General features: G+C 40.1%; 1 protein-coding gene across 1 annotated transcript; it reads left to right on the forward strand.

Annotated features, from left to right (window-relative positions):
* Window positions 1-32,155: 32,155 nt before the first annotated feature.
* On the forward strand, window positions 32,156-58,907 carry LOC108715653 (polypyrimidine tract-binding protein 2). Its single transcript, XM_018260995.2, has 14 exons — window positions 32,156-32,296; window positions 37,598-37,628; window positions 39,658-39,733; window positions 45,960-46,132; window positions 46,893-47,036; window positions 48,337-48,501; window positions 48,589-48,699; window positions 50,189-50,384; window positions 51,209-51,348; window positions 52,698-52,731; window positions 53,167-53,259; window positions 54,864-55,080; window positions 57,311-57,388; window positions 57,474-58,907. Exons 1-14 carry the CDS (start codon window positions 32,289-32,291, stop codon window positions 57,601-57,603), a joined length of 1,596 nt encoding a protein of 531 aa, XP_018116484.1. The 5' UTR covers window positions 32,156-32,288; the 3' UTR covers window positions 57,604-58,907.
* The last annotated feature ends 7,965 nt before the right edge of the window (window positions 58,908-66,872 follow it).

The raw sequence follows: 66,872 nt of genomic DNA on the forward strand, positions 1-66,872 counted from the left end.
GATACTGCTTAATGCGGATATTGTGGTACAAAATCCTGGTTAAGTGCAATGGTGTGATTATAACACACACACAGTATGACTATATCACGATAGCACTGATACCTGTAGACATATAGTAATAATAACCATAAATGCCGTTAGAATTTATATGCTAAATTGCCATTCAGGAATAAACAACTATTTTACACACTATGAAAAACTGCAGGTAAGTACCACCGTCTTGATTCCGGAGGATTGAAATAAAGATTCCTGATATACTCACTGCTTCATTTGGAGATTCTGGTGGTAATTTACCCACAATTTCCTACTAACCTTTTCAAGGTAAGTGGTTTATTAGCCATAGTGTTTGTGAAACACTGTGCTGAGAAAGCAACAATACTGTGTATATTCCAGGGATTTGGCTGAATAACCTAATCAGATTTAGAAAGGTTAGGAGCATCCTTTTTTGACTGTTAGACCAGTTTCAACATTAAACAATGAATCAGGGGGGCCTGGCCTGGACATGGTGGCGTAGAGACGTATCATTTCTGAGCTCCCGGGAATATCCTGAAACTTCGACAATTTAGCTTTATATCACCACATTGAACGCTGTCATGGGCAAACAAAAGAAAGCTAAACCCTCGACTGCGACACAGACCCCCAGCGAATGAGGCGCTTTGAGGCAATACTTTCAAAAATCTCAGCCGGACTTCCCGGGAAGGCCCAAAATGGTGCCGACACCTCCCAGAGAAGACCGCAAACACAGGGGTGAGTCCGGGTCCCCGGGTTCTTCCCCACCTACACCGGGACAGATGGGCTCTCAGTTAGAGGGGACCCCCCCAGGGTCGCCAACCCGAGGAGCCTCGGGGGACACCGACACACGATCGCCGTCCCCAATGCCCGCTGACACGCAAGCTGGAACGCAGTATAGCGGCTCCAGCCGCCATGCCATGTCGCCCGAATCCCCTGCGTCAGACAGTGAATGGGATTGGCGCATTCACATAAGATCTCTCCCTACCAAGAAAGATCTTGAACTATTGATATCCAAAATTGAGGAGACACATGCGACGGCCATTGCAGAAGTTAAAAGTGACCTGCACAGCATGGCTCTGCAGATTAATGTGCTTGAGGAATCAGAGGCCTCTACGTCTGAGACTGTTATTAAACTACAAGACACAGTTCAACAACAAGCCAGTCGGATTCAAGAACTGTCCATGCATTTGGAAGACACGGAGAACCGTCAAAGACGGAATAATATTAGAATACGGGGTCTCCCTGAGGCCAAACAACAGGAAGACCTAAAATTAGTCCTGCAAAATATCTTTAATAAGCTACTGAATATGGCGCCTGAAAATCGGATAAAGTTGGACCGCACTCATAGAGCACTGAAACCAAAAAACTTGAGCAACGACACTCCAAGAGATGTTATTTGCAGAGTGCATGACTATGCCGTTAAGGAGGATATCATGTCCAAGGCCAGGTCTGCAACGCCGATTCTATTCGAAGGGGCGCAGATACACCTATACCCCGACTTGGCTCGTGAAACCCTGCAAAAATGACGGACACTTAAACCTCTTCTTGAACAGCTACAAAAGAGAAAAATACCGTACCGGTGGGGGTACCCATTCCAATTAACAGCTAAAGCACAAGGCAAAACAGCCATCTTGAAGTCGCCAAGAGACCTACCGACATTCCTGCAAACCTGGGATATTCCTGAGATGACACTACCTGACTGGCAAGATCCCCGTCATGGAGACCAGCTACCACAACGCTCCAGATGGCAGGAAGTTGGCCGCAACAGAGGGAGACAACCATCAGCACCAACATGATGCCTTAGGACCCATCCCTTTATATGCTGGACGATCGTTCTGCTCCGGATGGAGGTCTTTGATCGAGAAGGGTCACATATACTTAACTATATTCTCACTATGAACAATTTTTGAATGCGATATATCCATGCGATACATCCATCTGTTTCTGATAACGAATGTTTCTATGGTTTTAAATGTGTTAATTTCATGGTTATTTTAAACCAGTCAGTACTACTGCAATTAATGCTGTTCATAGTCACTATGCCCTTACTGAAAAAATATGCACCTATGATAATAGCAAACATATATTTACAGTTAGATGTTCCCGGGGGCACGGGCCTCTCTGGACTACCGAGTTCTCCATTACCCCCTACATGGACCACGCTCAACAAAAGTGGTCACCCCTTAAACGGGATAACCGGGAAGTGTTGGTAAACATCTTTGCACTTGCACTAGGTCTCCTTTTAGGGGCTCCCAACCCCTCGGAGACCAATTTAACCGGTTCAATTCTTGCCTTTGTTCGTTTTTATGTTAAACTGTATATGTTTTTTTTTTCTATACTTGTTTTTGCTGAACTCATATGTGGAATGGTTGCACAGGGATGCATGAGTCACTCTACACTTGTGTCAATAGTTAAAAGGGGACACCGCCAAATAACATCCTACAATAACCCCCATGGCTAAGTTACTATCCTTTAACGTAAAGGGGTTAAACACCCCGCAAAAGCGGTATTTAGTGCTCAGGGAGGCCAAAAAGCTGAGAGCTGAAATACTCTTCCTGCAAGAGACACACTTCTGCAATAGAAAGTCAAATGCCATTAATTCACACTTATATCCCAATGTGTACTATGCATCCGGCCCATCCCGAAAAGCAGAAGTGGCTATAATGCTCCACAAAAATGTCTCATTTTCATTAACCTCCATCACCAGAGATCCATCTGGCAGATTCCTGCTACTTAGAGGAGTATTGAATGGGACAGAAGTCATTCTACTTAATGTTTACCTACCCAACCAAAATCAATCTACATACCTGTCAAGAATCCTCTCAAAGCTGTTACCATTTTCTCATCTACCAATTATTGTGGCAGGAAATTTTAATATGGCACAATCGACCATAAGGGACAGATCGAAACCGACTCCATCAACACAGTCTGAACAATTGACCAGAACCTTTAGACGAATGATGCAAACAGCTAGACTATATGATGCCTGGAGAATTCAGCATCCCATGGAAAGGGGTTACACCTTTTACTCCCCAGTACACGAATTGCATACCAGAATCGACTACTTTTTTGTGAACCAGTTGGCCCTCCCACATCTTGTCACAATGAATATCCATCAGATAACATGGTCGGATCATGCCCCCATAGAACTACTTCTCTCAATTTACACCCCTCCAGCATGACCGCCTACATGGCGGCTAAAGGAATCACTGCTTACTGACCCTGACATAGTCGAACAGATTGGAGACTCTATCAAAGAGTACTTTGCATTGAACACAAATTCGGTACCCTCAAACCTTACACTTTGGGAAGCGCACAAAACTGTGATCAGGGGCCAGCTTATTTCGGTAGCTTCATCCAGGAAAAAAAATCTCCACGCTAAATCCAAAGAGCTGGAACAAGCACTTAGAAAGGCCAAGAGACGGTTATATGCCACCCCAACAGTTTCACAACTAGCCAAAGTTGTGGACTATAGGAATCAACTTAAGGACCTAGCGATACACCATGTCCAAAAATTTATGCTGTGGACCCGCCACAGATATTTTGAATACGGAGACAAGGCCCATACCCTTCTAGCTAAAAAACTCAAAAATCAACAAATGATCAGGAACATCCCAGCAATAAGAAATAAGTAAGGGGGCACAGAATACATAACGGAGAAAATTTTAACCATTTTTCACTCTTACTACCAATCTCTGTACAATCTGAATGACGCAAATAGAACCCCACAAGGTGACCGAGCTCTCATAGAGGCTTTGAAACTTAAACTCGCTTCTTGGATACCACCAGAGGCCCTGACAACCTTATAGACAACACAGAATGATATCCTTAATGGGCCCATCACTGAATTAGATATACAAGAAACGCTTAAAAAACTCCCAACTAAAAAAGCTCCGGGCCCGGACGGTTTTACGTACTGTTACTGTAAAACCTTCAGCCACCTCTTAACTCCTCACTTAGTGACAATATTCAACGAATTTCTGAAAGGAGAACCTGTACCGACCGGTATGAATACTTCTCACTTCACAGTTATTCCAAAACCGGGAAAGGACCCTCTGGAATGTGGCAACTATAGGCCAATATCACTGATCAATTCTGACCTAAAAATTTTCCGCAAAATACTAGCTGATAGGTCATCAGTTATCATTCCTTCCTTGGTGAATGACGATCAAGTTGGCTTTGTGAAGGCAAACAAGCAGGCGACAACACAAGGAAAGCAATCGACCTCATAGACCTTATCAACGCCAAGAAGGAACCTGCACTGATACTGAGTCTAGATGCGGAAAAGGCCTTTGACTGCCTAGACTGGAATTATATGTTAGCACTTCTAGAATTAATGGGATTCCAAGACCAGTTCCTACAGGCGGTAAAGGCCCTATACTCCACCCCTTCAGCAGCTGTAAACCTTAATGGCACTCGATCCCCATACTTCCATATCTATAATGGAACGCGACAGGGGTGCCCCCTCTTCCCTTTACTGTACATACTGTGCATCGAACCACTGGCCATAGCCATCCGGGAGAATCCGGACAGCAAAGGCATCCAATACGGTCACACTGAATTCAAAATTTCACTTTTTGCCGATGACGTGCTCCTGACGCTGGCTAGACCCGCAATTTCCCTGCCCAACCTTCATAAGGTTATACAGCAATATGGACTTCTTTCGGGTTACAAGACCAACGAACGTAAAATGGAGGCTCTTCCGCTACATATTCCCCCACACTTGCTTAAAACTCTAATACTTAACTTTAACTACAGCTGGCGAACACATTCCATTCGTTACTTGGGAATCTACTTAACAAAAGAATACAACCTACTTTAGGAACACAATAACCCTGCCATAATTAAAAAAATTAAAACTGAGATGGTACTGTGGAATCAAGGCACATTGGCATGGTTTGGCAGGATAAACGCAGTTAAAATGAACGTCCCTCCTCGATTATTATATCTGTTCGAAACACTCCCAACCCCGGTGCCTAACAAAGTTCTTATCTCTCTCCAATCTATGCTTATACAATTCATCTGGGCAGGCAAAAAACCACGCATAGCTAAAGGAGTACTGGCGAAGAGACTATCACAAGGAGGATTATCTGTACCGGACATTAAAGCTTACTATCTAGCGGCCCACTTAAGACATATCACTTACTGGACCACCTGTAACCCATACAGCAAATGGGCATTACTCGAAACTTTAGTGGCACATCCACTGCACCTGGGTAACACGATATGGGGACAGAGCCATCATCCAATGCCTAGTAGTTGCCCCCTACATTCAATCAAGTTTACCATACCGCTTTGGAAAAGAGTCATCAAACAGCATCACCTAATATCTAGACCCAGTCTTTTACAGTCCATCACTGGCAACCCACAATTCCCGCCAGGACAGTCTATGTCCCTCCGGCGGGTCTGGCATGACCCTGTTAGCTTTCATATATGGGACATTATAAATCCTGCAACGGGCAAGATTAAGCCACTGCCGCAGATACAGGAGAAGATGGAGACTAAAACGATACCATACTATCAATATGTACAAATCTCGAACTATGTTAGAACCATAACTAAAGGACAACTTAACCTATCTCTTCATCCTTTTGAAAAACTTGCCACAGATGGGCCCTCCCAGAGAAAACTGATCACTAACATATATAACATGCTGGTCACACTGCCTACAGAACCCTTTCCGAAACACTCATATATGTGCTATTGGGAAGAGAGCTTGTCAACTAACTTATCCTATGAAGATTGGGAAGAAATATGGGAGAATGCCAAAAAATCCTCTGCATGTGTTCGATATAAGGAGAACGTATACAAAATCCTACTTAATTGGTACTACACCCCGGATAAACTCCACGCCATATACCCAACCGCAACAGACAGATGTTGGAGAGGATGTAAACAACGAGGCACATTAGCACATTTAATGTGGTTCTGTCCTATAATCATCCCGTACTGGGAAAGAGTATCAACACTTTTAAGCAGGGTGCTTTTCCGGACCATACCACTTGATCCCTGGATATATATACTGGGTAAACCCCTTGAGGGGAATCCTAAAGCAGACCAAAGGTTAATGAACCACATACTCACCGCGGCTCGGAGACTTATATGTTCAAAATGGAAACAAAGATTAGCCCCTACTATGATTGAAGTACAAGATAAGGTGGAAGATATACGTAGAATGGAATATATGTCGGCTATACATAATCACAGCAAATCGGCTTATGATAAGATATGGACGAATTGGATATACCATTTTCCCAACATCCACACAACAACATAGTCGCTACAACCTTTCAGAATTTTGGGGCCCAGAGCGCCTACACTACATATGTAGTTTGTGGCTACAGAGAATGGACACAATTACGTTCCTCGATTAGGGCTTATTTGCGGCTAATTCCTCCCCATTCCATTTATTCTACGATACTGTAGGCCTCCACCTCCAAAATCGACTGCTTTAACCAGATACCACACTCTAAACTATGCTGTAGAGTGGGGCTGCACCTTGTGAAACCTTATAACGCTGTGACATTGCATTGTATTTAGTCAATCATATCCACAACCTTGCATACTTCAGTTTCACAACTGTGTATTTTTTTCTTTTTTCCTTTATGTTTTTTTTCTGTTTTTTTATGTTTCCTATTTTGTCTTACTTATTATTTGTGTAAAACAACTTAAATAAAGAGTTATAAACAAAAACAATGAATCAAAATAATCAGAATGAAACAAATTAGTACATTTTCCAAATAGCAACATGTCTTACAGTCTTAAAATAGTGTTCCCCTTCTATTTCTATTAAATGTTAAAATGTCTTGTTCAGAAACAATATTTTTAACAACTGTTTTTTTACCTGATTTTTGAAAGGGTTAAATGGCTACACATAGGGAAATTGGTGATGTTGTAACTACACATTACACAAGTTATAATAACATGTGAAATCTACACATTAAGCATCAGGACACCTTAGGGCAGGTGGAAGGACAGAGCCTGATGTGGACTGTGATCCTACCTTGCAAATCATATTGAGGACATCTAAGTGCTTCCCAACACCCAGCCCTATTGAAAAGAGCTCTGCCTAAAGCAAGCATCCTGCAGGTCAATGTGGTCTGAAATATAATAAAGAGGCCTACAGATATTTGCAAATGCCCCATGCAGTGGTCAAAATGCAAACAAAATTGTTATTACAACCTTATTTTGCACTTTGCACACTGCACAGGACATTGTGGCTGACCCCATAGTCTTTATAAACAGTTGGATTATATTGCACATTACATTTTCTCTATTTTTAACTTTTGCACGGTACATTATACAGCAAAAAAAGAGGTGTACAAGCAACATGTTAGCAAAAAAAAAAACCAAAGATTTTTCAGGCAGTGCATGTAAAATCAATGAATGCTTGGCACAAATAAAATATGACATATATCATGCCATTTATGTGAAAAGATCTCTCATGCAATGTGTGAATACTGACTTGAATGAACATCTTTCTGCTTGTTTGTCCTTATGACATGCTCTGAACAGAGACAGTAAGAAGTAAAATATTTACTGTGTGTAATATTGTAATATCCTGCCTTAGGTGGTTTTATATGCTTAAAAGACATAAAATGTAAAGAATGTACTGTATTTATTTTAACAGTTTTAGTAAAGCCTTTAGCAAGGGTATTTCTTCAGTCTCTTCCCACCCAGGTTGCAGCAGGAGTGAGTCACATTTATTGAACTCATTATACAACGGGAGCTGCCTCTTGCATTATTGGCAGATCAGTTAATCGCACGGATGCACACCTCCAAACACATATCTAAAGAACGCATTGACTCTTTTGGGACCATTGGTCCACAGGCAATTAAAGTTTCTTCATACAATAGTCTTGGTGACTACTTTGTGATTGCTACAGACAAAGCTAAAATTAGATATTAAGTTTAGATGTCTTACCATATACCACCATGACACCTTTTAAATAGGTCATTATTCCATCTGTACATCTAAGAGAGAGTTACCATGGCTCGGCCTATTTTTTTTATTAACTTTAATGACATTTACGTTAAATCAGTGTGTTTTTGATTGACTAATGATTTTTTACCAATGTGCAGTTACCCCAGAAGTAACACATTTTTATAGCTCTATTAAATGAAATTTCCGTGGTAAAATATTTGTTTTTATTTTACCGTTAAAGTACATTTTTCTTTTTTTAGCTGACTTCTGCAGTTTCTATGGAAATCAGTAAATTTGCTCTGTCTATGGGACATTATTCCAGGATCCATTATCTATGAAATGGAAAATGATTTAAGCATGCAGAACATGAAGTTAAAAAATAAAGCTATTTGGAGTAATAAATTTCAGCTCACAATCTTACCTTGTACGGTATAAGTGTCTATATATGGTATAGATAACAGTACATGTTTACTGAAAAGGGAATAAATGTGTTCTTTTGTTTTGTTAGCTGTGCTTTGATATATATTAAAATTACATGTTGTAGCCCTTGCTAAGTGATGATGCACCAAAGCATGACATCTCTGCCCAACACATTGGAGCAAAGCATGGGAGTGGCTAGCTACCAAGCATGGTGGACACATTCTAAAAGAGCTTCACTTATTCTCCAGCTATAATACCAAGGTGATCAGTTTAAAGACATGGGAAAGCACTCCAAAGCTGTCCTTATGGCATACTCTGAACAGAGAAGTAAAATACTTACTGTGTGTAATATTGTAATATACTGCCTTAGGTGGTTTTATATGATTAAAAAAATGTAGTACATTCTTTACTTTTTTACAGTTTTAGTAAAGCCCTCAGCAAGGGTATTTCTTCAGCCTCAGACGGGGAGGAAAGTAAAACACCAAACCAGCAGGACTTCCAATGCCTGTTGAAGCAATTCTTTGCTCCGAAAGATCCGGAGCAGGGAAACGATATGGCGCATATGGAGACATGCACGGAGTACAAAACAGAGATTACAGCGCTATACAACACACTACAAGTGGCAGACACGGAGACACGCAATTAATAGGTAGAATTTTTACTAGAGGCTCTTATTTCTGCAAAAACCTACTACCCACAAATGTAATAAAAGTCACTAAGTTTGCCCAGTAGCAGAAACCCTTATAACCAATAAGATATTTGCTTTGAAACAGGTGACCAGTAAATGCTTCCTGCTGATTGGTTGCTATGGGTTTCTGCTCCTGGGCAAACTTAGTGCCTTTTATAACATAACCCCCAAGACTCTATATTCACTACAGAAAAGGCTGGGTGACCTGTATAATAGGAGAAGGCGATGCAACATACACATAAGGGGCCTACTGGACCAGGTAGAGGGGAGCAGTCTGCCAGCCACAGTGCTGCAACTCTTCAATCAAATCCTGGAAAAGCCACACACACAAACAATGGAAATAGAAAGAGTAGACAGAGGCTTAAGGCACCACTAGACAACAGTTTAGAAACAAAACCAAACAATACCTTTTAAATAACAAACTGCCAACCTTACCCAAAACAAAGATAGAATAATTGGAAAGGCCAGATGGCTTCACTGCCAAATTCTATAAATTATTTTATACACAAATGTCACCAATTCTAATTGCACAACTAAATTATATCACCCCCACACACCCACTAAATAAAGAATTATTACTGGTCCATATTACAATCCTGCCTAAATAAGGCAATGTCCTAACCAATTGTAGCAGTTATAGGCCAATTTCTCTACTGAACATTGACCTTAAATATATACAAAAATACTGGCACAAAGATTAACGGCTTTGCTTCCTCACTGTATACATAGGGACCATATAGGCTTTGGTATGAACAGGGAAGCCAAGGAAAATACAAATAAAGTCATAAACTGGACAGTCTGGAGTGCAAAGCTCAAATGCCTTCTCTACTCTACTAGAAGGCATTTGACAGAGTGAAATGGTGAAATGGGATTTCCTTGAACTAGCCCTATCAACACTAGGTATTAAACAAAACTTTTTGAACAACAAAACCATCAACCGAAATAAAAGTTAACGGACTACTATCAATCCCATTCAACATCAAGAATGGAACATGCCAGGGATGTCCTTTATACCCACTGTTATATGTGATTTGCATGGAATTCCTCTTGGTTGCCATCCGCAACAACAAAAACATCATAGACTGGAGTGCAATGGATGACACATTGGGCAGATATCTCACTGTCTTCCCTATTATTGGTAAAGAAACAAAGTATAGAAACCTCCTCTCTAGAACACGCACTGATAAGCAATAGCTTAAGGATGTGGCATCAGTTAAATTAAAAATTCTCATTGTCCGACCTCAATAAGAAACAATATTGAATACTTACCTGGAATTTATGCTAAGGGGTATGATACTGCTTCAGAATCTTGAATTGAGTCACCTTCTAGGTACTTAAAAAGACCAGACACCTGTGTGATTAAAAAATAAAGAAAATTGGTCAGCTGGGGACAGGTGGAGATACCTACAGCTGAAACATTATATGACATCAATATCAATACAAAATACTATTTTTAGACCACTCACCAGCTTTGAAACATACAGTGATATAAATGCACCAATAAGACACGGACACTCTTTAATGAATAAGATTCTACTGGAACACAAATACCCAAACCTACCTGACTACACAAGTCTTGGGAAAAAAGACCTACAAACCTTAATCCTTGAACAAGACTGGCTCGATGTATTCCAAATAGCCACAAAATGCTCAAAAAGCCTGAAATACCAGGTTGTATAGGATCGCAATACGTATGCATAAAACAGCACTAATTCAGTCTAAATGGTGTTGTAGATACAATCAGGAGGCCTGCACCCTAGAGCACATCTGGATGTTATGTTTGAGAGTACATACTTACTTGTTACAGGTCGGTATCATTTGTGAGAAAATAATTGGATGCCCCTTCACATTCACCTCTTTATCAATCCTCCTCTACTACAAGCTGAATCCTGAGGATGACACAAAAAAGAGCCTATTACTTGAAATGATTCTAGCTGCAAAAGCAGTTATCCCTCTGTACCGGAGAACAGAAATTTCTACACTTTAGAGAGATGGGTTAGCATAGTGAATGATTTATACCTTATGAATGAATGACAGTCTCCTTACATAACATCCAACACTATGCAGTCTGGTATCCATGGAAAGATACCATTAAAATGCAAATTAAACCGACAACATATGGAACTGGTAATCTGGGATTCCAAAGGCTTGCTTAGAAATCGTAGAAGTTGAAAGCAGTCAGTTAAAGTAATAGTTAATGTTATACACTCAAAAACAGATAGGCCTTAAATTTCTAGACACTATAGAGCTACATGTGGTTTTTGAGCAATATGAGGGTATAACGGATATGTAAACTGTATGCAAAACCTTTTCTTTATTTTGTATATTAATGCCTAAATAAGGATGCAATTAACAAAAAAAGACCCTGGCTCAATTGTAGACCGCTTTTGGTAAGTTCCTGGGTGCATTCTAATTGATTAGTCTGTCCGATTTATCAGTTCCTGGCCTTCCTGTCTGTTCTACTTTCTCTGATTGCTGCCTGCCCTGACCATTGCCTGTACTTTGTCACATGAAGTTAAGGCATCATATTCTTTTCAATTAATTACTTAGGATTTGGGCAAATCAAAATGCTGTAAAAATTTTCAGCTGAGTTCACAACATGGAAAAAGGTCCCCATGTGGGAACAAAATGTTGAATTGTAATGTGTTTCACCATGAATAATAAATGAAATTATATATATATATATATATATATATATATATATATATATATATATATATATATATATATATATATATATATATATATATATATATATATATATATTTGAGAAGAACAAAATTCAAAAACCATGCTGTTGGTATGAAAAAAAATTTCTATCTATCTATCATCTATCTATCTGGTGTATCTGTTAAATAAGATTTAGTTTAATCTTTAAATATTTGTGTATTCTTGTTTTGTTTTGCTTTGGTATGTACTACACAGAATTGTTGCCTTATCTTCACATTTATTTTTCCCAATGGTCTCTCAGTTTAATCCTGTTCTCTCTTTCTCGAAATACTATGTTTACCCCCCAAGGTAAATGAAATGCCTAATATTTTCAGTTTCCTAGGAGCCCCTGTAGAAATCAAGCCATACATTGTTTTCTTATCTTGAACAGACATCCGCCAAGTTGACTACATTTCAAAGAATCAACTCACAGATGAGGCAAAACAGTGTATCTTGTAAAATGCTGTATTATTTATAATCTGTATTTAATATTGCAAAATATACAGCTGCCCTTCTAGAAATCATAATTTAAACCATTCATCATCTTCTCTCTGTATTCTGTTCTACTCCAATGCCTTTCCCCACCCATAGTCTCTCACCCATATCTTAGTTATGGAATTTGTATTATTAATCTGTATCTATCTTCATCACTAGAGAGACCCTTTATTTCTTTTTATATGAAAGGAGCTCTGCAGATGGTCAGGTAGATTCGGAATACTCAAAAAGCGCCTGGATTATATTTTCTGTCCCCACAGTGTGGATGGCCTGAAGGTACCCTTTAGCTGCAGTGGAGTGAGCTACAGGCAGCCATTTAAGCGAGAAACAAATTAAAATCTACTTTTTACAGTGTAAAGATCCATAAACAAGGAGTCACTTGCGTTTTGTGTGACATCACTTTTGGTTGGCGTGGCGCTTACAGTGGGAGCAAGTCAGGTGGAATTCCATAGGAACAAGAAATCTGGTAAGTGGGTGTGGGTTGGGTTTAGGTTAATCGGGTATGGGTTGGTCTAAAAAAAAAAACAGACCCGCACAGGTCCCTATCCTCTGGTATTCATATAAATAAAATTAAGAAAACATAACTAAACATAAAAAATAGAAAAGTTTACATTTTGCCTAATGAAGAAAATGTTGTTCCAAGCAGCTTGTCAATATAAATTAAACAATGTCAATCATTTTCAAAGGCAGTATCTGTCTGTCCATTTCTATTCTTTGCTCTGCACATACTGAACATATGCCACTGAATTAATTCCACTTTTTTTTGATTTTTCATTTTTATTGGCATGATAATTACAGAATTTGCAAAGCAGTGTTAGAATTAAAGGCTTGCCTGGAGAAGAGTTTGTTACAGCTACATTGTTTCAGTGGTACATGAAGTCAGAGGAAGCAGTGCAGAAAATAAAATGCAGACATGCATTCAAAAATAGTAAGCACTACACTCATGTAACAAACATTTAAAAATGAATATGCTTTTTTTAAAATGTTTTTATTTTTTATGGCCAAATATTCAGTAGCTTCAACTTCCTTGTTTGCCCTGTTTACTCAAGAAATACCAAACACTATAGAAACCATTCTTTTTGTGAATAAAACAGTAGGCAAAAGGTTCAACACAAGTTCACTGATCTTATCATGAAAAGAAGGTTTACTGCCCCTTTAAATATCTTAACGAGCCCATAAATAGAGCCAGTACATATAGCCCATTCAATGACCAGCCTTTAGGCCATTGTATTGGCTATCCTCTGTTTTATGCTGTCTTCTGTGTGTCTACCTATTCTTCCTTTCTGTCATACTGTATTTTATTAATCTCTTCTTAATTTATATCCCCTATTCTTGCATCATCATTTGTCTTCAACTTTACACTTTCTTTTCAACTCCCAAACTTTTATTTACATTTTTGTCACTTTCCTGCTGATTTGCATAAACAGTAGCAAATCTGGTTGATGTCTTCATCAAAATGGGAGACATTTCGGCACAGATGCACAGCACATTCTAAGTCATTGCATCAGTCATCTTTATAAAGTTACATTCATTACATGCAAACTGACAATATAGTTGGTGTTTCCTTTACAAAGTGGTTCTTTGTGCACAAATTGCCTTTATTAGACCAAATCAATGATATGTTCAAACTAATTTGCTCAGCTCTATTATCTAGTAAAGGGAAGATGCCGTTTGTTTTGTTAGCATGCTGGGTGAGTGTAGGCTGACATGAACTGTCTTGTTTATTTTTCCTCTGTCCGATAATCTAAGCAAATTAAACCATCAGTAGGTGCTGCTATAAATTCTTAAATCTGCACATTGCGTTTCAGTGTTCAAAGTTTGTTGCAGCTAAAATGAGGTTGAAACTAAAAATGGATATAATAAAACTGGCAATTTTTTAGAATGTGTATAAGATTAATTATATTTTCTTGATCTGTATCTCAGTGAATATATGAAAGTTTTTTTTCCACATTTTAACCCTCTTGTTAAAGTTCTGTTGTGGCTTTTTACACTTCTCTGAAGGTGCTTTATGCTGTAAATAATAACAGCAGGTGTCCCAACACAAATCAATGAGATATTATAATTTTACAAAAGGGGCTGATAAAGCATCGCACAGCAGGGAAAAGTCTGTTTGTAAGGTACTTATACTCTCAGTATGATTTTAAAGTGTTTATTAAAGATAGCTGCATAGAAATCTATGAACAGAACTGAACAGATTATTAGTCATCCAAGCCTTATGTGTATGTGATAAGTGTTCAATTTTGTAAAGAATTACTTGGCAACTGTAGCTGGCTAGAAATGTCCCACAGCTAAAGTATGAGAGTGCGGGGAAATAATCGCTGCAATAGCCCTACATCTCTTTCTTATCAAGACTCCCCCCTTATCCGGCAGCAGTTCCCAGATTGTATGTATGCCCCCTAGGAGGCCCATATTAGTACTACAGAGTAATGGCTAATTAGGTTAGGGGTTAATATATCTATGCCTTAGATGTTTTTGAAATTATCGCTTGATGACTGATTAGCCCATATTATTTGTCACACTATTATAAGGTGAAGGGAGGTATGGGGACATGAAATTAATCTCTGGCATATTAAAGTTTACCTACTGCTCCTTCTCTTCTAAAACAATTACTTTTACATATTTTGATTTTTAGTTATTACTATATATTGGAATAATTAGTGGATAGCGGTATGCCATTTCCCTTGTTTTAGAATTATAATAAGCTGATGAGCATTGCTCTGTCTTAGTTATGACTGACAAAACAAATGAAAGATGGTAAAGTAACCAGGGCGCTCTAATTTGCAGAGTTTTTTTTTATTGTATTTCTTTCAGATATATATTCACCATTTTCCCTTTATTTAAATATCAACCAAGTTGGTGCTGGCTTTCTGAAAGAAATTGGGACCAACTTTTTATCTGGCATTCCCTGTCAGGTTTAAATTTAAATAAGAACATCTTGGTTCACTGCACAGTACTAGTAATTAAGAATTTTAAATGCATTGCCAGAGTATTTCAATGTGAATTGTTCTTAATTGCACCATATTCAACTTCACATCCGAGAACAATCTAAAAATATTCAAAGAGCTTGGAAAAAAAGCGTAAATATGCATTTAAATCTGCAAAATGGAGCTGATTCAAGATCCAAAGGGGTTTCCTGCCATCCTTTTAGCAATGGACAATTTGTTGCAAAAAAGAAAAGCCTTTGAAGGTCAGATCCCTTGGTAAGTTTTAATAAACCATATGCTTATAAGACAACTAAAGAGAGATAATTGTGTTATTCTTGCTCTGTTAATATATTAAATGCACAAACCATTTAGCATTATTTTTGATGGATTCTTGTCAGTCTATCTCTCTGTAGGTCTTGTAAATAAATTAAAAATAAAAAGATGCACTCCTAATACTACATACTACAGAATGATTGCTCTTGGCTTAAAGAATTAAAGAAATGCAGTGGTTTCTAGGAGCCAGGAGGTGAACACATCTGAAGTATATTTTAGTAGTTATGTAACATAACTACTAAAATAAAGTCAGATTATTGGAATAAACAGCTTCAAAGCAGTATTTTCAAACTGCATGTGTTTTTATTAGCAGTGCAACACACTACATGTTTCGGGTAAAACCCCTTTTCAAGTGTCACACTTGAAAAGGGGTTTTACCCGAAACATGTAGTGTGTTGCACTGCTAATAAAAACACATGCAGTTTGAAAATACTGCTTTGAAGCTGTTTATTCCAATAATCTGACTTTATCATATACCTTTGGGAGTGTGGCACAGGCTCCTAGGAATCTACAGCAATACCACGTTTGAATTTATACGCTGGGACCAGCAATTTGTATGTTTTTGTAACTACTAAAATATACTTCAGATGTGTTCACCTCCTGGCTCCTAGAAACCACTGCATTTCTTTAATGTTGTGGTAAAGACTGAACAGTACACAATTTCTAATATGGATGTGTGGGTCCATTTATTAAATGGACCAAAAATTCTGTACCATATAAGCTGCTGCTTAACTTGAAGCTCGAGCCCTATGCTTTGGCCTTATCAACTCTATATAGACAGCTTGCAGACTTTCCTCATATAGAAAGTCTTACCGCTAAACTGGTTCTAAGCTCTGCTATTTGAGCCGAGCTTTACTACATTATCCAATAGGTGCAGCCCTGTACCTTGAAAAAAACCTACACCCTCCCAATAAAAGATTTCAGTATACAAGTCCATGAATGTTCAGTTCCTAGACTTTGGTCCATTATTTTAATTTTGTTCCTGTTTTTATTCTTGTGTCTTTGGTCCTATGCTTGGTCTGTACTTAAAGGGGCACATTTACCTAGGGTCGAATATCGAGGGTTAATTAACCCTCGATATTCGACCGTCGAAGTAAAATCCTTCGACTTCGAATATCGAAGTCGAAGGATTATACGCTATTCATACGATCGAACGATCTAAGGAATAATCGTTCGATTGAACGATTAAATCCTTTGAATCGAATGATTCGAAGGATTTTAATCCATCGATTGAAGGATATTCCTTCCATCAGGAAATTGTTAGGAAGCCTATGGGGACCTTCCCCATAGGCTAACATTGACCTTGGTAGGTTTTAGATGGCGAACTAGGGAGTCGAAGAAGAGACAGTACTTCGACTATCGAATGGTTAAATAGTCTAACGATTTTTAGTTAGAATCATTTGATTCGAAGTCGAAAGTCGTGCTCGAAGGTCGAAGTAGCACATTCGATGGTTGAAGTAGCCATATTCGACCATTCAAAATTAGAACTTTTTTTACTCTATTCCTTCACTAAAACTAAGTAAATGGGACCCTAATTGTACCTGCCTTGCTTCTATCTCTTGGTTAAAGCATCGGCCTACGGGGCACATGGTCGTGAGTTTGATTCCCGCCCTTGCCAGGTGAAACTCGTTGGCATGAGTAAGTTGGTCGCATGGTGTGTTGATTAGTAGAAGTTGCTGCCTGGGGACAGAGTGCCTGATGGATCCGTGGAAGTTGCTGCCTGGAAACAAAAAACACCAAGAACCTGTGGAAGTTGCAGCCTGGGGACAAAGAAGCTGCAGAAGTTGTAGCCTGGGGACAAAGAACCTGTGGAAGTTGCGGCCTGGGGACAGAGAAGATGAGAACCTGTGGAAGGAAGTTGGTGAATGAGGGAAGGGAGAGCTGCCACAAAGGCAGAGCCAGAGGTGCCCTGCCTGCGATGGATGGGGGTGTCTTGCTGAAAAAAATGGTGCTTGGCAGAAGCTCTTGTGAAATTAAACTGTATTTGGCTGCCTTTTGTCTTACAGGTGTTGCCCCCTTTTAACCCACCCAGGTATTTGCTTTGGCTGGGTTCCCCATCTGGCCTCCTCCCCTTAATTAACAGAATATGCCAACTGCATTGGGTCTGTTTGAAAGTATGATTGTTTCCCTGCAGAGCAGCTAGGGACCATTTTCTATCCACAGCAGGCAGAGCAAGTAAAATAAAGGGAGAATTTCTCTGTTTACAGTCAGGTTTCTTACAAAAACCGTACACAATTTAAATTCAACTATATTGCAGATTTCTTTTTCATGTGCTTAAAGTGCCTCTACACCCCCTTTAAGCATATGTTCAGGGGTTCGGAAAACTACCAAACGTGATTAAAACTCAGAGCTCGGCAGGCAAAATCCAGCCCGCCTAGGCACTGTGCCACTGGGTCTACTCTTTGTGGCCCTTCCTCCAGATGACCATTACAACCGAATGTCTCTTTAAAACCTTAAATATAAAAGGAACCAATGCCCTTTGGCGATTCCCGCCCTTGCCAGTTGATTAGTAGAAGTTGCTGCCTGGGGACAGAGTGCCCGATGTATCCGTGGAAGTTGCTGCCTGGAAACAAAAAACACCAAGAACCTGTGGAAGTTGCAGCCTGGAGACAGCGAACACAAAGAACCTGCGGAAGTTGCAGCCTGGGGACAGAGAAGACGAGAACCTGTGGAAGGAAGTTGGTGAATGAGGGAAGGGAGAGCTGCCACAAAGGCAGAGCCAGAGGTGCCCTGCCTGCGATAGAAGGGGGGGGGGTCTTGCTAAAAAAAATGGTGCTTGGCAGCAGCTCTTGTGAAATGAAACTGTATTTGGCTGCCTTTTGTCTTACAGGTGTTGCCCCCTTTTAACCCACCCAGGTATCTGCTTTTGTGGGTTCCCCATCTGGCCTCCTCCCCTTCTAAGATAGCCAGGTATCTGCTTCTGGGCTGGCCTTTCCCATCCAGCACCTTGCCCATACCTTGCCCTTGCATCAACTTGGGGAGTCCCCATATGGGAAGAAAAATCTCTGCAACCTCCGCAACCCCCTAAACACCCCACTCCCACCCACTGCCCTTTTTTTTGGGTTTGCCTAGCATCAGCCCGGTCTCTTTAAAACCTTAAATAAAAAAGGAACCAATGGCTCAGCAAAGAAGGAGCTAAAGCATGCATCCAAGCAGATAGGTCGCAACCAGGATTTGAACCTAGAACTCCCAGGTCATAAGCCAGTGACCTAAGCGCTGCACCACCAGGTCTACGATACATGCAGCTTCCTCCAGATGACCATTACAACCGTATGTCTCTTTGAAACATTAAATACAAAGGGAACAAACAGACCAGCAAATTAGGAGCTAAAGCATGCATCCAGGGGACAGGACCCACCCAGGATTTGAACCCAGGGTCCTAGACCATAAGCCAGTGGGCTTACACGTTGCGCCACAGGGTCTACTCTGTATGCAGCTGCCTCCAGATGACCATGTCTCTTTGAAACTTTAAATACAAAGGGAAAAAATAGACTAGCAACGAAGGAGCTAAAGCATGCATCCAGGGGGACAGGTCCCACCCAGGATTTGAACCCGGGACTCCTAGCCATAAACCAGTGGACTTACACACTGCGCCACAGGGTCTACGCTGTTGCAACTGCCTCCAGATGACCATTACAACCGCATGTCTCTTTGAAACCTTAAATACAAAGGGAACCAATAGACCAGCAAAGAAGGAGATAAATCAGGCATCCAGGTCCCACCAAGGATTTGAACCCGGGTCTCCCCGTCCGTAAACCAGTCACCTTACACGCTGTGCCACGGGTCTGCTCTGTATGGAGCAGCCTCCAGGTGACCATTACAACCAATGGCTCAGCAAAGAAGGAGTTAAAGCATGCATCCAAGAGGATAGGTCCCATCCAGGATTTGAACCCAGGACTCCCAGACTATAAACCAGTCACATTATGCGCTGAGCCAGAGGGTCTACTCTACATCACCCAGCCTCCAGATGACTATTACAACTGAATGTCTCTTTGTGCCGGCAGGCGATCTTCTGGCTTGCAAAGTTAATACACACCCTAGAACCCTGGTGAAGTAACCCTTCCAGGTAGCCTAGTGGTTAAAGCATCGGCCTACGGTGCACATGGTCGTGAGTTCGATTCCCGCCCTTGCCAGTTGAAACTCATTGGCATGAGTAAGTTGGTCGCATGGTGTGTTGATTAGTAGAAGTTGCTGCCTGGGGACAGAGTGCCCGATGGATCCGTGGAAGTTGCTGCCTGGAAACAAAAAACACCAAGAACCTGTGGAAGTTGCAGCCTGGGGACAGCGAACACAAAGAACCTGCGGAAGTTGTAGCCTGGGGACAAAGAACCTGTGGAAGTTGCGGCCTGGGGACAGAGAAGACGAGAACCTGTGGAAGGAAGTTGGTGAATGAGGGAAGGGAGAGCTGCCACAAAGGCAGGGTGCCCTGCCTGCGATAGAAGAGGGGGTCTTGCTGAAAAAAATGGTGCTTGGCAGCAGCTCTTGTGAAATTAAACTGTATTTGGCTGCCTTTTGTCTTACAGGTGTTGCCCCCTTTTAACCCACCCAGGTATCTGCTTTGGGTGGGTTCCCCATCTGGCCTCCTCCCCTTCTAAGATAGCCAGGTATCTGTTTCTGGACTGGCCTTTCCCATCCAGCACCTTGCTCATACCTTGCCCTTGCATCAACTTGGGGAGTCCCCATATGGGAAGAAAAACCTCTGCAACCTCCGCAACCCCCTAAACACCCCACTCCCACCCACTGCCCTTTTTTTTGGGTTTGCCTAGCATCAGCCCGGGGTTCGTCTTGGGAATCGCTTATTGAGAACAGTGCTCTATACAGGGCTATAAAATATACTATTTTGGAAGCCAAGATTTGGCGATTTACCCAGCCCAAAGTATAGGTTACCTCATTAACGCATGTCTCTTTGAGATCTTGAATTCAAAGACACTGCAACTGGTTAGTGCAGCATGAAGAAAAGGGGACCAATGGCTAAACAAAGAAGGCAGCTTAAAGGGGAACTAAAGTCTAAAAATAGAATAATGCTAGAAATGCAATATTTTGTATACTAAACAAAATATACATAAACTTACTGCACCAGAAACCTAATAAAAAAAATTATTTAGGCTTTCAAGGTTGGCTGCGGGGGGGTCATCATCTTGTAAGTTTGTTAAACAGCTTTTCAAGACCAAGACCATGCACATGCTCAGTGGGCTCCGGGCTTCTGTTGGGAGTTTAAGCTTAGGGATTGTCATAAATTAGCAAAACAGCACAAGTCAAATCATTTCTGCAATAGAAGCCGATACAGCAAGACTGATTAAACAGAATATGCCGACTGCATTGGGTCTGTTTGAAAGTATGATTGTTTCCCTGCAGAGCAGCTAGGGACCATTTTCTATCCACAGCAGGCAGAGCAAGTAAAATAAAGGGAGAGTTTCTCTGTATACAGTCAGGTTTCTTACAAAAACCGTACACAATTTAAATTCAACTATATTGCAGATTTCTTTTTCATGTGCTTAAAGGGCCTCTACATCCCTTTAAGCATATGTTCAGGGGTTCGGAAAACTACCAAGCGTGATTAAAACTCAGAGCTCGGCAGGCAAAAACCAGCCCCCTAGGCACTGTGCCACTGGGTCTACTCTTTGTGGCCCTTCCTCCAGATGACCATTACAACCGAATGTCTCTTTAAAACCTTAAAATAAAAGGAACCAATGGCTCAGCAAAGAAGGAGCTAAAGCATGCATCCAAGCAGATAGGACGCAACCAGGATTTGAACCCAGAACTCCCAGGTCATAAGCCAGTGACCTAAGCACTGCACCACCAGGTCTACAATACATGCAGCTTACTCCAGATGACCATTACAACCGTATGTCTCTTTGAAAGATTAAATACAAAGGGAACAAACAGACCAGCAAATAAGGAGCTAAAGCATGCATCCAGGGGGACAGGACCCACCCAGGATTTGAACCCAGGGGTCCTAGACCATAAGCCAGTGGACTTACATGTTGCGCCACAGGGTCTACTCTGTATGCAGCTGCCTCCAGATGACCATGTCTCTTTGAAACTTTAAATACAAAGGGAAAAAATAGACTAGCAACGAAGGAGCTAAAGCATGCATCCAGGGGGACAGGTCCCATCCAGGATTTGAACCCGGGACTCCTAGCCCATAAGCCAGTGGACTTACACACTGCGCCACAGGGTCTACGCTGTTGCAACTGCCTCCAGATGACCATTACAACCGCATGTCTCTTTGAAACCTTAAATACAAAGGGAACCAATAGACCAGCAAAGAAGTAGATAAATCAGGCATCCAGGTCCCACCAAGGATTTGAACCCGGGTCTCCCTGTCCGTAAACCAGTCACCTTACATGCTGTGCTACAGGGTCTGCTCTGTATGGAGCAGCCTCCAGGTGACCATTACAACCAATGGCTCAGCAAAGAAGGAGTTAAAGCATGCATCCAAGAGGATAGGTCCCATCCAGGATTTGAACCCAGGACTCCCAGACTATAAACCAGTCACATTATGCGCTGAGCCAGAGGGTCTACTCTACATTACCCAGCCTCCAGATGACTATTACAACTGAATGTCTCTTTGTGCCGGCAGGCGATCTTCTGGCTTGCAAAGTTAATACACACCCTAGAACCCCTGGTGAAGTAACCCTTCCGGGTAGCCTAGTGGTTAAAGCATCGGCCTACGGTGCACATGGTCGTGAGTTCGATTCCCGCCCTTGCCAGTTGAAACTCATTGGCATGAGTAAGTTGGTCGCATGGTGTGTTAATTAGTAGAAGTTGCTGCCTGGGGACAGAGTGCCCGATGGATCCGTGGAAGTTGCTGCCTGGAAACAAAAAACACCAAGAACCTGTGGAAGTTGCAGCCTGGGGACAGCGAACACAAAGAACCTGCGGAAGTTGTAGCCTGGGGACAAAGAACCTGTGGAAGTTGCGGCCTGGGGACAGAGAAGACGAGAACCTGTGGAAGGAAGTTGGTGAATGAGGGAAGGGAGAGCTGCCACAAAGGCAGAGCCAGGGGTGCCCTGCCTGCGATAGAAGAGGGGGTCTTGCTGAAAAAAATGGTGCTTGGCAGCAGCTCTTGTGAAATTAAACTGTATTTGGCTGCCTTTTGTCTTACAGGTGTTGCCCCCTTTTAACCCACCCAGGTATCTGCTTTGGGTGGGTTCCCCATCTGGCCTCCTCCCCTTCTAAGTTAGCCAGGTATCTGCTTCTGGGCTGGCCTTTCCCATCCAGCACCTTGCTCATACCTTGCCCTTGCATCAACTTGGGGAGTCCCCATATGGGAAGAAAAACCTCTGCAACCTCCGCAACCCCCTAAACACCCCACTCCCACCCACTGCCCTTTTTTTTGGGTTTGCCTAGCATCAGCCCGGGGTTCGTCTTGGGAATCGCTTATTGAGAACAGTGCTCTATACAGGGCTATAAAATATACTATTTTGGAAGCCAAGATTTGGCGATTTACCCAGCCCAAAGTATAGGTTACCTCATTAACGCATGTCTCTTTGAGATCTTAAATTCAAAGACACTGCAACTGGTTAGTGCAGCATGAAGAAAAGGGGACCAATGGCTAAACAAAGAAGGCAGCTTAAAGGGGAACTAAAGTCTAAAAATAGAATAATGCTAGAAATGCAATATTTTGTATACTAAACAAAATATACATAAACTTACTGCACCAGAAACCTAATAAAAAAAATTATTTAGGCTTTCAAGGTTGGATGCGGGGGGGTCATCATCTTGTAAGTTTGTTAAACAGCTTTTCAAGACCAAGACCATGCACATGCTCAGTGGGCTCCGGGCTTCTGTTGGGAGCTTAAGATTAGGGATTGTCATAAATTAACAAAACAGCACAAGTCAAATCATTTCTGCAATAGAAGCCGATACAGCAAGACTGATTAATTAACAGAATATGCCGACTGCATTGGGTCTGTTTGAAAGTATGATTGTTTCCCTGCAGAGCAAAAGAAGGAGTTAAAGCATGCATCCAAGAGGATAGGTCCCATCCAAGATTTGAACCCAGGACTCCCAGACTATAAACCAGTCACATTATGCGCTGAGCCAGAGGGTATAATCTACATCACCCAGCCTCCAGATGACTATTACAACTGAATGTCTCTTTGTGCCGGCAGGCGATCCTCTGGCTTGCAAAGTTAATACACACCCTAGAACCCCTGGTGAAGTAACCCTTCCGGGTAGCCTAGTGGTTAAAGGAAGTGCCTACGGTGCACATGGTCGTGCGTTCGATTCCAGCCCTTGCCAGTTGAAACTCATTGGCATGAGTAAGTTGGTCATGTTGATTAGTTGAAGTTGCTGCCTGGGGACAGAGTGCCCGATGGATCCGTGGAAGTTGCTGCCTGGAAACAAAAAACACCAAGAACCTGTGGAAGTTGCAGCCTGGGGACAGCGAACACAAAGAACCTGCGGAAGTTGTAGCCTGGGGACAAAGAACCTGTGGAAGTTGCGGCCTGGGGATAGAGAAGATGAGAACCTGTGGAAGGAAGTTGGTGAATGAGGGAAGGGAGAGCTGCCACAAAGGCAGAGCCAGGGGTGCCCTGCCTGCGATAGAAGGGGGGGTCTTGCTGAAAAAAATGGTGCTTGGCAGCAGCTCGTGAAATTAAACTGTATTTGGCTGCCTTTTGTCTTACAGGTGTTGCCCCCTTTTAACCCACCCAGGTATCTGCTTTGGGAAGAAAAACCTCTGCAACCCCCTAAACACCCCACTCCCACCCACTGCCCTTTTTTTGGGTTTGCCTAGCATCATCCCGGGGTTCGTCTTGGGAATCGCTTATTGAGAACAGTGCTCTATACAGGGCTATAAAATATACTATTTTGGAAGCCAAGATTTGGCGATTTACCCAGCCCAAAGTATAGGTTACCTCATTAACGCATGTCTCTTTGAGATCTTAAATTCAAAGACACTGCAACTGGTTAGTGCAGCATGAAGAAAAGGGGACCAATGGCTAAACAAAGAAGGCAGCTTAAAGGGGAACTAAAGTCTAAAAATAGAATAATGCTAGAAATGCAATATTTTGTATACTAAACAAAATATACATAAACTTACTGCACCAGAAACCTAATAAAAAAAATAATTTAGGCTTTCAAGGTTGGCTGCGGGGGGTCATCATCTTGTAAGTTTGTTAAACAGCTTTTCAAGACCAAGACCATGCACATGCTCAGTGGGGTCCGGGCTTCTGTGGGGAGCTTAAGCTTAGGGATTGTCATAAATTAGCAAAACAGCACAAGTCAAATAATTTCTGCAATAGAAGCCGATACAGCAAGACTGATTAATTAACAGAATATGCCGACTGCATTGGGTCTGTTCGAAAGTATGATTGTTTCCCTGCAGAGCAGCTAGGGACCATTTTCTATCCACAGCAGGCAGAGCAAGTAAAATAAAGGCAGAGTTTCTCTGTATACAGTCAGGTTTCTTACAAAAACCGTACACAATTTAAATTCAACTATATTGCAGATTTCTTTTTCATGTGCTTAAAGGGCCTCTACATCCCCTTTAAGCATATGTTCAGGGGTTCGGAAAACTACCAAGCATGATTAAAACTCAGAGCTCGGCAGGCAAAAACCAGCCCCCCTAGGCACTGTGCCACTGGATCTACTCTTTGTGGCCCTTCCTCCAGATGACCATTACAACCGAATGTCTCTTTAAAACCTTAACTATAAAAGGAACCAATGGCTCAGCAAAGAAGGAGCTAATGCATGCATCCAAGGAGATAGGTCGCAACCAGGATTTGAACCCATAACTCCCAGGTTATAAGCCAGTGACCTAAGCGCTGCACCACCAGGTCTACAATACATGCAGCTTACTCCAGATGACCATTACAACCGTATGTCTCTTTGAAACATTAAATACAATGGGAACAAATAGACCAGCAAAGAAGGAGCTAAAGCATGCATCTAGGGGGACAGGGACCCTCCCAGGATTTGAACCCAGGGGTCCTAGACCATAAGCCAGTGGACTTACATGTTGCGCCACAGGGTCTACTCTGTATGCAGCTGCCTCCAGATGACCATGTCTCTTTGAAACTTTAAATACAAAGGGAAAAAATAGACTAGCAACGAAGGAGCTAAAGCATGCATCCAGGGGGACAGGTCCCACCCAGGATTTGAACCCGGGACTCCTAGACCAAAAGCCAGTGGCCTTACACACTGCGCCACAGGGTCAACGCTGCTGCTGATGCTGCCTCCAGATGACCATTACAACCGCATGTCTCTTTGAAACCTTAAATATAAATCGAACCAATAGACCAGCAAAGAAGGAGATAAATCAGGCATCCAGGTCCCACCAAGGATTTGAACCCGGGTCTCCCCGTCCGTAAACCAGTCACCTTACACGCTGTGCCACAGGGTCTGCTCTGTATGGAGCAGCCTCCAGGTGACCATTACAACCAATGGCTCAGCAAAGAAGGAGTTAAAGCATGCATCCAAGAGGATAGGTCCCATCCAGGATTTGAACCCAGGACTCCCTGACTATAAACCAGTCACATTATGCGCTGAGCCAGAGGGTCTACTCTACATCACCCAGCCTCCAGATGACTATTACAACTGAATGTCTCTTTGTGCCGGAAGGCGATCTTCTGGCTTGCAAAGTTAATACACACCCTAGAACCCCTGTTGAAGTAACCCTTCCGGGTAGCCTAGTGGTTAAAGCATCAGCCTACGGTGCAGATGGTCGTGAGTTCGATTCCCGCCCTTGCCAGTTGAAACTCATTGGCATGAGTAAGTTGGTCGCATGGTGTGTTGATTAGTAGAAGTTGCTGCCTGGGGACAGAGTGCCCGATGGATCCGTGGAAGTTGCTGCCTGGAAACAAAAAACACCAAGAACCTGTGGAAGTTGCAGCCTGGGGACAGGGAACACAAAGAACCTGCGGAAGTTGTAGCCTGGGGACAAAGAACCTGTGGAAGTTACGGCCTGGGGACAGAGAAGATGAGAACCTGTGGAAGGAAGTTGGTGAATGAGGGAAGGGAGAGCTGCCACAAAGGCAGAGCCAGAGGTGCCCTGCCTGCAATAGAAGGGGGGGGTCTTGCTGAAAAAAATTGGTGCTTGGCAGCAGCTCTTGTGAAATTAAACTGTATTTGGCTGCCTTTTGTTCGGAAAACTACCAAGCGTGATTCAAACTCAGAGCTCAGCAGGCAAAAACCAGCCCCCCTAGGCACTGTACCACTGGGTCTACTCTTTGTGGACCTTCCTCCAGATGACCATTACAACAGAATGTCTCTTTAAAACCTTAAATAAAGAAGGAACCAATGGCTTAGCAAAGAAGGAGCTAAAGAATATATCCAAGCAGATAGGTCAATATTTTGTATACTTAACAAAATATACATAAACTTACTGCACCAGAAGCCTAATAAAAAAAATCATTTAGGCTTTCAAGGTTGGCTGCAGGGGGTTCATCATCTTGTAACTTTGTTAAACAGCTTTGCAAGACCAAGACCATGCACATTATTAAATGTATGTTTACAAATGCAAGTAGTCTGACTGGTAAAATGGGAGAGCTGGAGCTGCTGTGTTGGAAGGAAAATATGATGTGATTGGTGTGGCCGAAACATGGCTGAATGAGTCGCATGACTGGGCAGTAAATATCAGTGGCTATACTTTGTTTCAGAGGGATAGAGGCAATAGAAAAGGAGGAGGGGTATGTCTGCATGTTAGGCAGGATTTAAAGGAGGAGGTTATGTTAGAAAATGAGGGGGCAGAAGTCGTATGGGTGGAGTTCTTCACCAGTTGTAAAGAATCCAGCAAATTAATTGTAGTAGTATGCTATAGACCCCCTAATGTAAGTTAGGAGGAAGAGACAAAGCTCCTAATGTAAATAGAAAAGGCTGCTAGTTTAGGTAAAGTAATGATAATGGGGCATTTTTACTACCCAGATATTGACTGGAGCAACGGTACTGCTAGATCATTTAATGGGAACAAGTTTATAAACAATTTTTTAGCACAGGTTGTTGAGTAGCCAACCAGAAAAAATGCTATTCTTGATTTAGTGATCTCAAATGACCCAGAACTTATAGCAAATGTGCAAGTCATTGAACCCCTGGGTAATAGTGACCATAATGTTATATCTTTTAATGTCTGCTGCAAAAAACAAAAATATACTGGGGCAACAAAAACCATGAATTTTGGAAAAGCTAATTTTAGTGCCTTGAGGGCTGCCCTACAGAGCATCGATTGGGTTATTTAACAGAAATGGTTGTCCTTTAAAATGATATTAAATCATTACTGTTCTCAATTTATTCCCTTAAGGACTAAACGTAGAAGCTCTAAGAATCATCCTGTGTGGCTTAATACAGAAGTAAAGAAGTTAATGGGAAAGAAGAGAAAGGCACAAATCTGTAGTGACAAAAGCTGCATTTAATGAATATAAACACTGTAATAAATGTTGTAAATCAGCAATCCGAAAGGCGAAGAAAAGAAATGAAGAGTTAATTGCGGTGGAGGTGAAAACTAACCCTAAAAAGTTTTTTAAAATATATTAATAGTAAAAAGATGCAGGTTGAGAGTGTTGCTCCATTATATAATGGTACCAGTATGGTTGTAACAGATACAGGAAAGGCAAATGTGTTAAATCAGTTATTTTCTTCAGTGTATACAATAGAGGAGTCTGGGTTCACAGGCTCACTTTATAACTGCACGAATGGTTCAGCTCAATCTAGTCAGTGGCTGACTCAGGATATGATTCAAAAAGCTTTAATACAAATTAATGTAAACAAGGCTCCAGGGCCTGATGGCATACACCCCCGGGTTCTAAGAGAGCTTAGTTCAGTTTTAGACCAGCTCTTATTTCTGATTTTCTCAGATTCACTGTTATCTGGTTTGGTGCCTATGGATTGGAGAAAAGCTGATGTTATTCCAATATTTAAAAAGGGATTACGATCTCAGCCTGGCAATTATAGGCCAGTAAGCTTGACATCTGTGGTGGGCAAATTATTCTAAGGCTTGTTAAGGGATCACATTCAAAATTTTGTCCTAATGAATGGCATTATGAGCATCAATCAGCATGGCTTTATGAAGCATAGGTCATGTCAGACGAATTTGATTGCGTTTTATGATAAGATTCTGGACAGTGGGGGGGCAGCAGATGTGATCTATTTGGATTTTGCCAAAACGTTTGATACTGTGCCCCACAAACAACTGCTTTCTAAACTAAGGTCTGTTGGGCTTTATGAAGTCGCTTTGCACGTGGATAGGAAACTGGCTACACTTCGGGTACAGAGGGTGGTTGTTAATGGGACATTCTCTACTTGGAGTAAGGTTCTTAGTGGGGTCCCCCAGGGCTCAGTATTGGTCCACTTTTATTTAACTTGTTCATTAATGACTTAGGGGAGGGTGTTGTAAGTAATGTATCAGTGTTTGCAGATGACACAAAACTATCCAGCCCAATTAATTCCATCCAGGATGTGGCATCCTTGCAACATGATCTTGACAAACTGGCAATCTGGGCAGCTAAAGTGGCAAATGAGATTCAATGTTGATAAATGTAAAGTCATGCACCGGGGATGTAAAAATATCCAAGCCACTTATACCCTTAATGGGACTGCACTAGGCAGATCCATTATGGAAAAGGACCTTGGAGTCCTTGTAGATGATAAACTTGGCTGTAGCAAGCAATGCCAGTCGGCAGCATCAAGGGCAAATAAGGTCTTGAGCTGTATTAAAAGGGGCATAGAGTCAAGGGAGGAGGGGGTCATTCTTCCACTGTATAGAGCACTTGTAAGGCCCCATCTAGAATATGCCATACAGTTTTGGTCTCCATCACTCAAACAGGACATTATTGTATTAGAGAGGGTACAGAGAAGGGCAACTAAGCTGGTAAAAGGTATTGAAAATCTTAGCTATGAGGAAAGACTGGCCAAATTGGGGATGTTCATGCTGGAGAAGAGGCGCTTAAGGGGTGATATGATGACTAGGTATAAATATATAAGGGGATCATATAATAATCTCTCTAATGCTTTATTTACCAGTAGGTCTTTCCAGCTGACACGAGATCATCCATTCCGATTAGAAGAAAAGAGGTTCCGCCTAAATATTTGGAAGGGGTTTTTTTTTACAGTGAGAGCCGTGAAGATGTGGAATTCTCTCCCTGAATCAGTTGTACAGGCTGATACATTAGATAGCTTTAAGAAGGGGTTGGATAGCTTTTTAGCAAGTGAGGGAATACAGGGTTAGGAAGGAATTTTTCCCCCTCTAAGGCAAATGGGAGAGGCTTCAGATGGGGGTTTTTTTTGCCTTCCTCTGGATCAACTGGCAGATAGGTAGTTAATATGAAAAAAAAAAAAAAAAAAAAAAAAGGTTGAACTCGATGGACATGTGTCTTTTTTCAACCTTACTTACTATGTTACTATGTTACATGCTCAGTGGGGTCCGAGCTTCTGTTGGGAGGTTAAGCTTAGGGATCGCCATAAATTAGCAAAACAGCACAAGTCAAATCATTTCTGCAATAGAAGCCGATACAGCAAGACTGCTTAATTAACAGAATATGCCGACTGCACTGGGTCTGTTTGAAAGTATGATTGCTTCCCTGCAGAGCAGCTAGGGACCGTTTTCTATCCACAGCAGGCAGAGCAAGTAAAACAAATAGAGAATTTCTCTGCATACAGTCAGGTTTCTTACAAATTAAACTATGTTGCAGATTTCTTTTTCATGTGCTTAAAGGACCTTTACATCCCCTTTAAGCATATGTTCAGGGGTTCGGAAAACTACCAAGCGTGAGTCAAACTCAGAGCTCGGCAGGCACAAACCAGACCCCTAGGCACTGTGCCACTTGGTCTATTCTTTGTGGCCCTTCCTCCAGATGACCATTAAAACCGAATGTCTCTTTAAAACCTTAAAAAATACAAAGGGAACCAATAGACCAGCAAAGAAGGACCTAAAATATGCATCCAGGTGGACAGATCCCACAGAGAATTTGAACCCTAGACTCGCAGACCATAAGTCAGTCAACTTACACACTGCACCACAGGGTCCACACTATATGCAGCTGCCTCCAGATGACCATTACAACTGCATGTCGCTTTGAAAACTTAAATACAAAGGGAACCAATAGACCAGTGATCCCCAACCAGTAGCTCGTGAGCAACATGTTGCTCTCCAACCCCTTGGATGTTGCTCCCAGTGGCCTCAAAAGAAGTGCTTATTTTTTAATTCCAGGCCTTTAGGCCAGTTTTGGTTGCATAAAAACCAGGTGCACTACCAAACAGAGCCTCAATGTTTGTAGACAATCCACATAGGGCTACCAAATGGCCAATCACAGCACTTATTTGGCACCACAAGAACAGTTTTCATGCTAGTGTTGCTCCCCAACTCCTTTTATTTCTGAATGTTGCTCAAGGGTTCAAAAGGTTGGGGATCTCTGCAATAGACCATCAAAGAAGCATGCATCCAGGCGGACAGGTCCTACCCAGGATTTGAACCCCGGAATCCCTACTGTATACCAGTCACCTTACGCACTCTGCCACAGGGTCTACTCTATATGGAGTTGCCTCCAGATGACCATTACAACCAATGGCTCCGCAAAGAAGGAGCTAAAGCATGCATCCAAGAGGATAGGTCCCATCCAATACACACCCTAGAACCCCTGGTAAAGGAGCCCTTCCGGGTAGCCAAGTGGTTAAACATTGGCCTACGATGCACATGGTCATGAGTTCAACTCCCACTCTTGCCTGGTGAAGCTCGCTGGCATGAGTAAGTTGGGCGCATGGTGTGTTGATTAGTAGAAGTTGCTGCCAGGGAACAGAAAACACAAAGAACCTGTGTAAGTCCTGGGGACAGAGAACATGAAGAGCCTGTGAAAGTTGGGGACAGAGAACATGAGAACCTGGTGAAGTTGCGGCCTAGAGGAAGAGCACTCCATCAATAAAAGGAAGTTGGTGAATGAGGGAAGGGAGGAGTTGCCACAAAGGCAGAGCCAGAGGTGCCCTGCCTACGATAGAAGGGGGGTCTTGCTGAAAAATGGTACTTGGCAGCAGCTCTTGTGAATTTAAACTGTATTTGGCTGCCTTTTGTCTTACAGGTGTTGCCCCCTTTTAACCCACCCAGGTATCTGCTTTGGGTGGGTTCCCCATCTGGCCTCCTCCCTTTCTAAGATAGCCAGGTATCTGATTCTGGGCTGGCCTTTCCCATCTAGCAGCTTGCCCATACCTTGCATCAACTCGGGGGGTCCCCATATGGGAATAAAAACCTCTGCAACCTCCTCAGCCCCCTAAACACCCCACCCACTGGCCTTTTTTGGGGGTTTGCCTAGCATCAGCACGGGGTTCGTCTTGTTGATAAAAATGAAAATAACAGACACACCATGCTTGTTTATTAATCTAATAGGCTTGGTTTGGAAAATGCATTTTGTGATGGAAAAAAAGGATCCAATTTTAGACAAACATTTTAGAATTCTTAAACATCACTGATACAATTTTAATAACAACTGCAAAATTTCACAAATGCCAAAATAAGGGTAAATCTGACAGAAACGTGGTCTGCCATTCATTGGTCACCTATCTGGAGTCTTAAGGTGAGGACACTTTGAGAATTAGTTGTTTTGCAACTTGGACTAACTTGTTATATTATGCATCAGAACATATAGTCAGTGGTTCGTAATAAAACCGCCCTACACTATAACATACGCGCTGAATAAAGAGCCATTCATTCAGACGCTAAGAGACAGCTCGGGTATTTCCGCCAATCGCCGAAGCGCGGCTCGCCCCGTTTCGGCTGTGGATAGCGCCATTTTGTTGCTGAGTGTAGTGAGTCGGTGCTGTTTAATATAGGAGGGGAGCATTGTCCGAATCGGCAATGGACGGGTACGTATTTCGAGCAAATTATGGCCGAATGTCAGTTTTAAGAAATGGTGATTTAATGACCCAGTGAGACCGGTGTTTGTGTGCGAGATGCTGATACTGCAGGTGGCGGCGGGGGGAGGTTTGGGTAATATTTGCAGGCGGGTGACAGCGGATCCCTCTGTCGCTACCGGGTTTTTAAATGTTGGAATAGTAAATGTGCGGCCGGGGGAATCGCGCTGAAGGCGGGGACAGGCCTCCGTTTCGAGTTGAAGGTCTTTGGGCTGTCACTCGTGTGTGTCCGGCATCAACAAATACTCACCCGGTCTTCTCCGGGATTTCTAAGCCCCTTTTTGTGCTTTGCGGTGGCCTGGGGGGTAATATCTGACATGGCGGCGGCCTTAATTTGGCCTTTGTTTTCAGTGTGTATAATTGGAAGGTAACGAGGCGGCGGCAGGTAGGACAGGCTTTGTCGTAGTGAGAAGTCCTCCTTTGTTTCAGCGGCCCTGCTGTCTGTCGCACAGACTCTTTTCTCTTCATGAACATTGTGTTTGCAGCCTCCCTGTTTGTCCATATGCCCATGTTCTGTGCAAAGTTACGTGTGACTGGGAGAAATGTGCTGGAAAATGGAGAGCTTTGTGTGCTGTGGAGACTAACAGGCAGTTGCATTTGCTGCCATATGGAAAGCAGCCTTTTGTGTTTGGCATGCATCCCAGGGGCTTGTGTTGGCTCATCCTGCTCATTGTGCCCAGGGCATCTGTATAGGCAAACACTTGTGTGCCCATTGCAGGCAGCTTCTCGGACGGCAGAGTTGTCAGGTCTAATTTTTAAAACTAGCCGAAGTCCACTACAAAACCAGCCCCAAACTAGCCAAGAGGCATTTCAAAAGTAGCCCAAACAAATCACAATATGTGCAGTGAAAAAAAAGTCTAAAAAAAATAAATGAATATATGTTAAAGTTTCACTGTTTTGCAAATTATTCCTTGAAGTAATATGGGACAGATTTGCCCGTCACCACGTAACTACAGAGGGAGGCCCAGGAGGTATAGGGGCCCCATAAGGCTCTAATTCATATACAATTTCAATAAATATTGGTAAAACCGTTTAACCTCTAGACATTTTGGTGGCCAGCAGATTTTTGCCCCAAAATTGTCTGAAATTGAGGATTGTCACTGTAAAATGCAAGAATGCTTTTGGTACAGAACAGAGCCCAAAATCTGCTAACTTCTGACATCTACACAAGTCTGTACCATTGCATGCTGGGTATTGTAGTCATACAATAAACTTGGCAGATGGCAAATTGTTAAACAAAAACTACATTACCCAACATGCATTAGGAAATGTAGGCATGGCCTATTAGGGCAAGAAAAAAACCTTGGCTGGTTTCCAAAGTACAAACCAGCCAAATGCCCAAAAAGTAGCCCAAATCCATTCCTTGGCTAGTTTGTATTTTCAAAACCCTCCTGGGCTTTAAAATAGTAGACCAATTTGGCTGGAAAACCGCCTACCTGGCAACCCTATCAATAAGCCAAACATTTTGACAAAAAAAGTGACTATATTAACTAAATATTATTCATGTTTATACCATGCACTTCATGTCTGAGCTTTTTGTCACTCACAGGGTTGCAATTATCAAATGGGTCGCGCTATCCACAAGATTCTCTACGAATTATATCCACTTCAGTTGTATAGGACTTCAGTATGCTTTACATTTACACTTTTTTTTTTTGGAGGGAAAGTGCTGGAATTGTCATTTGCCTTTTTATAAATATAACGACCGTCATGTACTAGTTAGTTTTTCAGAGAGATGTTCTTTTTCAGAAAAAAAAATGTTTGTAGGTGTATGCTTCACTTAGCTGGCTAAAGTAGGATGTCAGCAGGGCCCAGAGTCAAAACTTTGCTGCCAATGGAAAAGATGAGTTCTGGATCCATCTAACAAAAGCAATCAGCTGCAGTGTTTTGTAAAGGTGCCATATTTGTCTAGATCCACTCATTTGCCAGTTGCCAAATAAGCAAATTATTGCTTTATTTATTTGACCACCCAAGTGGCTAGTCAAATATAGAAGGGTGAGGTCTTAGGAGAGGGCACATACAAACCCAGCAGACTATAGCCCCAGGCCACAAGGCAGAATGAAGATAAATTGCCACATAAGTGGAAAGAAAGAAAACTCCCACTTGTATCAAATGTGCATAGGTACATGGATATAGAGCCTACAGGTGGCTTATTTATGGCCCACATTAACTTATCTGAGCTATCTGCCAGCTTGGCAAACAGACTTAAATTTTGGTTCCTTCAGATACCAAATACAATTGCTCATTTATTTGAACCAAGCAAATCTTAATTGCAGCTACTTTTTCAATCTACTCACTAGCCAGGAAGGGGGCATCAACTTTTTATATCTTCAGTTTGGTCAAACCAGTTGCAATCCTATCACATGTGGATGGTCTGTCATAACTACCTTCTGAATAGCTTAACTACCCAAATTATTTTGAGCCATCAAGCAACTCTTTTCTGACATAGGGTTGTAGTTCTAACCTAAAATACCAATTCAACAGTGTATGTGTACAGTTGTACTAAAGGCTGGGATAGACAATTATATGAATTCCATTGAGAATCCTTGAGGTCTGGTTTGGTAGTGCTCACTAGAGGGGTGCTAGTCCTTGAGAGGTTGGAGGAATAAAGTTGTGAAGGAGGGAGATGAAAAATATTTTGCCAAAATAACTTCAGTAAACATGTAGGGATACGCAGAATCCACTTTTTTTTTTTTGATTCTGCTGAATCATAGAAGGGTTCAGCTCAACCAAATATAAGTCCTAAATTACATGTGCAAGTGGACATAATTAGAAGTTGGCAATTTACTTAAAGTGATACTGACACTACAAAACGACTTTTAAAACATGAATGTACATTAATAGTAACCTATAGGTCATGTTGATTGTTTTTTTGCGCAGGTTTGTTTTTGTAAGCAATTGTTAGTTGAAGTTTCTAACCTGTTTTGCCAACCTGACTGTCCCCATCTCAGCCTGTCAGTTAACGTTTCCAATGCTAACAGACTCCTGCTGCACAAATATCCCCCCACCATACAGGAACATGGGGCATCAGACAGATAATGTAAAAGCATTGTGCAAAGACTTTATGACAGTTATAAGTTGCTTTCAAAGGCAATATTATTATATATGTAAAAAAGAGTTTAATTTCTGGTGTCAGTATCTCTTAAACTATGTGATTTAAAGTCACATGATTAAGGGTTAAGATTTGGTTCAGCCAAACAAGGCTAGATTTGGTTGAATCCTGCCAAACAAGGCTAGAATTTAGCTGAATTCCAAACCAATCTGGGATTTGGTGTATCTCTAAAAAACACACGTTAGTTACAACTGTAACACGTATGATGGTTTTCCCCAGGTATTTCTGTTATGTATACTGTGCCTTTTAACCATATTTAGCTTGAATTGCTGTGCCATGGCCACACAGTAGCCTATTTATAGGTATGGGACCTTTTATCCAGAATACTTGGAACCTGGGGCTCTCCAGATAACAGATCTTTCTGTAATTTGGATTTTCATACCTTAAGCCTACTAGAAAATCATGTAAACATTAAATAAGCCCAATAGACTGGTTCTGGTTCCAATAAGGATTAATTATATCTGTTTGGATCAAGTACAAGCTATTGTTTTATTATTACAGAGAAAAAGGAATTGCTTTTTTAAAATTTGTATTATTTAGATAAAATGGAGTCTATGGGAGACAGCCCTCCCGTAACTCAGAGCTTTCCGGATAACTGGTTTCCGGGTTAAAATATCCCATACCTCTGTATATAAACTATAGTAGTGTTTCTGAAGCAAACACTGAAGCAACTTTTTAATAGTACAGGGTAACAGCACACAATATTCAAATGCATGTAAAATACATTAAAAAGGGGATGCCAACTTAGAAAAAGTATTGTCTAATGAAGCAAAATATTTTAACTCTCTAACATCTGGGCAGAGCCCTTCTTAAAGTATAAGTAAACCTTTAAAATAAGTGAATGTAAAATTGATGAGAGTACCATTGTAAGCTCTTTTATCATTTACATTCATTATTTATTTTGTTTTTATTCCAAGATATTAAGGGATACATGTGCTGTTAATATGAACATGCTGGTCATTTTCCCACCAGTCTGACCAGCAAGTAGTCAAGGAAGTTGTCAGGAGAAAGAAAGAGGCTGATGTTCTTCTGCTTAGGAAATAAAAATAGAAACCTTTCTCACATCTTCACTAAGCGGAAGAACATCAGCCTCTTTCTTTCTCCTGACAACTTCACAGCATTGATAAAGGTCCCCAGGTGGGACCGAAACGTTGGACACAATGCTGTGTTACAAATAAAAACACTTGACCCATTTTTACAAGAGTGTGCTGATCTCTTCATCATTTATACTACTAAAATTGACTATACAGTGTGTGTGTGTGTGTGTGTGTGTGTGTGTGTGTGTGTGTGTGTGTGTGTGTGTGTGTGTGTGTGTGTGTGTGTGTGTGTGTGTGTGTGTGTGTGTGTGTGTGTGTGTGTGTGTGTGTGTGTGTGTGTGTGTGTGTGTGTGTGTGTGTGTGTGTGTGTGTGGTTTTTTTTCCGCAAACCACTGAACAAAATAATATACCCAGGTGCTACTCAAATAGACATTGTCAATAGTTTTCCAAGGGAGAATGAGTGCACACTGGGAACCTTTAAATAGGTTATTTTAAAACAATAATTTTATTTAAGTAAATAAAAAACAGGCCGACGTTTCGTCCACTTCTAGGACCTTTTTCAAGACCATGAATGTTTAAAATCAACACTTTAAATAGACAAAAGAAAAGGGAGGGAGGGGCACTCACCCAATCACGTGCACCAGATTGCAGTCATGTGAAATTAGAGAAGAAACCAATCACCAGCATATATTTTTACCCATGTGATTAGAATAGAGCACAGAAAGAAACCTGTGGAAAATACAAAAAATAAAAACATCACAGAGTCAAAAACAGAAACCTGCACATGCTCCTCTATTATAATTTGTGGATACATAACAATAGAACATATATACATTGTATCAACATAATCAGAAATGCTAAACAAAATAACAAAATGACCAGGTACAGGGCACAGAATGTAACAAAATATAGCAAATATATATATGTCATTGGCTAATACAATGGCTATATAGCTTGTAGGGAATTTTTTTTTTTTTTTTAACAAACAAAAAGATGTAAAAAATTAATCTGTTGACATTGTTCCATTATGGTATTTTAGATCTGTGGTGTGTTTTGTATTTAAAATTCTGTGGTGTTTGCAATAAATTTTTTTTTTCTTTTTAGGATTGTCACTGATGTGCCAGTTGGCGTTAAGGTATGATTTTTCTGTTCTCTAATACAGTAACAACTAGCCATGAGCATCCAGTATCATCACAGATTACCTTCATATTAGAACAGTTTGGGAAAACTAAGCAACCTATTGTACTTGACATTTCAAGCTTATTCCAAGGCGATGGTTAAAATATTGTACAAACAACATAAGCTAAAGAGCTAAAAATTATCCTCAACTTTAAAAATGGCCTCTTTATTGGAGCTCCATATAGATCTGCTACTGTCCCTTTCCATATTTCAAATGAGGGGTGGCCATGTCTTAACGGACCCTGCCAGAAGCACAGTAGAAGAGGAATAGCCAATCAAAGCCCTGAAATGACACAAGCCAAGACAGGCTTCAGTTCCCTAGCTTCATCGTAGCTTCTGATTGATTACTATCCTAAAGTGCAATGTGTTGAGAACTACCGGCTCCCCTTATCAGCATAGAAAGGCGGAAGCAGGTAGTGGAACAGATAGGTGGGACTAGTAAGGCGCGCACGCACACCCCCCCCCCCCCAGTGAAACCAATGCATTCTAGGAATGTTCTAAAGAAGGCTGCAGCCTGCCCAACCTGCCTTATTAAGGAAAACTATACCTCCAAAATGAATTCTTAAGCAACAGTTTATATTATATTAAGTGGCATATTAAAGAATCTTACCAAGCTGGTATATATATTGCCCTTTTACATCTCTTGCCTTGTGTGATGTCTGTGTGATGCCTCAGAGATCACCTGACCAGAAATACTGCAGCTCTAACTGTAACAGGAAGACATGTGGAAGCAAAAGTCACAACTCTGTCTGTTAATTGGCTCATGTGACCCAACAAGTATGGTTTGTTTGGTGTGTGTGCACACTGAATCGTTTATTTTTTTAAAAATGGCAGTTTTCTATTTATGATTACCCAATGGCACATACTGCTAGAAAAGTATATTATTATGAAAATGGTTTGTTTACATGAAGCAGGGTTTTACATATGAGCTGCTTTATGCAATATCTTTTTATAGAGACCTGCTTTGTTTGGGGGTACAGTTTTCCTTTAAAGTTATTGTAAAGTCAGTTTTGAAAGCACTTGCATTTTTCCCCACAATCTGTTTTCTTTCCCTCAAACTTGAAAATGTATAAATCTGCAGAAAAAAAATTGGAATTATTTTTACATACTTATTTTATTATTATTGTCTTTTATGTTGTGGCAACATGTTACTTATGTTGGTTTTTTTTATCCAACTGTAACTAAGTTCTCCATTAGAATTACTGTGACACACACACACATGGGCCTATTTTAGATTTCTTGTGTTTTTCAGCACGACTAATCTTAAAGGAAACCCTGTGTGAGTTTCCTAACTAACTCAGGGTTTCATACCAAAAAAACTAGTCAGTTTACATAAATTTCCCCAAACGGGCTTTTGGAACAAAGGAAAATACAATTTCAATTATTATTATTAAAGCTGAAATTTATGGAAATTGTCAAGCTTTTTTGGTCCAAATCCCCATGTTAGTTAGGAAAATCACAGTGGGTTTCCTTAAAGATTGCTTGTGCCACAGACCTCTGGTTTTAGGATAAATAAGTTACGCTACACATAAATTTTTACCCCATTCACAGACCCTGCTGACAAATACCATCCTGTGTACAAAATATCAGGAGTAGCCTGGTTGTCTTGGGGAAATTAAAAAAAAAAGTGACATGATATGTGTGAGAGGTGGTGATTCCCAAAAATGCATAATCAAAAAATAAATCTCTGCCAAAATCAGTGTTTTCTTTTTTGGTAAAAAATGCTGAAATCAAATCTGTTTGCTGTTGTAGTGCCATGCTTAAAACACATTTTAATGATTTAAAAACTGGGGTTGGTGTAACAAAGTGTACTTACAGAACAGACCTAGCAGTTTATTGTGGGTCCCTAAATTCTAACAAAGACAGCATGGGTTTCCATAGATACAGCTGGGGTGGTTTAAAATAATTAAAAAATTAATTTGTAAGTAAGTACCGTATATTTCTAAAACATTGTTCACAGTTTATTTGAATTTTTTTTTTTTAAGAGAGGATCAGACGAGTTACTTTCAGGAAGTGTGCTTAACGGGCCAAACTCGAATATGAGCAGTGTAGTTGTAACTGGTAAGTGTTTATTTTCTTTCTATACAAATCATTTAAAAAAAATTAGTTATTTGATTATAATGAAATCTCTGGACTATGGTTTTCCCATAATTCTGAGCTATACCTGTAGTTGTATGTATAAATGATGATGATAAAGAAAAACGGTCTCTTTTTACTTTAGGCTTTACTTTTCGTCATGGACAGCACCATTCACAGGAAAGTTTTCTTTAAAACGTATTTATTTAGACATTTTAGACATGGGCACCGACCCAGAAAAACACAAAGTTTCAGACCGACATTGGTCTTTTATCAAGCCACTTAAGCAGAACCTGTGCACAATTATTTATACATTGTAGCATAGTGACCCCTACTTTTGACTTTTCGCATTTATAACACAATGTATCACATTTGTAATCCACCACAATTGTTTTCAATCAAGTCCACAAAAGGATATTCTATAGTTTATCCACCTCAGTGCAAAAATTCTTGTTTCCACCGTGATCATTAAAAACTGTTGCTGTTAAAAAATATATACAAAAATGAATACATATACAGAGCAAGGGGGGGAGGGTGCGCTGAAAGAACGTGGTTTCACTCGTTGACCTAAAAAGACATAGTAATCCCAAATAGTGTAATAGTCCTTTGGTGATATAAAGATGTTTAGGTGAATCGGATCTACTCACAGACAGAATATATCATAGGTGCCTTTAAAGTATTGCCGGCGATGTCTGATTCTTAGGATAATTACGTCCCAGATTCGTGGGAGAATGCGCAAAGGAGAGATCGTTGAGGATCAGCTTACGGTATCCTGTATGGCTAGATGTTATTTCTTTCGCCTGCCAGTTAGGTAACTTGTTGGAGCCGTGTCTGCTGCGGGGAAGGGCTGAGATGGTGTAACACAGTGGGTAAAGAGAACGGTGATAGTTAAAGGCCGCACTTACCCTTCTATGATAAATCAGGTGCACTTTGAAATGATGCGGTCGCTCTGTCTCTTAAGCGCTCAGGTTTCAGCAGAGCCGCATCCGTCTTAGTGGTTCTTTTTTCGCCGGTTTAGCGCCTCCTTCCTCGTGTCAAACGCCGATTGTAAGTCTTTGAAGCTGATTTTGAGCGGATTCAGTTCGTCACTATTTTCTTTTTGATTGGTTCAAACGAAATCCACACGTTGAAGAGGATTGTAGGTTAAATAATTATTTTTATTGGTAGATAATTAGACATACATAGCCCAACGCGTTTCGTATTGTAATAATACTTCCTCAGGGGCACAAAAGGCTTTTTCCCATAATTCCTGGTGGTGTCTTTTATCCCCTAGGTGGGTGGTTCTTTCAATTGGGTTAATTGGTTACTAATAGTATAAGGTTACAATAGTGATACAAATAAAATTCGTTTATAAAAACATATATGGAATGGAGAGTACATAATCACGCTTTGTTAACAATAAATAGTTAAGATAGGTCATAAAAGGTTAATTTTTCTAAACAAATTAACCAGTTAAAAAGCAATTCAAGTCGATGTCTATATTTAATCCTTTAGGTGCCAGTGTGCAAAGTTTGTGAATCCAAGAGGTTTCTTCCTTGGATATTAGATTTATTATGTCACTTCCCCGCCAGTGTGCTTTCTTTTGGACGATTCCTACGAAAGTTAATAGGGATGGATCACAATTATGGTGACTTTTGAAATGGGCTGATACACTGTGTGTTAATACCCCTTTTTTAATGTTGTTAATGTGTTCCCTTAGTCTGGTTTTTAGGCATCTTCCGGTCCTTCCTATATATTGTAATTTGCATGGACATTGTAGCAAATATATCACGTTCTTGCTATTGCAGGTGATGAAACTTTGTATTTTATGGGTTTCTTTCGTTATTTCTGACGAAAAGACAGGCTTGTTTTCTGGGTATTTTTGCATGTCTTACATGCTTTACAGTTTTTACAAGGATAGAAACCGTTTTTTGTGTTAGAAATGTGTTAGTTATCTTTTTCTGTGTTGGTATGCAACTCGGTACCAACATTTGTTTTATGGTTTGGGGTTTTTTATAAAGTATTCTTGGATTTTCTGTCAGATGTTCAGATAGATCTTTATCGTTTCTTAGTATATGCCAATGTTTTTTTAAGATTTTTTCAAACTTGTTTTTAGAGTGGTTGAAGGTAGTGATGAACGAAATATGGTCATTTTTCTGAGTTCCTAATTGCTTGTTGGTATTTTTTAACATTACATTACGGTCTTTCCTATCACATTTCTCTTTGGCTTCTTTTATGGTTTGTTCTTTGTATCCCTTTTCCCTAAATTGCTTGTATATTGTGTGGCACTCATTTTCATAGTCGGTTGTACGGCTGCAATTTCTTTTTGCTCTATTAAATTGGCTTAAGGGTATGTTGTTTAGCCATTTTTTATGATGGCAACTACTTTGTAGTATAAATCCATTGGTATCAGTTGGTTTTCGATATAGACTTGTGATGAGTTTGTCGTTGTCGGCTGATATCACTAGGTCCAAGAAATTCACACTGACTTTACTAGTGTCACTGGTGAAATTGATATTGAAGGTGTTAGTGTTAATCTGTTTTAGAAATCCGTTTAGATCTTCTTCAGGGCCCTGCCATATGAATATACAGTCATCGATATATCTCTTCCATTTCATTAGTCCTCTATTCTGTTGTAGCAGTGGTTGAATGTATTGTTCCTCCCAGTATCCCATAAAAAGGTTTGCATAGCTGGGAGCGAATCTGGTTCCCATCGCTGTCCCCATTGTCTGTAGGTAATAATCACCTTCGAACCAGAAGTAGTTGTTAGTCAGAATAAATTCTATGCCTTGCAAGATAAATTCACGTTGCATATTGTCTATGGTGATATCTTTTTTAAGGAAGTGATCGACAGCAGTTAGTCCTAACTGGTGATTGATAATAGTGTATAACGAGGTTACATCACAGGTGCCAAGGATGTAATGTTTTTCCCAGGTGATTTCATTAACGAAGTTTATGGTTTCTATGGTGTCTTTTAGATATGATGGTAAAGAGATCACATATTTTTGTAGAAATATATCTATATATTCTGATAAATTGGCAGTAAGTGAACCACATCCAGAGATGATTGGGCGCCCGGGGGGGTTTGTTGCGTTTTTATGAATTTTTGGTAATGTATAGATGACAGGGACTTTTGGATGGTTTACTTTAAGATATTCAAATTCCTTTTTGCTTAAAATTCCTTTGTTTTTTGCACCATTTAAAAGTTCGGTTAGAACTTTTTTATATTCGTTAGTGGGATTTGATTTTAATATCTTATAGGTGGTAGTGTCAGATAACTGTCTTTTTATTTCACTCAGATAGTTTTCTTTTGTCATGATCACGATGCCCCCCCCTTTATCGGCGGGCTTTATTACTATGGAATCATCTTTTTTGATGTCTTTAAGTGCTTTTTGTTCGTTCTTAGTAAGATTGGGTTTTGTGGGTTTTCTTACTTTGAGGTCATCCAGGTCTTGTAGAACTAAATCTCTAAATGTGTTGATGAAATGACTGTTGGCGTATGTAGGGTTAAATGTAGATATGGGTTTCAATGAAGTGTGTTTGAATTTTTGAGATTCTGTCTCTTCTGTGTGGTTTCTATGGGCAAAGAATTTTTTCAGACTGAGTTTTCTAATGAATTTGTGTGTATCGATATAGGTTTGAAATTTGTCGAATTGGTTAGTGGGAGCGAATTTTAGACCTTTCTGAAGAACTCTGATCTGATCTGGTTTAAGGGTTTTTGAGGTGAGGTTATAAATCCCTAAAAAGGGATCCACATCTGTCTTCTGTCTTTCAATTCTCTGTTTATTGGATTTAATCCCCCCTCGTGTTCCTCGTTTTCTGAACCGAAGGTTTTTCTTTTCTTGACCGGTGTGCCGAAGTCCGACTCTTCTCCTAGTTCCCTGTATGTTCGTTTTTCTTTGTCTCTGTTCCTTTTCTCTGTAAAATCCCGTTCCTGATGGTGGGTATCATATTGATGTTTAGGGTGAGTGGAATTATGTGTAACATGGTGATTGTTATGGTGATAATATCTCTTGTAGCGATTATTAGGGGAGTGAGGTTGATAATTTCTCTTGTAGTGAATATTAGGGGAATGAGTGATAATTTCTGGGTTGATATGGTTGGTGACTGCTTTGAGTGGGCCAGGTTTTTTTCAAGGGCCAGGATTTATTTGTTGCTTCGGGATAATTGGATTTTTTCTCTATGTGAGTAGTTGTTCTTTGTGATCTCGTTTTGTCCCTCCAAAATTTCGATCTTTTTCTTTCTGTTATTTCTTTCTCAGTTTTGGATAATTTTAGTTGTATTTGTTTAGCTTGTTCTTTGTATTCTGGTATCGTTTTAAGTGGTTCCAATTTTTCTTGTATGGTAGTAATTTCTGTCTCAAGTTTTTCTAACTGTGACTTATGGTCGAGTATTATTAGACTCATTAAGTCGAAAGAGGTGCGTTTTAAAATAAAGTTCCACTTTTCTACGAAATTTGGATCTATGCTGTTGTAGGATGGTTCCTTATGTATTAGTAATCCTTGTGGGATCATTTTTTGTTCTAAATATTTTTCTAGTGAAACCATATCCCACCAGATTTTTGTTTCTTTTATCAGTAGTTTAGATAACTCATTCATCATGTATACATATATACATATACAGAGCACCATTATAATTAGTATCAATACCATTTTGTAAAAAGATAACAGTACAGAAAGAACAGTAATATCTAAAAAAAAAATATTGATGTATTTGCCTGAAGCTTTGGCTAAGCTCATGTGGTTATTGCACCCTCATACCCCCCCTTTATACTTTTGGTGGTCCCCCTCACTTGTTGTGCCTTGGTTTGTGCAATCGCTCTCTCTTGAAAGCCATAAGTGCTGGCGGCATGGGAGGGTCTAGCCGAAAAAACCAACGTCCCATTAGACACTACTCTATGTACACATACACTTATTATGTCTCTCATTTATTTCTTCTTTACATTCTTTTATTCTATGCTTTCTTACACATATACTCCCAAATACACATACACTTTCCCTTACCACTACCATACATACCTTCACATTTCACTTCACACATGTATACACACTATTGTGCAACTGCACATATCACTCTACCTGGATTTTAATTACAACACCTGACTTCTACTTTTCTAAAATGGGCGTTGGTTAAGGCAGTCTCTCCCTCTTAAAAGCCGCTCAGCAGTTGGCGGGGGAGGATCTAGCACAGAGTTGAAACCAAGGCACAGGAGATGTTTATACAAAGAATTGCTACTACAGAGAGGTAATGTACCTTGTTTACTATGACTAAAGATAAATAAGTTAGGGACCACCATGTGGGGTTTTACCTTGACGTGGTATGGTGGCTTATCAATATTATGATCATAACTTTGTAACAAAAAAACCCTGTTTCAAAATTACATGCACTGGCATATTTACTTGAATTACTTAGACAGGGCTTTATACTTTTTGAAATTATACTTTTTGAAATTGGCCTTAGGTGTGCATCCACAAACCCCCCCATACTGAGTTCTGTTTAGGCTTGCATTAAGGACCCTTAAAAACTATAGCTGTTGAAAATATGCAGAGCCTTTTGTTAGGTGATAATTGGGATTCAAACCAATAGTAAAGAATTATTTCAGATGATGTAAGTCCAAGGTCATTTTCCTTTCAATGATGACATTAGCAGGTGCAGCTATGCTCATGAACAGGAGCCTAAATGTTTTACATTAGCGGATTTCAACCAACAAAGGCATTTGCTACCCTGTAAGAGCAAAATGGATTTTTATTAAAATATAAAACAAAGAAATGTGCATTATAGTAACCTACAACACAATTTTATTTATTGTATTGCTTTTAAAGGTTAATTCTGCTTTCTCTTTTTTAAATACCCAGTGGCTTATAACCTTATAATTCCAACATTAGATGGAATATAATTATGCATGTGAAAGGTGAATCTGAAACAGATCTTCAGATTTCCAGGAGGCTAGTACATCATACATCTAAATGCATATGTAATGGACTATCATAAACTGCATACTGTCAACATAAAAGAATAGTTCTCTGAATAATTATTCACTTCTTAATAATAATAATCATAACAATAATGTGACTTTATATGGAAAAATTTTTTTTCGTTCTGATAATTGTGACACGTCTCTAGTTTGGCATTTTGTCTTGGAGAATGTATTGATACAAACCCCCTCCCGGGGAGAAGATATAATAGAGTCTTCATATTAAAAATAATTTTATTATATTTTATTTTGTTTCAGCCAATGGTAATGATAATAAAAAATTTAAAGGAGATGATAAAATGGAAGCCACGCCGTCAAGAGTCCTACATATTCGAAAACTTCCAGGGGAAGTAACTGAAACAGAAGTTATTGCTTTGGGCTTACCTTTTGGAAAAGTCACCAATATTCTCATGCTTAAAGGAAAAAATCAGGTACTTTATATTGTTTGCTGTGTAAGATTGCTGAAGTATGTATCTACTGATAAAAGTTGTTAAGAACTAATCCCCCCCCCCCACCAAAAGCGCCCACCAATCTTGCTGGCATTTCCCCCCTCTCCCTCCTAGTGATGTGCTTTAGTGTTTAAAAAAAACAAAAAAAAAACCCTTTTTAAAAATTCTGACCCTTAAATGCAGAGAAGTGGATCTCCCGGTCGCCATCTTCCGGATCTTCGTGTAGCGAAGAGACGGCGAAGAGACCCAAAGACTAAACGAAGATCCAGAAGATTTTTTAAAAGGGTTTTTTTCAACACTAAAACATCGCAGGGAAGGGGCAATGCCTGCAAGATTCGGGGGCTTTTGGTAGGTACGGGGGGGTTTAGTTCTCCTTTAAAGAACTTTTGAAACCATTGTGGTAATAAAACTATCTAACATTACTTGCATATCTCCCAGTATTAAGAGTTAAAGAAAATGTTTGGTATATTAAGCTGTATAAGAAAGGAGCTACTTAAGTCATTGTTGATTACAAATCTACATATAGACTCTTATTGATGGATAGCTGGACAAGTGGAGGAGGTTCACCAGCAAGTAAAATTTAATTAGACTGTAGTATCATGCTTCATAATTAAAAGTCAAAGCTTCAAACTTTCGTTATGGGTGTGACTAGCTTTTCTCTTTTCAACTGTATTTGCATACACAGAAAGACAGTAGGATTTGCTTCTTTCCCCTCTGAACAAAGTATATCTCTGTATTGCAGGCATTTTTGGAATTAGCCACTGAAGAGGCAGCCTCCACCATGGTCAATTATTACACCACCATAACTCCTCATTTGCGCAATCAGCCTATCTATATTCAATATTCTAACCACAAAGAACTTAAGATTGACAGTGCTCTAAATCAGGTATATGTTAAACTCTTGTTTATGAATCAAAGTCTGGTGAAAATAAACTTTGAATTCTTTGCTGACTAAACTCCTTTGCAAATGTCTCCCTGGTCAATTTTTCTGTAAATTGTATTTGCTTTTTCAATTCAAAGCTATATTTTCTACCATGCCAAATCATATAAGATGAAATCCCTCTTCTGTATATGAAGAATTATAATTGATGGTTATGCATTATACCTTATATACCATTTAAGAAACATATTTGTTTGCCTTTTCAGAGCAGTTAAGTGCATTCTGATTAATTGAAACCTTTTATCGGCTTAAAAAGGGTCATTCCTGCTAGTCAGAAATATTTACATGAAAAAACAGCAGATTGAACTACTGAGACTCAATTAAGATTCCCTTTTCTCTTTTACAAATGCATTTCTAATCAAGAAAAGCACAATGACATCTCTTTGAAGAATCTGTGGGTAAAATCTTGACTTTTTTGTTCCCAGAGCTAGGTGGCCAACCATAGAAAATGAGGTTTTGTCATAAAAATAGCATCTGCACTTGTAGACATATAGTCATAGTGCATGTGCAGTAGAAAAATATTTTTCCTTGTTTCCGCAAGTGCTTGCCCAAATTTGAAGTGATACAAATGAATTGGATAAGGTCTTGACCAACTAAAGAAAATCTATGTGCCCACACCTGACCTAGTACATTTGTATCACTCCACCCCTCAAATCAAAATGTGGTGGAAAAAATATGTTTCTTATATGCCTGATAATTGCGTCAAAGCTTCGGTCAGTGCACAGATGCAGTTTTATTACATTAACATTTCCTTTTCCACGGTTGCCATTCTAACTCTGGGAATATAGAGGAGATATTTGACTGACAGGGCTTGTAGAGGTGGTCTTCAACGTCATTTATTATAAAACATTTGGGTAGAATAAGAGTGTATGTGTTTCCTAACACTGGTCCAGGGAAAATACTTGGGGGTTGTATACAGTGGTAATGGTGCCCAACATATTGGGATAACACCTGTTGCTAGGTATTCTGGATAATAGACCCTGTTACAGTTAATTGTGTTATCAAAGGCTAATTTTAAAATGCTTATGGATCTGTCAAATCTTAAAAGTCAAGCTTGCACCTATGTTGGAACCAAGTGCAGATTATTTAATTTATTTGGTTTCCACTTTTTTTTCTAGAGAAACTTTTCTAGAGAGATATTTTCAACAGTAGGGGCAGATTGCTCTTGGAGTTTTGATACTGCTTATAATCTGCTGGCTTTGTAGTTAGTTTCCCTTGCATTTGAATCTGTTGTCTGTTTTTACAGCGTGCCCAGGCAGTTCTGCAGGCTGTAACAGCAGTACAGACATCCAATTCCACTGTGACTGGCACTGCTGCAAATGACAATTCAGTGTCTTCAGCACAAAGTCCAGTGCTGCGAATAATCATTGATAATATGTACTATCCCGTGACTCTTGATGTCTTACACCAGGTTTGTACAATCACTCCTTTTTTCATAGTGTGCTAGGTTTTAGCTACAGAGCATTTATTTCATAACCAAAGTTTGTTTTTTAAATAGATATTTTCAAAGTTTGGCACAGTCCTGAAGATTATTACATTCACAAAAAATAATCAGTTTCAAGCTCTTCTACAATATGGTGATCCTGTTAATGCACAACAAGCAAAACTTGTAAGTAAATAATTTTTAATTTGTGTATGTATACACATATTTTGCTCTTAAAGGGGACCGGTCACCCTAAGAAATAATTTCAAATTCTTTTCTATCATGTTATTTGAGCAAAATAAACTTTACTTACACTGTAGTTATTATTTAAATTTTGTTTCCTCCTGTTTTGGAATTATACAATCACAGCAAGCAGGCAGCTGCCATTTTGTGGACACGGTTATTAAGGGAAATTGTGTATCATCCCAAAATCTTGTGTATGAACCAGAATGAGGGACCTAATGTCCATGCACAACTATAGAGCCTGAGGAGAGAAGGGGGAATGTGAGGAGAGCAGTGACATCTAGGAAGTGCTGAATGGAAAGTTAAAGTAATGGACTGCCCCTCCTCTATGCCACGGGCGTAGAGGCGGGGCAGGTAATATTTGATTGACAGTTTAGATGTTTAAACACCTTTATAACGGGTATGGATGTTTTAATGAAAACATTTTTTGGGGTTCCATATTTAATTTGGAAAGGACTTTCATTATGCAGTTTATGTGTAGGTGACAGGTCCACTTTAAGGAAGGTCAGAGGGAGAACAGAAACATTAACCTAATGTGCAATTTTTTATTTAGACCCTCATGTGCTTCCCACCCATGTTAACTATCTATACATTTTGTGTGTACGCATGACATATAGAAATATTTTAAATTGCCTGGGTGCAGTATAAAAGTTTTTTTTAAAACAAAACAAGCTGAAAATGCCGCTCCCCCCCTTTCTTATTGGGTGCACGTGGGCAAGGCTTAATTTACATACTAAACAAGTTAGCCCCAGCACTCTCAATATATAACCCCCTGAAATATTCTTGCACAACTGAACTGTAACTTTCTTAAAAAAATAGACACTTTTAGTTACAAAGTTTGTACAAAGCATGCATAAGCTGACGCGCCCTGTCAAGGCAGTGTCCATGCGTCAGTCCTATCCTAAGTGAAAAAAAGAAAGTGTTACCTTTGGGGGGGGGGGAGACAGACCATACCTGCTTTTCTCTTTTTATTTAGCATGATCTCTTCCAAAGGCACCATTAGGTGGGGTTTGGGAGAGCGAGCATTTAAGGAGAGAGACACCTCCCCAAAATAGAAAGTTTTTTTTAAAACGAAACAAGCTGAAATGCCGCTCCTCACCTTTCTTATTGGGTGCTTGTAGGCAAGGCTTAATTTACATACTAAACAAGTTAGCCCCAGCACTCTCAATATATAACCCCCTGAAAAATATTCTTGCACAACTGAACTGTAACTTTCTTAAAAAAAAAAAAAGACACTTTTAGTTACAAAGTTTGTACAATGCATGCAAAAGCTGACACTGCTGTCAAGGCAGTGTCCATATATACACACACACGTGTGTGTGTGTGTGTGTGTGTGTGTGTGTGTGTGTGTGTCTCATGCTACTGATATTTCATTCACATGTGCATAGACAAATATTTGTTGGATATAAGTTGGATTTCATTTTTCTTACAGGCCCTAGATGGACAAAATATTTATAATGCATGCTGTACCCTGCGGATTGATTTTTCTAAACTGGTCAATTTAAATGTTAAGTACAATAATGATAAAAGTCGTGACTATACTCGTCCTGATCTTCCTTCTGGAGATGGGCAGCCTGCACTAGATCCAGCTATTGCTGCTGCTTTTGCAAAGGAAACATCACTTCTAGGTAAGGCTTGTTGGCTTTTTGGGGGACAGAATGAAATAAATGTACGTAATGTTGAATGTGATGTAACTTATTGTTGAAAAAATAACCACTCTTAAAAAGGTTGTTAAATTGGGCCCTCTGATTCTGAATAGCTAGTTGTAATAAAATGTTTTAACCTGCATCCTTTTATTGAATGTTTGCAATTTTTAGCAAAGACTATTAGGGTTGCTGGTTTTCTACAGGGTTATATTAATGTTTGTAGTATTGGTAAAAAATGTTGTTTGAAAAGTACTGAGCATTAAAATTTGAATGCACTTATTTCATTGGGTTTTGTACAATCGTTGGGTATCTATTTACTTTTATCCTGAGAGATAGTGGAAGAATATGCGCTGTAAACTGCACATTAATTTTATTTCCAGACATTTTATAAAGAAACACAAATTTAACAGATTAATTGAATTTCAATAGTGAGTTACTTATTTTATTTTATTTAGAATATCTTGTAAAATATATACTTTGAAAAATGCTTAGCAATGTCACAACGTGGCATAACTCATTCATTTTGTATTTCAAAAAAATAACACTTTGTAAAATGTAACTGTATTAGAAGTTACCTTTAAATTCTAAATTCTAACACATTTATATGAGTGCTTGGCCTGTGGCTTTGTTCCTTTTATAAGGTAACACAATTTCAGCATGACAGCTTCATATCTAAAATCGGGGGTGCGTTATTTCATATGTATAATGTTTTGACTTGCAGATGAAGTCGAGTGGTAAACAGAAACTGTAGACTTTGACTTTGGCTTGTTCCATTAAGTTTTTATATTAATTGCTTACTGTTTCAGCTGTTCCTGGTGCATTAAGTCCGCTGGGGATTCCAAATGCCGCAGCAGCTGCGGCAGCTGCAGCTGCCAGCCGTGTTGGTATGCATGGAGTCTCAACTGGTGGCAATACAGTGCTTCTTGTAAGCAATTTAAATGAAGAGGTCAGTGAAACAATTCAGCGTGAGCCTTTTTGGGTTTATAGAATTCTCCATGCCCTTCTCCATTTTTAATTGGTTCTGTTAAACAGTCTTGATTTTGTTTTCAATATTCTTTCTTCATTGTTCAATATCAGGTATACATTGTAGTCTTTAAACTATTCAATTCTGGTAACAAATGAACGGTGCATGGTAAACATGTGAAAAAAGTCAGTAATAGACTGCCTTCTATTACCTGGTTTTAGACATTGTTTTGACTAGATTATACATATCAATTAGGGAACGTTTGATTCCTTCAATTTATTTTTGCTTATCTATATCCTATAATTTGCTCTTCCATTCCATTGTCCATGTTGCTTTTTTCCATGCCAATAGTTTTTGAAAACTACTCTAATACATGTTTTTGTCAAGGTTCTACCAAAGATATTGATGAAGCTCTCTTCCTATCTTTAGTAAACTTCTATTCTTTGCAATATAACTGGGCATCCTTTTACTTTTCTAATTTCTCTCTAAAATCTTTTCTCCCAATACTGTAACTTTATTCTTATTCCTTTTCTATATGTCTATCTTTGGCTGTGTGTAACTGGTGTGAAATGTGGGAAGCTTGACGAGAGTGCATTTTCTGATGGCTGTTTATTTACATTTCAAAATTGTTGCTACATTACATACATTGCTAGATTCCATATTCCTATGAAGGATACTTTTGTCTAGCTTTTCTCACATTTGTTGTTTTTGTTTTATGATCTTGCATGTTTTGAATAATTTGTCTTGCCATCTTTGTAAGAACTTCCCATGCATTTCAAAACCAGCCAGCCGGTAAAATGTAAAATTCAAATTTCTTCTGCGTGCTTTCCCATCTCAAGAGACAGTACAGTAATATTCTCCAATATGAGTGTGTTTTTCCCATTTTTTTGTCCTAGAACATTATTTTATTCAGTTTTTCTTGTACAGTACATAAACCAACCATATTCTGACCAGACTCCTGCATTTCCCCTGTACTGACCTTTATTTTATTTTATTTTCTCCCAATTTTTTCCGGTCTGCATCTGCATTGTCTTCTGTCTTCTTTACATCCTTTTCCCCGTGTGATGTTTTTCTTATCCAAAACGCTTTCCTATTGCCCCCACTTTTGTCTGTTTTCCACCTTCCCTTACCCTTGTGTTCATGCTTTTTTGCTTGAACAATATGTTCCTCGGACCAACTTGCCCCAATTAACTGCCTTGAACCATGATCCATGACCACCTTCACCATTCTACGGGAACCACCCTTCGTTATGGATGATCTGTTCATCTCCGCTCTTCCTCGACTCTTCTCTCTTCTTGTCTTACGCTGCTTGCTCTTCTCTCCTTCTAAAGATGGTTTCGCCCCAAAGTCTGTTTACCCTCTTCGGTATGTTATTGTTAGCACTATAATTATTAATTTCGTTTTTATTTCACCTTAATTCTTATTTGTAGCTAGCAGTTTGGCTTAATATTATATATTTTTATTCTTTTTAATTCTGTTTTATATATTTTAATTTTTTCCTTTTGGCTTTTTTCTGCTTTTTATTCTTAACCATAGACTCATTGTATGAATGCATGATAGATTTTGTTTTGCATGATCTTTAATTTGTCATTCACGTAGCTTTGAGGGTATATCAAGTTTATTCTTTCCAAATTTCACTGTTCAAAATCTTGGTCCGCTTTTCATACTTGTCAGGATTGTTTGAATTGTAATGTTAAGATTGATTGGGTCATTTGAACTTTTAATTTGTACTCATTTAAATTTGTTTTGTTTTTATGCATATTGTTTTTTTCCCCATTGCTCTTCTGAATCTGAAAAAAGGTGTTTATGGAGATGTGCAACGTGTGAAAATTCTATACAATAAGAAAGATAGCGCTCTTATACAAATGGCAGATGGGAACCAGTCACAGCTTGGTAAGATGTATTCATAATTTAACCAACAAAAAATATATAATGCACAATAATATATTTTATACAGTCCAACCAATCTCTTTTTACTTTTATTACATATTCTGTATAACTAATGGAATTCCAGCATTCTGGATTTGTTTCTTTTAACAGACAAATGCAACAAAAGATCTTAGGCCTAGGCCACACATTGTGTTTCGAAATTACAGTGACAGGTCAGTCTGTCACCACCACTTCTGCCATTGGTGGAAGGCAGTGGTGACACACTGTGTGTCATTAGTTTAGGAAGGAATCATTGGTTGAATAATGAAATGTAAATTGTAGTAGGGGGTTATGTTTTCTTTTTTTATAGTTACGTTAGAAAAAAAAAATCGCTTATATGGTATTTTAATGTTGTCTTATACACATTTAGGGGTGTGAATAAATAGAAAATCATTTAATTTATTTATTGGTAGAAGTGACTATTTTGAACCGTTTGGCTTTAGCTTTGTCTTCCTGCTACAATTAAGTTGTAGTTAAAGTGGCACATCAGTATCATTTTTAATGATTCATTAAACAAGTTTGTTCCTGAAAATATATTTCTTACAGGGATTACTTTGCATAGAGAATAATTTCCTTTTTAATGCGTGAAGTAATAATCCTTCACAACTGGCTTATTTATAATGGCATATAACATTTTTACCATTGAAACAGTATTAAAAATGGCAGTTATATACACAACACTGTATATTTTTACAATATAGTAAAAGTACAAATGGGGATAGACCTATCTTTCTCACTATACAATAAATAAAAATAAACATGAGTTTGCACAGAAGGAGGTTCCTGACACTAAAACTTGTTTTAGTTCTTACATGGAAATTAACATCCTGAATTGAAATTTTGGAAATTATCCATTACAGACACAGAGAGCACCAAAAATATGTATGTATTGTATGTAACAATTGCGTAAAAAGTGAATGAACAGAGTGTAACATGATCATGGTGTTTGGCGTTTTCTATACAGTTTTTTTAATGTAAATATTGTTCTTGGTGTAATGTCATAAAGTTAAATATGTCTGCTATTAAACATTATGCCTCAAGATAGGAGTTTTTTTAAATATATATATTTCTTGAACTTCATCGTGTGCCCTTCTTAAATGATAAAAGGTTTTTTTATAAAATATGCCAAAACAATCTTCTGTTAATCATCTTGCTGTAGTTAAAAAATATGTTTAGGATAACAAGTGGAAAATGTAAATACCACCCTGCTTTGTGAGGCACTCATTTTCATTGCATCCTCCTCATTCTTCTTCCATTTTTAGTTAGTTCCCTATTATTTTATATTATTTAAAGATCTTGTTATCCCAAGTTAATAGTCAACCATCACTAAGAAAAGAGATTCTACATCTATCAAGTTATGTTTGAAGGAATTTCTAGGAATGTTATTAAGCCCAGTCTATTCCAAAGTGGCTTTCCTATATTATTCATTGCTGTGGGCAAGCTTGTGTGTTCAACTCTTTGTAGACCTGAAGGTAAACCGCTCTGAGCTAGCTGAATTGGTAATGCAGTGTAATCTTTTGTTCTCCAGTGATTTTTATCATCAGTAAACTTTTTTCCCCTCATTTTAGCAATGAGTCATCTAAATGGACAAAAAATGTATGGAAAAATTATTCGGGTAACCCTGTCTAAGCATCAGACAGTCCAGCTACCTCGGGAAGGACTTGATGATCAAGGGCTTACAAAAGATTTTAGCAACTCGCCATTACATCGTTTTAAAAAACCTGGTTCAAAGAACTTTCAGAATATCTTCCCGCCCTCTGCAACACTCCATTTGTCTAATATACCGTAAGTAAAAAGATTAACAGTTCAGCAATTAATAAAATTGCTAATTCTGTATGGGTTATAAGGAATTTTTTTCTGTTAACAGTATAATTCAATATACTTATATGAACAATCTGTATATCTCCAAATGTAACTCTGCTCATTGAAGGCAAAAAGTTCTATTTTGGCTTCATTTGTCCACAAAACTTTCTTCCAGTATCCTTTTGGTTTGTCGACATGACCTTTAACAAACTGTAGACGGTCATCTAGGTTTATAGTTACCCTGCGGTTTTTTTTGGAACCTCCTGGACTATTAGATGCCTTGCGGTTGGTGTTATCTTGGATGGTCAACCACTTCTGGGTAGGGTAATAACAGTCTTGAATTTCCTCCATTTGTTCATAATCTTACTGATTAGTGGAGTCCAAACTCTTTAGAGATTTGAGTCTTGTAACCTTTCCCAGTTTTATGGGCATCAACAAATCTTTTTCTGAGATGCTCAGACACCTGCTTTGTTCGAGCCATGATACGCATCAACAAATGTGTTGTATGTGTGATCAGGCTTTGCTGGATCTCCGTTTTAAGAGACTCTGATTTCACCTTTAATTTATATGATAATCCTAAATATTCACTTAGTTTTGCCACACGCAGATTGGATCTTTCTTTCCAATAAATACATGGACAAATATAATTTTTTAATTTGTTTAACTAGGTTTTCTGCATCTATTTTTAGGACTTGTTTGAAAGTCAGATGTTTTCGGTCACATTGATATAAAAATATAGAAAGTTTTAAAGGGTTCCCAAACGTTCAAGCACAACTGTATATTTACACCAGATGTCTGTAACAACCCAAGTAATCCGCACATATAAAGAAGAACTCAAAACAAATAAATCCATAAATTATGTGTAGTAAAGTGAAATGACACCGGGAATAAGTATTGAACATGCTTACTGAAATGTATTAAATACTTTGTAGAAAAGCCTTTGTTGCTAATGCAGCTTTAATACACCTCCTGTATGGAGAAACTAGTCGCATGCATTGCTCAGGTGTGATTTTGGCCCATTCTTCCACACAAACGGTTCCGGGGCTCACTTCTATGAACTCTGATCTCAGTTCTTTACATAGATTTTCAATTAGATTCAAGTCAGGTGATTGACTGGGCCATTCTATCAGTTTTATTTTCTCTCTCTGAACCCATTTGAGAGTTTCTTTGGCTGTGTGTTGGTATCATTTAGTTTTTTTGGAAATATCCACCCTCATTCCATCTTCAGCATCCTGGTGGATGGTAGCAGATTCTTATCAAGAATGTCCTGGTACATTTTCTCCATTCATCATTTCTTCAATTATATGAAGTCTGCCAGTACTATGCTGAAAAAACAGCCCCACCCCATGATGTTTCCACCTTCAGATTTAACTGTTGGTATGGTGTTTTTGGGGTCATATGCAGTGCCATTCCTCCTAACATGGTGTGTGCAATGACATCCAAAGAGTTCAATTTTGGTCTCTTCTGACCATATATGATATGTTATATTGTCCTAGAATTTCATTGGCTTACCCAAAGGTTGTGAAGCAAAGTTAAAACGAGCTTCAACATACTTTTTCTTCAGCAGTGGAGTCTTGCATGGTAAGCGTGCATAGAGGCCATGTCTGTTGAGTGCATTACTTCTTGATTTCTTTGAAACAATTGTACCTGCTAATTCAAGGTCTTTCTGAAGCTCTCCACAAGTGATCCTTGGCTATTGGAGACGACTCTTATGATTATTCTTTTAAATCTTGAAGGAGCACTTGGTTGTGGACGGTTTAGGGTGAAATTTTGTTCTTTCCACTTCCGGATTATGGCATAAGTTTGCGAAGGACTTGAGAGCGCTCTTTGCTTTTACCCCTCATAATATGCTTCTTGTGTTATACCTTAGTAATGAGATTATAGGCCATCAATTAGGACTAAACCAGGATTGCTTTCTAAATACTGACAGATTTCAGCAGGTTTCCTGGCTTTCCATGCCTTTTGCACCTTCTTTTCTTCATGTGTTCAATACTTATTCCCTTTGTCATTCCACTTTATTAAACATAACAATTTATGGAGTTATTTGTATGTATGGATTACCCGAGTTGTTACTGACATCTGGTGTAAATTTCATGTCAATAGCTTTACTGAATATGTTTACTGAGAAAAACATTGACGTGTTTACTTCTTTTCCCTGCTCTGGTCTGCGTGTGTCTAAATCTATATACACCATTTTGAATATCTCTTTCAGACAAAATATCACAGAAGATGATTTGCGAACTCTCTTTACAAACACTGGAGGCAATGTCAAAGCATTCAAGTTTTTTCAGTAAGTCAGTTCTTATTAAATGTCTTGTTTTGAAGAATTAAAAATAAAAAGGATCTGACATTTTTTGTTTTCTCACCTCTACCAGAGATCATAAGATGGCCCTACTTCAAATGTCTACAGTTGAAGAAGCTATACAAGCTTTGATTGACCTTCACAACTACAACATTGGAGATAATCACCATCTGAGAGTTTCATTTTCAAAGTCAACTATTTAAAAGACAGCTCGTCAGGGTTTCTTTGCATTGTTAATTGTATTTTCACCAATAGACTGTTCAGGAAAGTGGGACCAGAGTCTGATTTATTTTTCATGTTACCATTCCTTTGTTTGTCATATAAAGTCATTCAGTGAAAGGCAGTAAACATTTAACTGCAGTTTGTCCCATAGGGAAAACATTTTCCTATTTTTTTTGAAGATTTTTTTTCCCTAATATTCTTCAGACAACATGGACATGTGCCTTAAAGGAATAATATTTCCAAAAATGTGGATAAAAATATCAAGGGCACATGGTTACATGTAAATGTAAACATTTACACCAGGAGGTGTGTAAAAAGGTTAAGCTTTGGTTCCTCCTGCTCAGAATTTCAGTCATTAGTCATTTGTCCATGTATACAGTGCATATAAGAAAGTATAACTACTAGATATGAATTTGTTCACAGAAGTACTATGTCATCAGCATTGCCCTTGTCAGTGTTAAAGATCTGGTCTGTAATTTCTGTACTGTTAATTAGTATGTTTTAGAAAGTTGTTGCCCTCAATCATTAATATACAACCATTATTTGTGAGTCCTATCTATGTGTGAACAATCTTAACCTTTTTGTACACACTCTTGTAAAACCATCTAAATGTTGCCATTACAGTAATGTCTTGTATGTGGCTGAATATTTTTCTCTAGTTTTTGAAGTTGACTGATGTGCATTTAACTATATATTGCCATTTTTTATCCATTATTGGGAATATGGTTGTGAATTTCTGAGCATACACAGGCTGGTTCAGAGGTTTCAGAAACTATGTATATTTTACCATGTGCGAGCCTTTGTCAAAAAGAAGAGTTTGTGGCAGTTTTTGAAAACTGACAGCCAGTTGGGACCAAAGTTTATGTGCCTTTAGTCTTAATTTACCTTGCATTGTAATATTCTGTTTTAATAAATATCTTCAAAATATTTTGTATTTAGATACAAACCTTACTATAGACATGGCTCAGAATATATAGGTTTCAGTCAGAGATCAGTTTATCTGCCAAATGAACTGTGAATATTGTCTGTTAGGACAAGTACATTTTGAAATCAATGTATTTGTTTTAAAACCCATAGATTCTATGTGTATGGAAATGCTCATGTATATTTTCTATTGGTTGAGTTTTTACATCTTTAGAAATGTAAAATTCAGTATAGTTTGGAACCGGCACAATTAAAAATTAATTTTCTAACAAAGTTGGAAGGTTTGATGGTTGTTTGATTTCATCTTGTGTACTCTGCTTACCTCTGTAGCATGCTCAATAAACTCTTCTGTACCTCTGTATTCACATTTTCTGTCTTTCTCTGCTTCTTTTCTTTCTTCTGCTCTGTTCCTCTCCACTCTGCTTCTAAATTCACATTTCTCTGTTAGGGTGGGAAAAATATTTTTGCATTCCTGTAAAGTAAACATTAATGATTTACTTTTTGACACTTTTGCTGGAGAGTCTTGTTTGTGTTGCAGGTGTCTCTGGCTGACAGCATTACAAATGTCAAATTATATTTTCCCACCTTACTGAAATCTATTGCTTTACAAACTTTTTTTCTTTAAAGCTTGCTCACTTATACTGTTCTGTTTGTCAGACAGATCATGACTTGAACATAATGCAAGAGGGAAAACATATATAGTTCTGCTTGTTTTAGTATCCTAGAAACCATTTAAGTAAGATGGAAGAGAAGGTTATATCGAATAGCAAGATAGAGCGGAAGAAAAACATATTTGGCTATGCAAAGGAAAGCTGGCCCATGTCATCACCAATAATAAAAGATGGTGTCTTTATTCCTTTCTTAGCTATAGGAGGCATGGCAGGGAGAGAAAATGCAACAGGGATGGTTCTAAATATAGAAAGGTGTTGGATTCAGTATACAAAATGGCACCAGTGACACTAATGGAAAAGTAACACAGCATTTACTGTTGGCCTAAACACAGCATTTACTGTTGGCCTAAACACAGAGGTGACTGGAAGCCCATACAATTAACGCACTTAGTGGGTTATAAAAATCTGAAAAGTTCTCACTATTCACTGAAAACTTCTCCGACCAAATCCACATGGACTTTTCCCCACTATTTGTCAATACATTTTCACTAGTTTTTGTGTGCAGCAAAAAACAAAATTAAATTGAAAAAAAAAAAAAAAATCAGAAATCCACTTTTTTGGATTTTGCTACCGAATCCTACGTGGTTTTTTTTTTTTTTTTTGGAAAATCACCCATAAGCTAAGATTTTTCCATAAACCCAGCACAACTAAGAATATCTTCCAATTGTTAACTGGACATCTGCTATTTGACTTTTATATGTTCTTGTCAGGTCTGAGTTGGAGTACTTTTTTCATCTGACTTTAATAAATCCTGACTAAGTCAAGTTCTTTTTCTTCGGAAAAATTGTATTTTCCCCTTCAAAAGTCAGACTAGAAAAATAAGAGCTTAAAATCAGAGGTTAATAAATAGCCCCCTAAATGTTTGAGCCTTGTGATTTTACAAATTTTTCCAATCTCATCAGGTTTCTTCAAATAAAATATATTTCTATGGGGTTTGGTAGGTGCATCATATAACACTGGTATCTGAATGTTAATACATCATCTTCTTATAACATTGAGAATATAATGAAACGGTTTGTAAAGGTGTCCATTTCTGAGTGTAGAAATAGGATATACAGTATATACGGAATGGAACTAGATATTTCCAAACCAGGTGCAGATCTGTCAGGCTTTCAAGTCAGTATTTAGGGTACAGAAGCAAGAACATGGAATCTGCATACCTGACTGTTGCTAAGTCCCAGTCATGTAATTTTGCTGTGACCCCTTGCTTGAGAGCTCTGTAGTTATCTGATAATTTGGCAATAACAAGAGCGATTGTAAGTGTGTAGAAAAGAGACGTGTGGAATCCAATACAATGTATGATGGAATGCATGAGACAAGGTTTGTTTTTTTTTGGATGTGTTATGGGTCTGTAAGGTTTAGAGGACAAGTTCTCGCTTTTTGGATAATGTCACAAGGGGGCTGATCTTAGTCTGTGGTAAAGCACAGGCCAAGAAGCAGCCCCAATGCTGGTATCAACTTTCTTCTGTGCCTGCACATGGAACGGCTGTGTTGGGCCGCCACGTTTGCGTGCACCTGTCCAGATACAGTGGTTTCAGGTGCAAAGAAGAAAGCCAATGTCAGCTTTGGGGCTGATTCTCAGCCTGCTCTTTTCCACATGCCAAGATCAGCCCCCCCCCCCCCCCCATTAGCTTGAAGTAATTATTTGGGTAATCACTATGTGACTTTGTGAAATATTCTAAAGTGATTGAAAAAAAGCTGTTCCTCCGCAAAAAGTACATTGAATTGTCATGCGTTGCTCTCCTTTATGTGATCTTGGCTTTATGTGATCTTTTTTGCCATATTTTAGGGCCTAAAAATTATACTTTTGAGTATAGCAGATGGCAAATACCCATTCAGACATCCATAATTGTCTTGAACCCACATATGTATTATTAGCCAACAATAGCAGTTAGCTGAATACACTGAATTACAGAGAAGTTGCAATCCTTTTAATCTGGCTAAGCACTCATTTTATTACCTCAGATAGTCTTTATACAATGGCGTAAACCATGAATCAAAAGTTTAAAGTCTGTAATAGCTACAAATATATCAATAGCAATTTAAACATCTGTTGCAATTTGCAAAATATATTTTATATCTTTTAAATGGGACAATTCTCTTTCTCTGTCGTCTAAGGGGGACACAGGGACCGATGGGTTAAGCTCCATCCTCCAGGAGGCAGGACACTTGGTAATATTAATTAAGGGGCGTGCCATACTTGGCTTAACCCCGCACACTGTGCTGAAGCTTCAGTTTTTCAAGTGTCCTGCTACCAGGAGGATGGACTTCCCCTCTGGGGGAAGATTTCTTCGGTCAGCATCGGCTGACACCCGGGGTGACACCAGGAACAGGGATACCTGCTTCCTAAGGGTTAGCCCCCGCCATGGAACAGTCACCGGGGTATTTCTTCTAGCCATGCGGCTATATCAACCACCCAGACAATGCCTGCGCCAAACTTGGTTGACAGAAGGTCTGGCCGGTGTTAACTGCTACTGAGGTAAGCTGTCCGGTCTCCCCCAGTATCCATATGCTACTGTGGCGCCGGTTGCCCCCCCCCCCTCCCCTTCCCTCCTCCCTCTACCAGCCAGTCGCCATACTCTTTGGGTCCAGACTCGAGTCATTGCTATCATTCAAAGGGGACCCAGAGGGTGGCTGCCTCTGCTCTGCTGCGCATATCTTGCCGTTATAGCCTATTCCGGTGGGGAGAGAGCGCTTCTCGTTTTTGGCGCCATTCAGTGCGCGACGCCATTTTCAAATGACGTTCGCGGTGGAACGCATTGCGTTCCAGCGGCCATCTTGCGCACTACACTGAGCGGGCAGACGCGCCACACAGAGGGAGCAGAAGTAACTGCTCGGTGCACACAGAGCGACTGGCAGCAAAGGAGGGGAGAGCCTTCTCACCACTACAAGCAGCGTTAAAGTGACCTACAAGGTTTAACTCACGCACACTTGCTTGGCTTCAGGTGAATCACAATGGCAGAAGGTAGGCCAGTGGGCTTATTCTCTAGGGCAGGGGGGAGAGCACCCAGCACAACACAGGTCATTTATTTTGCCTGTAACAAATGTCAATCAAAAATTGCTGGGGGCCAGAGTGAGCCACTTTGCAGGTCTTGTTCTGCTGAGCAAGGGGCCCCTGCCGCTGGTGGGCATAATTCAGATTCAGTAGTAAATCTATCTGAAGGTACAAATGATCAGGGTACACCACAAGAACCCGGCACCAGCAGAGCTCAAGATTTACCAGCCCCCCTCTGGGCGGTACAATTGTCACAGTCTTTAGCATCCCTGCAGGGGCTCCCAGCCATAGCTGATAATTTAGGCAAAGCACTAGCAAAGTTGGGCCACAAGCAAGGCAACAAGCGCAAGCGCACACATGGCGCTAAAGCCGACAATCCATCTAACACATCTCCTGACGAGTCGTCAGTAGAACAAGGATCATCTCAGTCAGAGGGCGAGATACCTTATTCAGATGAATCCTCTGATGAGGAAGAGGAGAATATAGAGGCTGAGAGAGACCGTGATTCCCAACATGACGTTGATAAAATCATTAAGGGGGTACTTGAAGTACTTAACATTTCTCAAACACCTAAACAGTCCGATTCAGCAAAGCTGTTCAAGAGACAACACAAATCCACTTTATGTTTTCCATCGCATGAACAGTTGATGGACATGTTGCAGGATGAATGGAACAATCCAGAACGCAAGTTTCAAGCCACGAAAAAGTTTTCAAAGTCCTACCCGTTTCCCAAAGAAATAGTAGACAAGTGGACGATTCCCCCAGTCGTGGATGCCCCAGTATCCAGACTGTCAAAATCTACCGCGCTACCAGTTAATGACGCAGCGGCTTTTAAGGATCCATCTGATAAGCGTATGGAAGGATTTTTAAGGGCTATTTACTCGTCCTCTGGTTCAACTCTCAGACCCAGTTTGGCATCAGCCTGGGTTTCCCGAGCTATTCAAGCATGGTCAGAATCATTGGTCAAGGACATCCAAGAGGGAGTCCCCAGAACTGATCTATTGTCTTCAGCACAGACGCTTGCGGAAGCATCAGCTTATTTGTGTGACACTACTCTAGATGTTTCGCAGATCACAGCTCGGACTTCAGCACTGTCCGTTGCGGCACGCAGAACATTGTGGCTTAAAAACTGGTCTGCTGACCTGAGTTCCAAGAAGTCACTAACCTCATTACCATTTAAAGGACATAGACTATTCGGAGAGGAACTTGAGAAAATAATCTCACAGGCTACGGGGGGAAAGAGCACCTTTCTCCCTCAGGCGAAGAGCAAGTTTACAGGAACAACCAGACGTGGACGGTTTTTTCGTGGGCAAAGCGGCCGTTATTCACGTAAAAGCAGCCCACCACAACGTTCGCACTTTCGAGGGAAGACCAGTGATAAAGGTCGTACCCCATGGAAGTCCAACAAAACATTCAACAAACCAGCAGGAGATAAGTCTACCTCAGCCTGACGGGGCACTCCCTCCGGAATCGCTAGAGCAAATAGGGGGCAAGTTACTGCGATTCCGGGAGGTGTGGATCCATCATTCAACAAATGCATGGGTCAACGAAATAGTCTCAGAAGGCTATCACCTCGATTTCACAAGATCGCCTCCACGAAAATTTTTCATGTCCAAAGTTCCAACTCATCCCAGAAAGGCTCAGGCCTTCTTGCACTGCATTACCAATCTCGAGCGCACCGGAGTAATTATACCAGTACCAAGACAGGAGAGATTCTCAGGGTTCTACTCCAATCTGTTCATAGTGCCAAAGAAGGACGGATCCTTCAGGCCGGTGCTGGATCTCAAACTGCTAAACAAGTTTATCCGTTCCATTCATTTCAAGATGGAGACTCTCCGTTCTGTGATACGGGGAATGGAACAGGGACAGCTGATGATGTCATTAGATATCAAGGACGCTTATCTCCATGTCCCCATCTGGCCCCCTCATCAGAAATATCTCCGATTCGCATTTGCAAATCTACACTTTCAGTTTGTGGCACTGCCGTTCGGCCTGTCCTCGGCCCCACGAGTGTTCACCAAGTTAATGGCGGTCACAGCAGCAACATTACGGCTTCAGGGAGTATCTGTGACTCCGTATCTGGACGATCTTCTCCTCAAAGCCAGATCAGAAGTGAAGGCCAAGGAGGATCTAAACAAGTCGATCCGACTGTTGCAGAGCTTCGGCTGGACCATCAATTGGTCAAAATCCAACCTTCAACCAAGCCATCAGATGGTGTTTCTGGGCTTGGAGTTCAACACAATTTCACAGTTGGTATGCCTTCCACAGGAGAAACAACACAAGATCATGACGCAAGTGCGGTCATTGCTATTACACCAGAATCCTACTGTACACATGGCAATGCAGGTTCTGGGTCTCATGGTCTCAACGATCGAAGCAGTACCCTTTGCTCAGATTCACCTTCGTGCCTTACAAGCAAACATACTATCATCTTGGAAGGGAGGACCTCTGTCTCGAGTGGTCAATCTCTCCCAGACAACAAGGGAGAACCTTCAGTGGTGGTTGAGGATGGACAACCTAATCACGGGGCAATCTTGGGCGACTCCGGAATGGAACGTCATCTCCACAGACGCCAGTCTAAAAGGTTGGGGTGCAACCTGGAACAATCTATCAGCACAAGGTCAATGGTCTCACGAGGAGTCCAAACTCCCCATCAACATACTAGAGTTACGGGCCGTAAAACTAGCGCTGCATCAATGGTCATGTCTCCTGTACCAAAAACCAGTTCGCATCCAAAGCGACAATGTCACCACAGTGGCATACATAAATCGTCAGGGAGGAACTCGCAGCAAAGCAGCACTGAAGGAAGTTCAGCTCATACTGGAGTGGGCAGAGGTCAACCGAGTAAGATTGTCGGCCATCCACATTCCGGGAGTGTCCAACATAAAGGCAGACTTTCTCAGTCGAAACCAAGTTCGACCGGGCGAATGGGAACTTCATCCGGAAGTGTTCGCGGAACTCGTGGGTCTCTGGGGCCAACCACAGATAGATCTGATGGCATCCAAATCCAACCGGAAGGTACGCACATTCTTTGCACGGGCTCGAGACCCACTAGCGGCGGGGGTGGACGCCATGACACAAACCTGGACATTCGACCTGGCATATGTGTTCCCCCCGCTTCCGATGTTGCCTCGAGTGCTCAAGAAGATCAGGCAGTCAACACTGACAGTGATTGTAATAGCTCCTTATTGGCCTCGGCGAACATGGTTCTCCGATCTGCAGGATTTGTCGATAGACCAACCAGTTCGTCTGCAATGCAGACCAGATCTGCTCAACCAGGGCCCAGTGTCGCATCCCAATCCCGGACTATTCGCTTGACGGCATGGCTATTGAAGCATCCATCTGGCGAAGACAGGGGATAGCAGAAGAAGTTATTGCCACTATGCTTAAAGCTCGTAAACCCACTTCTTCTAAGTCGTACCACAGGGTTTGGCGTTCCTACTATAATTGGTGTCAGGAGCTAGATGTCTCGGCCCTGGAACTCAATTTACCCAGACTTCTATCATTTCTTCAGCAAGGTCTACAATTATGCCTAAAGCTCAGTTCTCTGAAAGTCCAAGTTTCGGCATTATCTATTTTGTTTCAACATCGACTAGCAACAGAAGACACCGTACGTACCTTCTTACAAGGTGTGGCGCATGTAGTTCCGCCATTTCAGCAGCCAGTTGCAGGTTGGGACCTTAACTTGGTGCTGGAAGCATTGCTGGATTCCCCATTCGAACCACTGCATTCTGTTTCCGACAGTTGGATCACCTACAAGACAGTGTTCCTAGTTGCTATTTCCTCAACCAGAAGGGTGTCCGAACTGAGCGCTCTGTCCTCGGATCCGGCCTTTCTGGTGTTCCACAGAGACAAGGCAGTGTTACGAACAGTTCCATCGTTTTTACCTAAAGTTGTATCTTCCTTTCACATTAATCAGGAAATCATAGTACCATCACTATGTCCGGATCCCAAAAATGACAAGGAACGACGTCTTCACAAATTAGATGTAGTCCGAGCCCTTCGGTGGTACCTTGATAGGACAAAGACTTTTCGGAAATCACAGACTCTTTTTGTGCTTCCTGCCGGTCCTCGTAAGGGTTTTCCTGCTTCCAAGACTACCATTGCTAGGTGGATAAAAGAAGCCATCAGGCAAGCTTATCTTTCCAAAGGCAAGACGCCACCACAGACTATCACGGCTCACTCCACAAGAGCCATGGGTGCATCAGCGGCCTGGCGCAACTCTGCCTCAATGGATCAGATCTGTAGAGCAGCCACCTGGTCCTCAGTTCATACCTTTACTAAATTTTACAGACTTGACACCACTTCTTCAGCTGAGGCCTCTCTAGGCCGCAGGGTGTTGCAGTCTGTTTTGCATTAATGTTCAATCTGGCTCGTCCCACCCTGCTGTTGTCCTGGGACTGCTTTGTTAAGTCCCCATCGGTCCCTGTGTCCCCCTTAGACGACAGAGAAAATAGGATTTTTTGCTACTCACCGTTAAATCCTTTTCTCTGTAGTCGAAAGGGGGACACAGGGCTTCCCGCCCTAGGACGAGCCTTTGACCAGACGGTCGTGTCCAGGATAATCCCTGGCTTTCATTCTGTCATAGTTGTTATCAGTTAATTTTTTCTTTGGAACAAACTGAAGCTTCAGCACAGTGTGCGGGGTTAAGCCAAGTATG

This window comes from Xenopus laevis, chromosome 4S (assembly GCF_017654675.1).
Source record: "Xenopus laevis strain J_2021 chromosome 4S, Xenopus_laevis_v10.1, whole genome shotgun sequence".
Lineage (NCBI taxonomy): Eukaryota > Metazoa > Chordata > Amphibia > Anura > Pipidae > Xenopus > Xenopus laevis.

What these genes read in the sequence shown, in the direction of transcription:
- LOC108715653 (XM_018260995.2), top strand. An exon ending in ATGCACAACAAGCAAAACTT is followed by an intron (nt 48,700 to 50,188) that starts GTAAGTAAATAA and finishes TTTTTCTTACAG; the next exon opens with GCCCTAGATGGACAAAATAT. An exon ending in CTCCATTTGTCTAATATACC is followed by an intron (nt 55,081 to 57,310) that starts GTAAGTAAAAAG and finishes TATCTCTTTCAG; the next exon opens with ACAAAATATCACAGAAGATG.